Source organism: Ictidomys tridecemlineatus, chromosome 15, assembly GCF_052094955.1.
Source record: "Ictidomys tridecemlineatus isolate mIctTri1 chromosome 15, mIctTri1.hap1, whole genome shotgun sequence".
NCBI classification, from domain to species: Eukaryota; Metazoa; Chordata; class Mammalia; order Rodentia; family Sciuridae; genus Ictidomys; species Ictidomys tridecemlineatus.
The window spans coordinates 42,710,511-42,782,599 of record NC_135491.1 but is presented as its reverse complement, the minus strand read 5'-3'; the positions used below and the strand labels follow the sequence as shown (position 1 = coordinate 42,782,599).

The window sequence follows — 72,089 nt, the reverse complement described above, 5'->3', positions numbered from 1 at the left end:
AAAAGGGGCATGGTGACATGGAATGACTTCCCATGAAACTCCTTTTAAAGGGGTCTGCCTAGCTCTATCAGATGGAGGGTCAAATTTTTGTAAGTTATGGACCTATGTCATGAATTTTGTGGGAAATTAGCCCAAAGCCAGTTTTTCTCATCTTCAGGTAAAAATTCTAACAGGTCTCTGAGACTACACGATAGCCATCTTTAGGGAAAGATGACTTAGGCTGGTAGGAACAAAATTCACCCCAGAAGCCCCTTTCCTACCTCTTCTTTTTTTCTCTCTGGAGAAAGAAAGAACCAAAGCCAGAATCCAAATTATAGGTGGTAGTAACAGCTTGGGTCTGGTCTCAACCAGTGCTAGGGTCTAGGAGGCGACATTTCTCAATGTCTATTCTAGAAAATATGGGTTTTGTGGGTATCCTTAGGTATTCATCATTAGAAGGGTTCCATAGCAATTAAGTTAGCATGCCAGTTACAAAATAAAAGCTAGTACATTTTAGGTCATTAAAAACTGATGTCAATTTACTAAGCATTTATTGTATCAAAGCCTTGTGCTAAGTGTATTGATGCAGGTAGGAGTAATATATGAGCCCTGTACAAAGGGGCTCCACCTCTAGTTGGGGAGAGAGACTGGTCAGCCCATTGTTACCATAGATGTGCTAAGGGCAAAAGCATAGGTGCATATACAGCACAGGGGAAGGAATAGCTCTGCATGGGAGTGGGGGCAAAAGGGCTCCTAGCTTTTTCAAGGCTGGGGCCATTTTCTGGTGCAGAATGACTCACCAGACTCTCCTTGTAAGTATTTCAAGCACAAAGTCTTGAAGTGGCATGGGGTGTTTGGGGAACAACATGGCATTTGACAACTTCAGATGGATAGTTCCTGAGAGCAGGGGTGTGTCACCTGATAGAGTTCCAGAGCTATATCCTCTCCGTATATTATTATGAAAAACAGAGACTAAGAATGTGGTTCCACTGACCCTTTGGAAACACTGTAATCAAATGTAGACAGCTGCTCAGATTGTCTGAGTCACCAAGGAGAAGATGCTACAGAAATGTGGCAGCTGGGAGACAGCCAGGCAGATAGGGGTGACAAGCTTGGGAGATGCTGACAGTGATGGGAACTCTTCACTTGGGTGCTGTGAAGCTGGCTGGATTTATAAAGTGCACCCTCCAGAGCCACAACTCTCACATTTGAATGTGCATACACAATCAGTGGGGATCTTATTGAAGCCCGAGGGTCTTGTTTTCCTAACAAGCTCCCAGGTGCTATGGATAATGCTTGTCCTCAAATCATACTTTAAGTAACTAAGCTCTAGAGTAGGGGTCAAAAAGCTAAGACCCCTTTCCGCCACTTATTTTTTGTAAATACAGTTTAATTTGAATGGAGTTTACTTATTTAAATATTATTTACAGCTATTTTCATACTATCATGGCAGATTTGAGTAGTTATAACAGATAGTGCATGGCCTGTGAAGGCCAAAATATTTACTCCCTGGCACTTTACAGAAAAGGTTTGCTGACTTCTGCTTTAAAGAAGTGGTTCTTGAAATTGGCTGTATGTTAGAACCAATGCAATTTTACCAATACAAAGTTTTTAAAAATCTCAGTGTCTAGGATGTTCTCAGACCAATTAAATCAGAATCTCTGGAGGTTGCCTGCAGACATTGGTACTTTTAAAAATCACCAATTAATTATAATATGCATTCAATATTAAGATCCAGTGTAGTAGGGGATGCTACAACTCGGATCCCTATTATGCCTGCAATTCACTAACATGTCACTAGAAGGCAGTATCACTAGAGAGACCATGAACAAATGGTAGAACAATCCTCCTTAGGCCTTGATAACTAGGTAACTGACACTGGAACCACAAACTCTCCTAGCATAATTAGAAAGATCATTCATAGGCAATCAGCTAATGTAAGCCACTGGCCCTATTTAGCTATGGCAAGCCTATGAAGCTGTGGGCCTCATAACTTTGCACTATCTTCTTTAGACTGCTCATAACTAAATCTCTAATAGAAATTGCTTTATGCCTGACTTTTTTTTTTTTCCCAGTGTTGGCTGTTCTCAGATAAATTTTGTTCCTGGGTTTTCCTTTGGCATTTTCATTCTATATGGAAATATAGAAGAGTGCATATCCTGTGGCTGAAATGAAACTGATCCTCGGTGTATCTAGCATCTGCATGGCTCTGAACTTCTAAGAAAGAGCTTTACATTCATTGTATCATTTGCATCCTCGCAGAACCCTGAGTATGGAATCTGTACCATTTTGCAGGTATGGAGGTGGAGGTTCATCTAGTGGAGGTGACATTTTCTAGAACAAGTGAGCGGTAGAGGTGGGACTTTTATCTAAATTTGCCCAGGACACCAGTCATGGCAATGGTTAACTTCCGCCCAGTTTTAGGAAAAGCTCATTGTTCCCCACATTACAAAGCTCCTCTCGTTGCTCCCCACTGCTCTCCAGGTTGAGAGCAGTCTTCCCTCCCTCACTTCCTGTGTCTCTCTTCCAGCTCTTTTCAAAAGAATAAAAGAATCCACAGCTTCTTTATAAATACTCTGCAGGTTTCAATCCCGCCTTTCTATAGATTCAAACAAAGTCTCCGATGGGGCTTGGTTCCCTCTTCTTTTTCCTTTCTGCTCGATATGTTTGAGCCATTTTAAACCTAACACATCAGAACTGTTTCCAAACGCATGTGCCCAGTAATTGACTCACAGATGTGAGTTTGAGCATTGCTGCGTGTGGGGCTGTAACTTGAGACCACTGCAGGTCATGGGAAAGACAAATAACCTCCAACTTGAATTCAATTTCATTTCCTTGGCCCCAGTGAAACTTTTTCACCTGTCAGCCTTTCGCTCTCTCCTTGGGAACAAAGAATCAGCCTCCTTGAATCTGACCTGGGTGGGCTATAGTGTTTGGGAGTTGCTGAAAGATAGATGCTGGGCCACTTTGGACCAGCCCTTTGCCCTGGGACATGGCCGTTGATTGGATTCTAGCAATCCAATTGGTTTTCTGTCTCAAAGCCCTTACCTTTCACTTTAGGAATGAAGTGTCCAAACCACAGAGGCAAAAAGAGAGAAGAAGACCAAATGCTTTGTGTTTGAATTGGTGCTTCCTCTCTACCTTATGCTATCCGGGAATCAATTACTAATGTGCTCCTCTGAACAGGGAAAATGCTAAACAAAGCAATCTGTGATTAAATGTCCAATGGGAATGTCAGCTTTAGAATGGACAATAAATATAAGTGAAGAATATTCGATGTTTATCAACCTTCACAGATTTACCGCACCCTAGTGGGCTGATCAAACAGGGAAGAATGGAAATTCTGACAATATACCCTGGATTTTCTGGGACAGAGCTAATTTTATGTCATTTTAGTCTTTTAGATAAAGCGGTTCATTAAGTGTACAATGAACCTTGATTTCGTATTTATATTTGTGTAGTCTTTAGAGATTGATGTACCCCAAATCATAAAGAAGTGAAATATTTGTTAGATGTGAATTGGGGAAAAGTGGGTAATTATAGGGCTTCAGCGGAATGTGCTGTAGCTGAGATCAGTCATTTGGTTGCATTAGTCAGGGGGCTTTGTCACAAATCATGGACACTGCACTTGAAATAGGTTAAGCAAAAAATGGGATTTATGGGAATGCTATCAGGACAGCTCATAGAATTTAAAGGACAAGATGAAAAACCAGGCCACGCAAAACCAGGAACTGGGGTGAGTCCATGGAGCCTAGGGATGGGGAATAGTTCCCTAGACACCAGTTCTCATCTTCAGCCTCATCCTCTCCTTGTGAACTCTTTCTGTATCTGCAGAGCTCCAAGAATCACATCTCCAAAGCTTCACCAGTAAAAGGAGAAGGAAATCTTTTCTCTAGTGTCAGGTAAAGTTTCCTGGGGAAAGGACTTGGGTCACAAGTCTAAGCCCTGGGACCAATCACTGTAGCAAGGGAGCAAGGGTTGGGTGGAAAGACTATAGCTCTGGGCAGAGCTATAGGGAAGGGAGGCTCCCTAAAGAATTAGGGCCCAGTCTTGGCCTTGGACATAGTCATTGAGAGGCAGCCGCTCCAATTTGTGTCTGCACAGTTATGACTTAGGAAGAAAATACAGGAAGTCAAAGAAACAATTTGTTAAAGACTTTTATATGAGACAGACCCTTAAAAGGGTCTTAACTTGATTTCAAGCCACCGATATAGGTAGAGTATTGATAGCCTCATTTTACGTATGAGAAACAAAGGTCTGGAGAGGTTAAATAATTTGCTCAGAATCACATCACGGATAAGAGGAGGAGCTGGAATCAGAACGTTGCCGAGTCTGACTTCAGCGCCAGTGTTCCTAACCACTAGGCTCTGCTGGGACCAACCTGCCTCCTTAGCAGGCTCCTACATTGCAATCTTTCGAAAACACAAGTTTGTTCCTGGCATTCCCTTTGGTTAAAGTGTTAATGATCTCTCCGTTCTGCTTGTAGGGTGAAGTTCAAACCCCATGACGTTCTACAGTGGGTATTTACACAGCTGTTGCCTCTTCTAGGCATTAAGGGTGGACATACTGCCCTATCCTGAAGCACGTTCCTAACCTTTGTTTTTCCTGAGAGCAACATTGAGTTAACTGGCAGCGATTGAATCTTCCCTATTGAATCCTCTCACCTACCGCATCTAAGTCACCATCCAGTACTCCTATCACAAAACACCTGAGATTGGGTAATATATAAAGAACGTAAATTTGTTGCTCACAGTGCTGGAGGCTGGGAGATCAAGGCCCTGACAGGTTCGGTATCTGGCAAGGGCCTGGCCTCTGCTTCCAAGATGGTACCTTGATGCTCCATCCTCTGGAGGAGACGGATCTGGGTCCTCATACGGAGGGAATGAGTGCTGTGCTGTCCTCTCTTAACCTTTATCTTCCTTGCCTTTCCTTCTTTCCCCCTGTCCCTCCTCTCCTGTTAACTTTCACCATCAATTGGATATCAAAGTCTTGCTCTTATTTTAAGAGACCCTCCACTGGTCTTGGGACGTTCTTTGTTCCAGGGTGCCAGGGGAGTCTGCGGATGACAGGCCAGCCTGTGTTTCAAAAGCCACATGGGGAAGTCCAAGTGTGTCTGGGGGCCATCATGGCAAAGTTCTAGAAAGTGAAATGTCTTCTGAGTGGCTTCTCATGGAATGCCCTGGCCTTGGACCCTCTCTCACAGGTCTGGGACTTATTGGCTCCCCCAAATGGGGTTGTTGTGCAGGCTTCCTACAGGGTCTGGGCCCTGTGTGTTTGATGGATAGTAGTTATCCTGATCTTCCCAGAATGGAACGAGAGCTACCCATGAGCCAATTCAAGGGGCAGACTGCAGAGGGCCTGCCCAGGCGGCACAGAGATGAGAGGGCGTCTATGGATCAGACAGAGAAGGGGAGTCTGAGGGATGGAGCGGGGCAGCATGTTTAGAAGTAGCCATGGTGAGGTAGCAGGTGAGACCTGCCAACGTGGCCTCTCCTCTGTCCCAGGAAGAGCCCTGGGCTCTTGGAACCAGCAGGCCTGAGTTTCTATCTTAGCTTTGCCATTGACTCCATGCGAGGCCACAGGCAGGCCCTTTGTTTTATCTACTCTAATAAATGGCAAACTGCACCTAAATTCAATTCCAGTCTCTGATGGTTAATTTTACGGTTAACTTGATCATGTCATAGGCATCCATATATTCCCTTAAACATTACTCTGGGGGTGTCTGTGAGGGTGTTTCTGGATATTAACATTTCAGTCAGCAGATGAGTACAGCAGATTGCCTGCCCCAACGTGGGTGGGCTTTATTCAATTCATTGAAAGCCTGAATGGAACAAAAAGTCAGAGTAGGGGAGAATTCTCTGTCCCTGCCTGACTTTCTTCTAGTCAGAACATCATTCTTCTCTTGCCTTTGAACTTGAATTCTGACTGAAACTATATGATTGGCTCTCCTGGGTCTCTGGCTTGCCCACTGCAGATCTTAGGGTTCTTAGCCTCCATCATCACATGAACTGCTTCCATATAACAAATCTCTTCATATATATACATACACACACACATGCACTTATATACATACATACATACATACACATATATGTGAAAATAAATGTTACATAATACATTTCTTTAAGTTTATAATAATACACGATAAATCTTGCATATATGTGCGTATGTATCTGTGTGTGTGTGTGTGTGTGTGTATTCTGTTGGTTCTATTTCTTTGGTGAACACTGTGCTCAGTACCTTCAGAGCACTAGAAATTTTTGGTTTTTTTTAATGATATATTTAGTGCGGACCTCTTTAGAGGAAGTACCTATTTGAGACCTGCACAGAGGAGATACTCAATACTTATTTCTTGATTGAGTGGATGAGCAAAGCAGGCATCAGAAAACATCAGAACAATTGCTTCTCAACGAGGAAGGATGTGTATTGTCAGAAGAGCACGGGCTTTGGGCTCCCATAGATCTAGGTTCCTATTACAACTTCACCACCAGCTGAGAGGTCACCATTCGTAAAATGCAGTCAGTATTCTTTTCTTTCTAGGTTTTTTTTTTTTTTTTGCGAGGACTGAGCAACATAACACCTAAAGTACCCAGCGTATAGTAAGTGTGTAATAATTGGTGGAAGAGGCTTTGAAGAACCAAGGAGGTCATGGGCTTGCCTTTTGGATGGATTTCTGAACCATCCCAGGCAGGTGGACTCTATCAAGAACTGGAGTACACCTCCTCCTGTGCTCATGCGTATTGAAATGCTTAGTATGTGACATTTGTCACTACTTTAGGTTTGAGAGGCATGCAACAGGAAGGTAGTTTCTTTTCTTATTTTTTCCCATTGGAGCTTTAAATGGTGGGATTTGATGTTAGGTTTCGTATATGCACACAATATAAAAACATAATTTGGCCAATATCATTCCCCAGTATTTCCCCTTTTCCTTCTCCTGTTCTCTCCCCTAGTACCTTTCTTTTCTACCTCGATTCTTTATTAGTGTCATGAAGAGTGTGTGCTTTGTTTGTGTGCATACGTGAAGCAGAAAGAATACTCCTATGAGTTTGATGAACTCAGAAAAACACATATTTCATAAAACAGCATCCAGCTGAGTCTTTCTATTAAAAAATTACGTGAGAATATTGACTTTCCATTGGGTAAGACACCTTGGTGGAGTTACTTACTTGCTCTGGGTTTCAATCTCCACCCTTATTGCATGACAGAGATGACACCTCCACCTTGTGGTAGACACACAGTCCCCTTTCTAGGAAGGGTGGGTTGCCTAGGCTCTGGGGAGAGCTGTTTGTGGATTGTCTCCAGGGACACTCCCCTTCCATGATGCCCCTCCAAAGGCATCTTGGATGACCAGACCCATTGACTACTGCAGGTGGGACTTAAAGCCCTGCCATTTTGATTGACATGGGAAGACTGATGGTCTGAATGTTTGCAGTTACCAAAAATTCATGGGTTGAAATCCTTATCTCCAAAGCAATGGTAGTAGGAAGTGGGGGCCTTTTGAAATGATGGATCATGAGGGTGGAGCCCTCATAAATGAGATTAGCACTCTTATAAAAGAGGCCCGAGGGAGCTTGTTTGCCCCTTTTCCAAAATGTGAGGTTATGGGAGATGGTCCTCACAGACACTGAATCTGCTGGCACCTCGATTATGGACTTCCAAGTCTCCAGAATACTCAGAAATAACTCTGTTGTTTACAAGTCAAGCAGTCTATGCTGTAGTCCTGAGTGGACTAAGACACAGGAAAAGGATTGAACACATATCCAGGTGTTTGGGGAACTGATGGAGAGGCATCTGTAGGGAATCAGCCTTCCATGAGAAATCAGGATCAAGACTTCTTCCACTCAAGCTGCCACCTGGAAGCTGCCTGGGAGAGCTCTGTTCCTTCTTCTCCAAGTCACTCCCTTAACCAGGCTGTCCCACCTCCTGGCTAGGCAGCTATAAGAGTCTATTCCTCCTGCCCTCCAGTCCACACCTCCCCATTTTTCCTTACTCACTGGGCACAGTTCAAGCTCTAAACCTGGCTCAAGGCAAGACTCCCACTTGGGCCTTCACCCATAGCATTGCAGGGGTCCAGCCACCCTGCCATTGCCTATGCTGTTCCTTGTGCCCAGCATGTTTTTGCTTACTTTACCTCCCTGGCTAAACCTTACTTGACCAACACAGTGGAACTCAAAGTCTTTCCTGGGCATACCTGGGCATAGATTATTGCTTACTTCTCTGGGCTGCTTCAGGCTCCCTACCCACCTTTATACCTAGTCACTCTGCATTGTGACTTTAATTGTTCAGCTCCTCTGTTAGGATGTGGTTCTCTAAAGCCTGTGACTCCATCAGACTTCCAGTTCTCCAGGGGGAGCACAGGGACTTGGGCCATGATCGACACCCAGTGTCGTTTGTGGAAAATAATTGCATAGCCTTGAACTCTCTCATGTTCACATGTTATTTCTTTTCCCCCAGACCTTAAACACCTAGAGAGTAGATGTGATTGATTTCAGATTATTTTTATAATCATTATTGCTTTTTGACTCTCCCATTGCCCCCAGTGCTAGTCTGGGCATGTGATCGTGTGTGATAAGTAGCTTCTGGATAAGAGAATGGATGACATTCATTTTTCTAACTCCAGAGCTCACTTCAGTGTCTTCTATCTCACATGGATATGCTGTCAGAGAATATTTTTATCATCCTGTCATGCTTAAAAAGCCAGGTCCTTGATCCAGGTCATTTCTAAGTCAAAAGTGATATAGTCTCCAGATCCCTGTGCTCAGAGAAAATCCCTGGCAGAGCTTCTTGCTTCAGGAGACGTGACATGTGCTTTTGCAGCACATCTCGCACACCTGTGGGGTGACGAAAGGTAATTTAACACCTGTCCAGGCCTCCCTTGTGGCTCTGCAAGTGGGTTAATGGGATGTCGAGTACAGTGTGAGGAGAAGAGTAGCAGCCCACCCGTGTTACAGGGTATGAGCACCTCCGGCAACAGGCTCTGCCCACTCCTTGGTTCCTATTCGCAGGGGCAGCTCCTGATAGTCTGCATTCTAAAGCCAGTCTTCCCTGGTAATAATGTGGCTTCTCTGTGGTTCTCTGTGGGATCCATTATGTAGCGGAGTGCTTGAGGGCATGGTGGTGGGCAGTTACTTATTGGATTGTCGTCATGATTGCTAGCATCCAAGATACAAGTGTCCCTGAGGTCTCCCAGATCTGGGTATCTAGTATGCAACAGTACCCAAGATTCTACAAAGCTTAAAGGAAAACTAGTCACTGAGAAAAGACAGCTGGAAATATGAAATATATTGAATTTATCAGTTACTTTAATGATTACTATTCTTTCAAGTAAAATAATATAGAGCCTGGTTATGATGTTAACATCTGATTTCTTCCCTTTAGGGGACCTGGTAAAACTCCTGAGCCAAATCAGATTGACTGTATCTCAGTACTGGGGATGGAAATCTAGAAAAAGAGGTCAGAGAAGTTGCATCTTAGACTCAGTTAACTCATGTAAGTTCTATGACAGAAAGAGAGGGGAGAGGAGGGTTGTTTGCATAATCTACCTGCCATTCTCAATGAGCACATTTCCAGGCACGAGTGAGAGATGGCCAGGATGCTGGTTGGCCATTGCCATAGGGCTTGGTACCTACAATTTCTTAGAGTTTGTGCCCCCAGTTGTGATCCTGATGTCCACAGAGGTGTACTTCTTCACACAGCCTCTGTTGCAGGTAGCTCATGACTGGATTCATTATACACGGTAACATCTTTGACCAAGCAGGACAACATGTAATAAATGAGACAAACTGTCATTTACAGACGATTTTAAAGGATCTTTAGGAGACAATTTTAGCAGATTTTTTTTTTTTTGTCTTATGCATTGAACTTTGTACCCCAGTCTCTGGGTTAGTTGTAACTCTACTGAAATGATAACAGTAATGATGAAGACAACATAAACAATAACGACGGCCATCATTCACTGGTAATTTGCTCAGCTACCAGGACACATGCCTTCCATGAGCTGTCTTCATTTCATCTTCACATCAATTCTACCTATGAGATGTTATGATGTTTTTGATGCAATTTTAAAAATTGAGGTTCATAGAGTCTACTTTGGTGACTCTTCACATGGGAACGCTCATGCGACCACCACCCTCATTAAGATGGACAACATTTCCACCCCTTCAGTAAGTTCTCTGGGGACCCTGCCCAGGTAGTAGGTGTCTTATGATCTAGGACTTGGAATAATACCAAGAGGTATTTTTTTTAGTGTCTGTCTTCTTTCTTTCCACAGAATGCTGTTGACATTCACCTATTTGTCCACGTTTGTCAAGAGTTTATTTTTATTATTTTGGAGCATTCTGTTGTATGAATGTGCAATAGTACACACACACACACACACACACACACACACACACACACACATACACACACATATGTATCTATGTTGTCAGATAGTACTGTTTCCAGTTAGAGATGAAAAAAAAGAGAACTGGAGGGGCCAAGTAAGTCACGTGAAGTCACAAAGCAAGTGGCACAGCTGGATTTAAACCAAGTCTACCATATTCCAAAGGCCTCTTAGCCGCTGTGTGTGTGTGTGTGTGTGTGTGTGTGTGTGTGTGTGTGTACCTGGCCAGAGTCACAGTAGCTCAAGTCTTCAATTCCTAGAAAAATATGCAGGGGAACAGATCCTGTCTGCAAACTGACTACAGGCTGAATGAAGCACGCTGACTAGGGGATTCAGTAAAGGTATCTGGACCTTCAGGGCACTGAGCTACCCCTTTCCTGCCAGGTTCTAGTAGATGGATTAAGCCTTGAAAATTCAGGTACTTCCTGGGATAGGCGTCTGAGCCATTGCTAAAGCCAGGGTCTCCATTCCTTGACTCACTTTCTCGATTCCTGAATTTAACAGAAGAGGTAGTACTTTGATGTTCGAATCGTGCCTTTGATCAAAAGCCGGCTGGCTCCCTCGTGTCTCTTGGAACAAGACAGTAGTTCTATTGTGCTGGCGTGTGTTGTAACATTCTGGACAGCAGAAATGACATTTACATGAAACAGCCATCCTCGGAATGCATGAGATAAGACAATTTGAACAGCTCATCGAAGAAGAGTCCCCAGCGTTGACTTTAAATCAAACAGAAGTAATAGCATGTCATCCTGGTTTCCCCTTCTCTACCTGGTGTTAATTAAAATCCTGATAAGAAGACTCAGTCAACATCCATATGAGGAAGACCAAAGCACAGCTTTAAAATGTTCAGATGAAAGTACAGTTAATCAGAATTAAAACAAAAATACCCCCTACACAGCCTTCATTCTCATTTGGCTTCTACTGGATGAGAAGATTAATATGTGAAGGCAATTTCCATGGACCCCCCCGCTGTTGTACTTCCTGAACGGAACCGTTTGAAATAATTGAACAATTACTTTGTGCAATGTTATCAAAGTTTATTAAATTGTTCCCATCAGCTCTGTCCAATTACCAAATTTGGCTGATTTGCATATTGCAAAGCAGAGTGGTGAAGAGGGTTCCCAGAGTAGAACCTTGTTATTTTTGAGCAGAGAGAAGTTGGAAAGGTAATTTGGTTCCAATCAGTTCTTCTTAGAGAGTAGGAAGCCGAACCTCAGAGAGGTGAAATGACCTTCCTGAGGTTCCCAGGAGGCACAGATAGGGCAGGGCTGTATCCGCTGCTTCTGAGCAAGACCCCCCAACCCTTTGGTTGCAGGACTCTAAAAGGGCAAACCCTCTATCATCCCCTACAAAGTGGGAGGATACAGCCACCTTCCTGGATGTCTCAATCAGTTCCCATTTAGACATGACATTGAGCATACACTTAAAATGTAAATCCATTCTGACTGGGCAGGAAATAATAAAGGCAGGTGATTCCATTTCAATTTAGTTGCTCAGGGAACTTGAATGTGTTGAAGCGCCAGGCTGAAAAGCTCTAAATGAAACATTGTTCTTTCTTTGGGTACAAAAAGCTAACTTTAAACACTTTACATCTCCATCCCTGTCTCTGAATCCTCTTCTTAGATCTCATTTAGACCTTGCTTGTGTTTTCAAGGTTTTGTAAAGATGGAAATTGACCAAAACACGCCTAAGAGACAGGATTGTGGGTGCCCCACTGCACAGAGCCACAGTGTAGTTCAGCCATCATCAACATCCAACCCTTCACATTCTCTCTGTCCTCTTGTATTCCTCTACTCACTGGCTTTGTGATACTTGGCTCGTAATTTCTTCAGTATGAACCATGCTAGTTTAAAAAAAGTATTTAATTTGTTTTAATTAGTTATACATGACAGTAGAATGCATTTATGCACTTTGATATATCATCTAAATTGGGATATATTTTCTCATTTTTTTCTGAGTGTACATGTTGCAGAATCACATTGGTCCTGCAGTCATATATGTACAAAGGTAATAATGTCTGTTTCATTCTACTATCCTTCTATCCCCATAGCTGCCCTCCCTCTCTAATCCAAAGCAATTCTATTCTTCCCTAGCCACCCTCCCACATTGTGAATTAGCTTCTGCATATTGGAGGAAAATTTCCATCTTTGGTTTTTTGGAGATTGGCTTATTTCTTTTTCTTTTTTCTTTTTTTTTGGAGGGGGGATTGGCTTATTTCTTTTTCTTTTCTTTCTTCTTTTTTTTTGGAGGGGGGGGTTTGGCTTATTTCACTTTACTGCTGATATTACAGGAAGATGCACCAAAGAAGAAATGCCCCTTGACAGGTGATAGGGAGGAGATCTGCTTAACGACACTTGGTGATAAGAGGAATGAGAGGGATTTCAGCTGTGTTGGTTGAACAAACTCTTGAGTGCCCACTCTGAGCTGGACACTCTACTGCTTGCTGAGATTCCAGTCGTGAGACTAGACACAAAGCAAAATCTTGGGATTCTTGCTCCTTCAAGGGTGGTTCATGGAGAAGCACTTTAGCATTCTTGGGAGTGCGCCAGCAGTGCCCCCCACCCATGGCCCTCACCAAATTCAAGTCTGAGCCTGTCTGTGTTGAGCCCCACCCCACTGGAGGACGAAGTCTGAGGGGCTCCAGGTGGCAGGGGCTACCTTGACTGTGGGCCTGCATCTCATTTGCTTCTTCCTCAGCCTTGCTGGCCCCTTTTAAGAGGAAGGGATCACGGACATGTCAGGGGTGCTGACTGGCACATAAACTGGGTTCCTGGGGACCATTTTGGACCAAGTGAGCCGATGCCCTCTGCTCCTGCCTACTGCCTTTCCTGGCTCACTATCATCAGGAAGTGTCTTCAGACTCCTTGGCCAGGTATTCAAGGTCCTGGGCAGATTTGGCTTCTGTGACTTCTGTGATTGATTTATTCCTGACATCCATGCGTCTTCTCAACACCGTTCTTCTGTCCCCACCATAAAGGAAAAGGCTGGTTGCCACCATCGCTGCTCTTTAAAACCTAGACTCTGGGCCATTCCTCTAGGAAGCTTTCCAGGGACACACAGGCAGCAGCGTCTCTTCCTTCACCTGTTTTGACAAAGCCCAGTCTGCACCATTCACTGGTTCCTTCTTCCCATGTACCATGAATCAACTTAAATCTCAAATACTGGTTTCCTCACTTATAAAATGGGGATAATAGATAATAGTCCCCTCTACTCAGAGCTATCTTGAGGGTTAAAAAGTCACAAGTATCTATAAAGTGCTTAAGACAAAATCATCTTAGTATATCCCTGGAACTGCTGTATGCTTATTAATATCAGAAAATAGTGAACTTCACGATAATTCTACCAGGCAAGTTTTGTTATTCATATTTTATCATGAAGAAATGGAGATACAGAGAGGTTGAGTGATTGGCCCCAGGTCACCACAGCAAGTGAAAAGGGAACCCAGACTGACTCAGACATTTAGCTTGGCTGTGCATACTTTTTTTTTCCTTAATTGTGAAAAGAATATTTAACATGAGATCTAGCCTTTTAGCACAATTTTAAATACACAACACGGTATTGTTAACTCTGGCATTCTGTACAGCACATCTCCTGAACTTTCTCACCTTGCTTAACGGACACTTTATACTGGTTGAATAGCAATTCCTTATTTACTACTGACCTTGATCCTGGAAAACTACCATTGCACTGTTTCTTGAGTTTGACTATTTTAGATTCATCATGTGAGTTGGCATCATGTAGGATCTGTCTCTCTGTGCCTAGCTTATTTCACTCAGCACAGTGAACTCCAAGTTCATCCACATTGTCACACACGGTGGGATTTCCCTCTTTGGAATCTCTTTGGAAAAGCTCAAAAATATATGTCTGATATATCCCAGTGGCCTGGGAGGCTGAGACAGGAGGATCATGAGTTCAAAGCCAGCCTCAGCAACTGTGAGGTGCTAAGCGACTCAGTGAGACCCTGACTCTAAATAAAATACAAAATAGGGCTATAATGTGGCTCAGTGGTTGAGGAACTCTGAGTTCAATCCCCAGTACACGGACCCCACCACCAAAAAGTCTCTGAGATATATATATATATACACACACACACACATATGAAACCCTAGTACACTGTTGGTAGAATGTAAAATGTGCAACCACTGTGGAAAACAATATTTGTTTATTCTAAAGAATTAAAATCAGAATCTTAAGAGACATTTGTATTCTCATGTTCGTTGCAGTGTTACTTACTAATGACCAAGAAGTGGAAACAACCTAGGAATCCGTCAGTGGGTGAAGGCATGAGGTACACATTCTTGGATGTCTGCATTTGGTGGCTGTTGAGCAAAGGGGCATTAAAGGTGGTCATTTTATTCCTGTCCCAGCCCCCAGTGCTAAGCCCAATTACAGGTTGATAAATCTGCACATATCAGTTATACCTACACTTTTTAATATTAATAAGCTCACAGCTTTTCAGCACTGTGACCAAAATACCTGACAAGAACAGCTAAGAGGAGATAGATTTTTATTTGGGCCGACGGTTTCAGAGCTTCAGTCCACCGACTCCAATGCTCCAGTTCAGTTGGCTGACTCCAATGCTCCGGGCCTAAAGTAAGGCAGGACATCATGACGGAAGGGAATGGCAGGGAAAGCTGCTCACCTCAGGGTAACCAAGAAGGAGGGGGAGAAGGAGAAGGAGGAGAAGGAGGAGAAGGAGGAGAAGGAGGAAGAGGAAGAGGAGGAGGAGGAGGAGGATAAAGAGGAGGAGGGGGAGGAGGAAGAAGAAGATGAGGATGAGGAAGAGGAGAATAAAGAGGAGGAGGAGGAAGAGGAGGAGGAGGGGGAGAAGGAGGAGGGGGAGGAGGAGGGGAAGGAAGGGGACGAGGAGGGGGAGGAAGAGGAGGGGGAGGAGAAGGAAGAGGATAAGGAGGGGGAGGAGGAGGAGGGGGAGGAGGAGGAGGAGGAGGACGATGAGGAAGAGGAGGAGGGGGAGGGGGAGAATGAGGAAGAGGGGGAGAATGAGGAAGGGGAGGAGGGGGAGGGGGAGGAGGAGGGGGAGGGGAAGGAAGAGGATGAGGAGGGGGAGGAGGAGGAGAATGAAGAAGAGGAGGGGGAGGAAGAGGAGGAGGAAGAGGAGGAGGATGAGGAAGAGGAGGAGAGAGAGGGAGAGGTAGAGGAGGAGGGGGAGGGGGAGGAAGAGGAGGAGGAAGAGGAGGAGGATGAGGAAGAGGAGGAGAGAGAGGGAGAGGTAGAGGAGGAGGGGGAGGGGGAGGAAGAGAATGAGGAAGAGGAGGAGGAGGCAGAGGGGGAGGGAGAGGAGGAGGGGGAGGAGGAAGAGGAGGAGGGAGAGGAGGAGGAGGAGGCAGAAGAGGAGGAGGAGGAGGGGGAAGAGGAGGAGAAGGGGGAAGAGGAAGAGGAGGGGAAGGAGGAGGAGGGGGAGGAGGAAGAGGAGGGGGAGGAGGAGGAGGGGGAGGAGGAAGAGGAGGGGGAGGAGGAAGAGGAGGAGGGGGAGGAGGAAGAGGAGGGGGAGGAGGAGGCAGAGGGGGAGGGAGAGGAGGAGGGAGAGGAGGAGGGGGAGAAGGAGGAGGACAGGGAGGAAGAGGAGGGGGAGGAGGAGGAGGAGGAGGCAGAGGGGGAGGGAGAGGAGGAGGGAGAGGAGGAGGGGGAGAAGGAGGAGGACAGGGAGGAAGAGGAGGGGGAGGAGGAGGAGGAGGGGGGGAGGAGGAAGAGGAGGGAGAGGAGGAGGAGAGAGATACATCTCCTTTAGCCACACCCCACCTGCCTATAGCTACCACTTAGTATAGTAGCACTTTCAAATTATCAATCCATCAAAAGGATAACACATTGATTAGGTTTTTGCTTTTATAATCTACCCATTTCATCTCTGAACATTGTTACATGGTCTCAGGAGCTTTTGGGGACATGTCACATTCAAACCAAACATTCTGGCTGGACCACAAACATCCTCTTCATCCTCACGGACTGGCTCGCATGTCTTGGAACAAAGCTGAGCCCAGGTTTTCTGATGAGGAATTGGGGTCCTCTCCACAGCAGCAGAAGATGGTGCAGAAATCTCCCCCCTCACCTATGGGGTGACCAATCCTCCTTGGTCATCAGACCTAGTTAGCAGATAGAGGTAAGAAGAGCCTAAGTTGGAGTTCAGAGAGCTGGGTGCCTTGATGTACATGTGTGTTCCTATACATTAATGTCTTCCTGAGCCTTCGTTACCTCGTTTATAATACTAATCTCACAGTGTCATTCTGGAGTTAAACGGGAGCATGGGGAGAAAGACCTTTCAGACTATTGATGTTCAAAAGCATAACCCACTAAAAGCAAAGGCGTTAAGTGCCCAGACCACATGCAGTTATTGAACATAACATTTTGTGTTCTTTATTTTACTAGAAATTAGATCCCAAGGAGAGTTCAAATGACTGGTCTCCACAATTACTTTAAATAACTACATACTTTATCCTTTAGTTGATGTATCTCAATTACCTGGGCCATTTATTCTAGAAAATGATATACTGGCTATCCTTAACATCCTTGTTCCTTTTGACTTACAGCTTTGGATAGATTTATTATTGGCAGGGGAATATTATGTGCACTAATGTGATTCTTTAAATGCATTTTCATATCATTTTCTTATAACATTACACACTTTTCTTTACCTCAACTTAACTAGAATTAGGTTTATACTATACATATATTTTGTAACTTTAAAAATGCCTACCATTGTGTTTTGAACAAAAAAAATCTCAGACATTACGTGGTCAGCTGAGTTCCTTCCATACATGGTACTTACAGTATGGCACTTATCACATCAAATAGCAAATCATTTATTTTTTAAGTTTTTCTCCCAGCCCTCCACCCAGATATAAGTCACATGAAGACAGTCTATCAGTACCTTTCGCAGCTGGGGCAGAATAAGCTTACCATAGTTATTTGTTGGAATAATCTCTATTATTTTGCTTAACACTAATAGTCACCTTATACTATTTTGAAAACAAAACTTAAACTTAGTTTGTCATGGGATGGGGTGTTGGATTAAAACCAGGCTCGACTGAACTCTAGCTTGCTCTAGGAAACAGTCTCTGAGGTTTTCAAAGAGCAGTAGCATTCCTTTGGGGAGGTGCCTGTGCCTCGCTCCTGATGTTTTGCAGAGGAAATTTGGGTCCATAACCCAGAAAGCTGATTACAGATAAGATATTTCCCATCAAAGGCAAACAGATTGGAGCTGGGAGGTGTTGACAGCATGCAAACCACCCTGATTGGGTGAGTCCTGGTCTGAATAGACAATGGTTGAAAATCTAACCTGTATATTATTGCAGTCAGAGAGGCTGTTTTCCAAAGAGGGCTTTCAGAAACTTCTTTTAAGCTGAAAAGCAGACTGAGATAAGGGCCGGGTTGGCGAGCAGGCTGTTTGTAAAGAATGTATCTCTTGTGGTTCCAGGAGGGGCGATGGGAGGCGGCTGGCTGGTGGAAGGCAGAGGCTGGTGGGAGGAAGAGTGATGTCAGTCAGGGGACAGTTGGAGGATACTTTGAAGTCACAAAGAAGAGATGCTTGATATGATATGGAGAAGGAAAGCAATAAAGCTAGGGAGGACGAGCTGCCAGTTACCAGGGAGAGGACAGACAGTGATAAGGGAAGGAAGGTGGCATCTCTTTTAGGATCGGGAGTGGACTGCACCCTCTCTGAGGTCACACCCAGGTAGGTGCAGAGGGCAGTGGCAGCCTGGTGCAGGGGCTGGGGCTCCTGCTGTCAGACACCAGCCCCCGCCAGCTATTTCCCTTACCCTGGCCAGTCCATCCCTCCTCACCATCACCCCTCCCATAGCCCGGGCCCTGGGTCCTGCACAGGCCAGCGGGACTTTTGCAGAAACCTTTTAAGAGGGCACTCACCTCCGCATCCGCCATCTTTCCAGTTGCTGCCCATGGCCAGCCAGCGGCCTTTCAAAGAACTTCATCTGATCTCATCCCTCCTCCATTGAAAATCCTCCAAGTGCCCCCATCACTTCCAGGAAGTCTCTGTTTGGGACATTCAAGGCCTTTCCCAAGCTGCTCCTCAGGGGATTTTTTTTTTCTCATCGCATCCTGTTCCCCTTGATTTTCAGGTTCCTTTTCTTAGACCTATTTGCTTTTGCATAAGTGATTCTATCTCCTTGGAATTCTCTTTTCTACCTTGTCTACCTAGAAAAGCCTCATTTCAGTAATATGCAGGTTAGAGTTCCAACCTTTTATTTGCAGCTCTTGTTGTTTGGCTTATTCCTTTGTCTTCAGCTCTCCTTCCATGCCTGGCACAGGACAGTCACAAGTCTTTGTGGACTCAGTGATGGGCAGGCAGAGGATGTTCAATGCCTCTGGCTGAATAGAATGACAGAGAGGCTGCTTGTCCAATCTCTGCCACGAGGGGGCAGAATTAGGAGAACTCTGAAGGAAAAACTCACTCCCAGGAAGACCTGGAGAGGCTATTTCCTCTTGAGGGGGTCCTTTGAAAAAAGTGAGAAAGGAAAGACAGGACAAACAGAGAAAAAAAAGGAATTGTAGGGAAAAGAAGTCCAGACTTAGCCTCTAGCTCCAACTTTGATGCTCTCTTGGACCTTTCAAGTTTGGTCTTCTCATCTGGAAGATGGACATTTGTACAAAATGGCCCTTAAGGCTCCTTGACATCACTGTAGTTGATTACCAGGTTGGCAGAATGTGGTAAAAGACGACCTAAACTGAGGGAATTGGTGGGAGTCTAGCCCTCTCTTCCAAAGTCACCCACTGGATGACTTTGGACAAGCTACTTGCCTTTCTGAACTCTAGTTTTCCCATCTGAAAATAGGACACCTCCCAGATACCTTTTATATCAATAGATGAGGCTTCAAGCAAATTAGAGTCCCTATTTGTTTGCCTCTAGTTTTAAGGGGCCTCTGCTTCTCAAGTATTGAGGAGGACTTTAGGTTTGGAGACTCCATCTTTTGTGTCTCCATCATATTTTCTCTTGTAATATACAACTGAGATGTGGCAGATTTCTGTGTCTCTCTCCAGTCTGATCTTTTCAACTGCTATTTTCTTTGAGGACTGTGGTCTGTCCAAGAGGTAGGTATTCTTTCTTTGCCGAGAATACATATCCGTCTTTTGTGTACAGCTGTGCTGAGACAGATCCCCTTTTGAGCGGAAACATGGCTGCTATAGCCTCCTCTGAGTAACACCTTTTTCCTTCCCCCCAGAAACAGTACTGCAGAAGCTGGTGGCTGATTACTTCATGCCCAATGTGGCAATGGTTTCAAACTGATATTTCAGAATTTAGTCACTAATGTTCACTAAAGTGCTTGGGGGAGATTTAATATCTGACACAATGGCCAGTGGAGAATTACCAAAGCAGGAGCCTTTTCTATATAAATGAGAATTTTCTAGCCTGCACACCTGGTTGCTGAGAGAGGGATATCCCAGATCATGGTAGGAATGTTCACAAGTGCCATCACAAGTACCAGATATTTGGCTCCTGTGTTTGTCAGTGATATATGAAGTGGTTATCAATATTAGAGATCACTTCATGAATCAACCAGAATCTGGAAAAAGATTTAACCATAATGAGCTCATTTCCATAGAAATAAGGTAAGACCCACGGGTAGGTCAAATAGTTGCTGTGGTTTAGACACCACACTCCTGCCTCCCACCACCTCCTCATTTCTTACAGGCTCATTTCAGGCCTCATTATTGTCTCCTCAGTCCCATTGTTATTTGGTCCCTAATCAAGAGCTCCCACCTGGAAGAACCTTGCAAATGGCGGCACCACAGTCCTTCTTTCTTCAACTTGGGTTTGTTAGAGGCTGATTTGTGCTTTCCCCCTCCAAAAGAAAAATATTTTCAAGTCCTAGCCTCTAGTTGCTTAGCGTGGGACAGTATTTGGAAACAGAGTCTCTTAAAGAGGTAATTCAGGTAAAGAAAGGTTCATTGGGTGGCCCTAATTCAACATGACTGGTGTCCTTATGAGCAGAGGAGATCAGGACACAGGCACACCCAGAAGCAAGAACATGTAAAGACACAGGAAGAAGGTGGACATCTACCAGCCAAGGTAGGAGACCTCAGAAAGCACCCTGACACCTTAATCTCAGACGTCTAGCCTTTAGGACTGGGAGGAAGTAAATTTCTGTTGTTACAATCCACCCAGTTAATGGAGCTTGGTTGTGACAGTCCTAGGAAACTAATGCAGGGACCCTGAATGAATATTTCCCTTGGGAGTCTTTTGTGCATCCCAACTTAATGGACAGAGTTGGTTACATTTAGCAAGGCAGCCTCTCTGGAGGCCACTTGATTCCTTCCCTCAGGGGCTTATCACCTTCCCCTTCCCAACATTGCTGGGATTGCCTGTCCCCCCAAGTGCCAGAAATAAGCCCATTTGAACAGCTTGAGCTATGGAGGTGGTTTTTTTTTTTTTTTTTACATTAATGGACCACTTTCTCCTGTATGTTAGCTTGGTTCGCCTTAAAAGCAGATCCTATGACAAATCCTGGGCACAAAGGATTTAGTTTGGATGTGATCCTGTGAGGGAGTTATGGGGTGAGACGGGAGGGCAGCACAGCTATTAAATGGGTGTTAAGGATGGACTTACTGCTGTGGGAAACTGGGCCCATTCTTCCTTGGGACCCTCTGAAAACTCTGTGCACCACACCCAGGATCATCCCACCCAGGGCCAAGGAAACTGGGCCAATTATCCATCCACTCCTTCGTTGGTTGAGAGTCTCATCCAAGGCAGTAACTCCCTGACTCTGGCTTGCATTTAAAGTGGACCAAGCACATCCCCAAAGCCAAATCCCTCAGGCAGAGAGATGGAGGAAGATACTGGCATTTCATGGGAATGTTGGTAAATGATCCACCAAATGGGCACAGGGACCACGGCACCATCAGAGTCAGCCACACCAAGCCCCTTCCTCCCCAGATCTCCCCTTCCCTGAGCTCCAGCATGCCCCCGACTGAGCCCACCCAAATGCAAAGCACATTTCTGTGCCTCTCCTGGGCTGACTTTTCGACTCCTTCCCAAGAGGCATCGGCTCCATTAACACCTAACATCTGGAGCAGCCGCTGCCCTTCGGTGGGGCCATTTCTGTGGCGGTGGACCCACCACTCGCCAGATGAAAGGCCGAGTCTTGCAGAAAACAGAATGGATGGATTCCTCAGCGAGGCTTCTTTTTCTGTTGAAAGAAGGGCTGTCTCACAGATCTCTGCATCCCGTTGCTTCAGAGAATCTGGGGTGAGCCAGGCAGCCCAGCAGCAGGGTGGAGAAGTTATTTCTGGAGCAATCGCTATCATTTCTCAAATAGTCGTATTTGAAAGTGGCGCCCTTCTGGGTTCTATTCTGCCAGCCCCTTTAGAAGAGGTTGTGATGTAATTTTGAGAAGATTGTGCTCTCTGAATGGTTCAATAAGTATTTTGATGTGGCCTCCAAACTTCCAGATGTAAGGGCTGGGGCAAATATCCCCAAAGCCATTTATGTCAAGTATTAAATCATCAAGTTTCCCATCTGAGAAGACAACAGGTCAGAAATGATGGGCAAGCTCCTGATATGGAGGACAAGTCCCCAGGGGTATTTTTTGGTGACCACTAAGGAGTGAAGATGAGAGGTTAGTGCCTGGAAGTTCTCAGAGGTTGGTTCAAACAACAGACAAACCAAAGAAATGGAACACTGACCACAAGAGGGTTGAACAGAATGAAGAGTCTCTATTAGGTCTTTGGTAGGGTTTCCTCGAAATCAGAGCTGGAGACCAGGACTCAGGTTCAGGCAGTTTATTTGGGATGTGATCTAGGAAACAAAGAAGGAACAAAGACAGGAAGGGAAAATAGATGATAAACTTTGCTTATTTAATGAGCTGGTGGTCCAGGAGGGCTGAGTCTCAGTCTGCTTGCGATCTTACACAGAACAATGTAAAACACACTTCAAAATTGTCCCATAGAAAATGGGGAAGCTAAGGATTTATCGATCTACTCCTGCCCCTGGGGACATTGACCCCTCTTTGTCTATATGGTATGGAACCTAGGAGACCCTCTACAAGGCCACTCGCAGGAGCACTTTGGTGCCCTTTCAGGAACTGTCTGTCTCAGCTGTGCTGAAATCAAGGGGGGCAGGGGCCGTGCACCAGAAGCTTCTGCTAAGACATTTAGCCTGAAGAATTAAGATTCATTCCGCCTCCCATCATGTCACTCCCACTGGAGCAGCCACAGTGTGCCTGAGGGGGTGCTGAGAGCCGGAGACAGTGGAGGACTCTCACGTTCCTGTCTCTGGGGAAGCTCGCAGTCAGAGGCCGAGGCAGAAAAACGTATGTAATGTAAATTTGGTACCCAGAACCTCAAGCCCTTCTCCTGTGCAGAGGCCATCAGACCAGCTGAGAGCAGATCCCAGAGCCCTTCACTGAACCTTTCATCCTTGAAAAACAGTGCTTCAAATGGTCCTTCTGGAAGGACTCTGTTGTCCCATCTACTGTGGCTTATGTGCGGATGAGAGTGGGCTGATGTTTCTGTTCTTGTGACAGGACTTGCTCACTGGCAATCAGTCCCTTTAATCTAGCTGCCAGAGAATGAACTTGGTACTTATCAAAGAAGGAGGTTATCTGTGGAGCAGGACTTCCTGGCAGGTCAGGCTGTTCACACTTGCCTCTTCTCCCAAGCAGGTCCTGAGGTATGGGAAGTGAAGAACAGAGGAGACCAATGGAGACAGGCTTGCATGGCTGGACACTTATCATGGACCATGCACGGAGCTGGGGAAGTCAGGCAGAGGCTCCGGGTGAGCCTGGCTTTGACTTGCTGAGTGTGAGGGGTAAGGGAGAGGAGGCCACGCTGATGGGATTCGGGGACCCACTGCCCATCTTCTTTGTGCTCTGTTCGCCGGGGCCCTACCCCAGTGTCCCTTCTTGGAGTCTTGACATTGGCTCCTTCAGATCCTGGCAGCTCTTCCTCTGGCTTTGGTATCATCTCTGACTTCCTGCTTCACACTGACAATTCTCTCTGGTTCCCAGGGGGACAGGCAAGCTGTGGCAGAGGGGCATCCTATATGGAATCAGACACAGCTTGGTCATCTCAGGTGCTTCTGGGGTCTGGAGCAGTAACTGGCTTTCAATTTCTACTTCTTTGATAGTCTCTGCTCAAAAGTTGCTTCCAAGGAGAGGCCCCCCTATGGGAATCCTAACTCAAATAGGATCCCACCCGTCATTCTTTAACCTCCAGCTTGCTTCATTGTTTTCTCTAAGACTCTAGCACCATAATCATGTCCCCTTTAAGTGTCTGTGTTGTTTATTGTGCAGATATGTCCCACCAGCCCCGTGACAACAGACTTTGTTGATTCGTCCACTGCTGTTCCTCTTAGTGCCCCAAACAGTCCTTGGCCCATAGTAGGCCCTTGATAAATATTTTTTGAATGAATAAATAAGACAAAATCAACTTCTCAAGATTGTGGATGTCAAGGTCCCTGAGTGGGCCCCAAGATGCAGAAGAATGATTCCAACTCCAGGGCTCAGGGACCCATGCCACCAGAATAATAAGATCAATCCCCTTCTTCCTTTTGTTGGAAACAGAAAAGGCCTTCATGAGACACACAGCAAGCATTCATTTTGCCGGCTGGACTTACTGCACCAGCGTGTCTAAGGTAATATTTCGTTGGATTTCACCCTGCATTTGAAAGCAAAACAATTCGCATTTGAAAAAATCTCATTACCAGCGTCTTCCCTCCAAAATCCATTAACGGCGTGAGTGTTTCTGGCAACTGAGATCGCCTCGGATTACAGTGTGAAATGCAGCTCTGGGGAAAACCGTGTGTTTCGAGATGCTTGTACCATTCAATTGTCAAATATTCACACGGTTATGATTCTCAAAGAAAGCACACAATGTAGGGAAATGGGTAACAAAATAAAAGCCCTGGGATGTATTGAGAGAAGGCAGGCAAAGGATTCCTCCCTGACATACCTAATCCCAGTCATGGGAAATTAAAAACCATGTCAGAATATCAATGCCTCGCACAGAGGACGGAAGGGGATGGAGGCTTCTTCTTCTTCTTCTTTTTTTTTTTTTTAGTGAATCAGAAGTTTCATCTTCTATGACTATTGCAGATTTCTTCCCTGGACCTTTATTTATTTATTTTTTTTTAAAGAGAGAGTGAGAGAGGAAAGAGAGAGAGAATTTTTAATATTTATTTTTTTTAGTTCTCAGCGGACACAACATCTTTGTTGGTATGTGGTGCTGAGGATCGAACCCAGGCCGCACGCATGCCAGGCGAGCATGCTACCGCTTGAGCCACATCCCCAGCCCCTTCCCTGGACCTTTAAAACCCCTTCTGACCACACTTTGTCCTATCTCATGAACAGGAGCCCCCTCTTCTTCCACTAGACTCTCCACACCAGCTACACCAGGCTATTCACAAATCACAAATCCACGGGCATCCTGGCCTTGGTGCATGTGGGTGAGGTCACAGGGGGTTATGCCTGGATTAGTTCAGGAGACCATTAAGAAAGTTCCTGTTCTAGCTGAAATTAGTTCTGTAAGATGGAACATGAAAAAAAAAATAAAAAAGTTGAGGAGTGAGGTTCTGTAGCCAAGTTAATTTGAGAAAATCGAACACACTCTACCTCTCTCTTGGCACTTCCAGAATGATACAGCCATGTTTGAGGGTCTTAGATATATCACGGTCAAGAGAGCTGCTGGAATCTACTGAACCAAACGTTGTCCCAAACGAACTGCCCATGCTGTCTTTGATCTGACCCTATAAACTATTTTGAATTGTATGGAAAGCTAATGTACAAGTTGGAATCTCACCATTTCAATAGAGGAGGAAACAAAGAATAGGGCAACTACTCAAAAGTGTTTGTCAGTTGGCTGGTCATTGGCAGGGCCAGGAGGAATTGGATAGCAGAGACCTTGACACCCAGTCTAGGGCCTTCTTGCAACTCACTTCAATCCTATCCCATCACATCCTACCTCCCCACTCCATCTCACCCCATTCCATCCCACCCATCCCACCATATCCTATCCTATCTCACTCCATCCCATCCCATCCCATCCCACTCCACTCTATCCCACCCAACCCCACCCCATATCCCACCCCATCCTACCCCACCCCATCCATCCTATCCCATTCCATCCTACCCCATCCCATCTGATCCCACCCTAGCCAATCCCATCCCATCCCATCCCATCAAGACTTCTTGAACACCTGTCATGGCCAGTTGCCATGGATATACTGGGATATACTGGTGCCTGGGATATACTGGTGAACAAGACACACACATGACTGAATAATCTGGAACCCAAGTTTATGTTCCTTGTCATTTTCCACCTTCTCTCCCTCCTTCCTCCCCGTCCCTCCTTTCCTCCTTCTCTTCCTCATTCCAGCTCATCCTTCACTCTGAGCAAGACAAATGGCCCTCAAACGCCACTGAAATTGCATCACTCCCTGGGTGAGGACCTTAATTGATTCCTTTTTGTCTCTCTGGACAGGTTTGGTCTGTGAGACCGTGAGCTCTTTGAGAACAGGGCTGGGCTCCTCTCATTCACTCTGCTGAGCGGAAGCCTGGCTCATAGTAGGTGCTTAACACCTGTCCTAGGGCTAAATGGTTGTCAGTCCTGCAAGGTTTCCACGGACCTTGGATTCTTACTTCCTTCCCCAGCTCAGCCTGAAACTTTCCTGCCAAGTCAGGCAGCGGCCCTGATGGTCTCTCCACCCAAGCCCCAGTCCTTTCCTTGTGACTTTCCTGAGACTGGTTTCCCAGCAGAAAAGCTACCATTTAATTCCTCTCACATTGACTTGACTCTTAGACCAGCATAGTTTCTCGCCTCTTTTAGGAAGACTTCCCTGAAACTTCGCTGAAAATCTTCCTTCCTTTCCTCCTCCCTTCCTCTTTACTTCCTTCCTCCTTCCTGCCTCTGTCCCTTCCTTCCTTCCTCACTCCATTCCTTTCTTCTACCTCCATTCTCCATCCAGCACCAAGCATTTATTTCTACAGTATGGTTAGAGATATGAATCACTACTAACCCCTGACTTTGGGGATCTCTTAGTCCACTGGGGAATACAGACAAGTCAATCAATATAATATAATGAAAATTTTTTTTTTTTACCAGGAAAGATGCTTGTACAATCTGCCAGAGGTCTGCAAATGGAAAACCAGCTCATGTAGGGCCGGGAAAGTCTTCCAGAAGAAGGAGATATGCAAGCAGGTGCTTGAAGTTCAATTTGAAATAAGGCAGGAGGAAGCCTGCTTGAGTTGGTGGGGAGGGAGTATCAGACAGAAGAGCTGCAAACAGGGAATCACATCTCAATTCCCAGCTATGGGGATTTTCTCATTTCTGTATGCTATTTGGAGTGAGACCTCAGATTGACATCTAGCTCTGTGATTTACCCTTCTTCTACAGGTTACTTAGCTTGAGTGCTTCACTTAGTACATCAGAGTATTCTTAACACAGACTTGACACATACTAGGTGCTCAATGACTGTTGAAACCATATAAAGTGATGAGTTGCTTGTCAAGTGTTAGTTCCCGCCCTAACCCTACCTGTTTTTTTTCTGGACTAAGACATGTGTAGCCAGGCCAGGGTGTTGGCCAAGAGCTGTGGTTCATATATTCCTTTTCCAGAAGTTTCTCTAACTTCCATTAGCTCCCCTTCCTGCTGGCTCCAACTTCAGACTTGACCTTTCTATTTAAATACAGATAATAAGCTAAATGGAGGCTCTTTCCCACCCCCTCTGCCTTTCAATTTTCCTGAGTCAAATGTCCATTGGGCAGCAGACGTGTTGGCCATGATGCTTTTGAAATTTGTTCAGGTGATCAGACTTTACTAAATCTGGCTTTTCTTCCTTCATTCTCTTGACCTCTTGCCCTGAATTAAAATGAAATCTTTCTGTGTCACAGTCCCCTGCCAGTGGCTGGCTACTGCTCCCTCTGCTGTCATTTTCTCCTCTAATGAGTCATTCCAGTGAGCTCTGCTGACCTCGCTGCCCCCAAGGTGGAACCATACTTTAGGTATTCCCTTTGTCTCATCATCAACTGGGATGGCATGGGTGGCTGAGGCAATTGGCACTTATCAGTAAGTAATTGTGCCAATCACTGTGCCCTCTGCCTCATGTTCGGTGGCACATGTTATCCTGACAGTGGCCGTGATTGTTTTAGAAGCCCTGAGTTCTTGTTTCATCCCAAACCAGTTAAGTCGGAATCATAAGAATGGAGTCTGGGCATCGGTGTTTTAAAAAAGTGTTCAAATCCATTTTAATATTCAGGTAAAGCTTTAAATCACTGCCTTATACTAGGCTGCCTCCGAGAAAGCATATTTCAGAGAATTTTAGACACTATCAGCAGATAGCAGTTTGAGGACACTTTGGAGTAAGGCCATTGGGTTATGATCATAACTTTGTTTTTAGATAAGATCAAATAGGTTCTCTAGTGAATAATCTAGTTGAGTAAAAATACTGTTTGATCCCCAGTACCCCGCCCCCCCACCCCGAAAATACTGTTTGAGTCTTTTGCCCAAATGAGGGAATGGAAAAGGCTAATCACTGTATCCTCAGGGGACATTTGATGCAGTAACACAGGAAGGAAGAATAGCATGAGTCAGCTTTCCTCCATAACCAGGGACAGTTTTTCATGTAGCACACATCCTGAGTTGTGCTTGTGGTGCCCCAAATCAGCATGGCTTCCTGACTCTGGCCCCCAAATCTACCATTGCAGAGAATCACAGACAGAATTCAATCCAAGAGGTATTATATGTGTTTTTTAAATCTCACGACAAAAAGTTTAACTGATTGATTTATCAAGATTGACCGAGCTTCTCAGAGGAAGAGATTGGTCTACTATGCACTCCTAGGAGACATAGAATAGTCAGAGACTTGGACATCTTGATATTGTTCTAGAATCATCTCCTTAAGCTACAAGTGCCTGAGGGTTCCACTAAGTCTTTATTGGGGCAAGATTTGAAATACCATCAGGATATAGAATAGAGATGCTAACTATTGCTGGTAGTTTGATGCTATTTGTTGACATAAATCACAGAGGAAATTATTTTAATGCTTTCCATATTGTGGATTTATTCATTTCCTGTCATTATGATATTAGTTCAAGGAATCCCCCCAGATTTGTAAAGATGGGTATTTAAGAATAGTAAGCCTAGCTGAGTAAGTGTTCAGGTTTTCTAACCCTCAATGGGAAAATTAGGCCAGCATGCCATTTACAGGATATAGGGGGAACATCTTTGGATTCTTCTGGGGAAGTCACTTAACTGAAAAACTTCAATCTTACACCATTTTGGGTAGAAAATTCAGTATGTCTGAGTGTCTTAGTAAATTACAGTAGGATTAACAGTCCACACATTCAAATTTATCCTGGAAAAAGGTAAAAAAATCACCTTATATTTTTCATTGAAGTTATAAAAGATACTTGTTCAACAACATTATGCAGTAGTTAAGAGTATGGATAATGGAGTTTGGCCTCTGCAGCTCTGCATTTTACTAGCTGTGTGACCTTGGCTACATCACTGAACTTCTCTGAGCCCCATGTTTGAAATGGAGATGACAATAATACTGACACTCTAGATTGCTATAAGGACCAAATCTGTCAAGTGTTTGTAAAACACACACGGAGCAATGTCTGACACACGATGAACGCTATCTAGGTGTTTGCTAAATAAAAACAAATGACTCCTCCCCACCGATATTTCTCTAATTTCAGTGTGCATATGAATTACACAGGGATTTTGTAGAGTTGCACGCTCTGTGTTGGTAGGTTTGGTGTGGGATCTGAGATCCTGAATTGCTAACAAGCTCCTAAGTAATGCTGATGCACTGACTGTAGGTAGGAGGGGGGTCTACATCCTTTTGGAAGAGAGGGGAGGGGATGTCACTCATCTGCTCTATTTAACTTGTCCCAGTTTCCCAGCAAGTATGGGCATTTGAAGGTAAACTTTTGAAACTCAAATTCTTGTAGTTGCTGAGAGAAAATCTGGGCCTGACACTCACTTTATTCTCTCCTTAAGCACATCATTAGCTCTCGCTGGTCACTCTGGGCCCAATCCCTTAGCATCAGCTACAGCATTGAGGGCAGCAGCCAGAGATCAGTGGAGCCCTGGATCACGCTAAGGATCATCTTAGACATCAGCCTACCTCTCTCTCTGCCGATACGGGCCTCCACACGCTACACCTTAGGAAATTCCTATACAAAAGTGATTTGTCCCATCTCTGGCTTGAACCCTGTCATAAAGTGTTTATTATTATTATTTAAAAAAAATTTTTCCCCAGCTTTGGTAATCTCCAGGCCCAAGGAAAGGGCGGGCGAGAGAGGGAAAGATGAGACCACCCCTTTCAACACCAAGATAAATGGTTTCCCCTGCTTTCAAATTCTTTCACATTCTGTTTATTTATTTTTTGAACGCATGATCTACAATTAGATTAAATTTTCTGTCCACCAAGTAAGTTGATGAAAGCTTCTTAATTGTCTCCGGGTACACTGCATGCATTTAAAGCATATGGAGACGGTTTCAGGAAAACTAAAGACCAAAGAATGCCAAAGGCCCAATCCATGAAGATAAAAAGCAGGGAGCTGGAGTTGTGGCTCAGTGGTAGAACAATTTTATCCAGCACGTGTGAGGCCCTGGGTTCGATTCTCAGCACTGCATATAAATAAATAAAATAAAGGTCCATCAACAACTTAAAAAAATGCAGAAGGAATGAGGGTGAGTCGAGACTGGTCTAGGCAGAGTTTATTATATTCATTGCTTGGGATCACATCAGCCAGCTCAGCATCCAAAATTTTCCCATTATTCTTGGCCCCTGGTGCCATCTGGTAGGTGGGTAAAGACGAGAGTATAACCTGATGGTGTGACCAACCAACTGTCCAGACTTATCGACGGTGTTGTGAACTTACTTGAAAATTAGCATATTTCTCCCAGGAAGCATACTGAAAAAGAGGGACGGGGGAGGAGTTGCTTCAAGCAATCTCAGAGAGCATTGAAAAATGACTCATTTGCAAAATACCAAAATTTTAAAGAAAACAAATATTTCAACATGATTTGGTGTCTACCTGCTATTAATCACTGCTTAACGTCATCCTGATAGTTTCTCAGGCTCTAATATTTCTCTACGTTTCTCTTTTAGCATATATTATATCCTTGTTTTTTAAATGGATGTGTGGCTATTATACAGTGAAATGCACAGATCTAAAAAGTCCAATTTAATGAGTTTTCACAGATGCACGTGGCCCTGGGATGCACCTCCTATTGAGACAGAACATTTTTATCAACTCCCTCCCAAGAATATTCCCCTTGCTCCTTCCAGTTCACGCAGACCCCATTTTCCCAGGCCCTTGAAGAAATACTGCTCTGATTTCTTTCAACGGGAATTACTTTAGCCAGTTCTAGAACTCCATATGCCTTGAGTTGTTCAGGATGTATTCATTGCCTCCTGCTTTTTTTCAGCCTAATATTAAGGTTGGTTTCTGGGGCTGCATGCATCAGTAATTCATTCTTCTTTATTGGTGAGTAACATTCTGTTGTATGATTATAACTTAATTGTTTATCTCTCCACTTGTTGAAGGACATTTGGGTGATTTCCAATTTGTGTCTATTAGGAATAGTCTTGTCCAAGTCTTATTGTAAGCACATGTTTTCAATCCCCTTGGGTACATACACAGCCGAGGAATTGCTGGGTCACGGGGTAGGTGAATGTTTAACTGTATGGGAAACTGTCAGGTAGATTTCCAAAGGGGTTATTCTGTTTTGAACCCCTGACATTACTGTGCCAGAGTCTCATTGTTCCACATCCTAACCAACATCTGATGTTGTCAGTCTCTTAAATGTCAACCATTACAGAGTGTGCATCTCTCTCTCTCTCTTTGAAAAAAATTTCATTTCCTTGATGACTAATATTGCTTAGCTCCTATTCCATGGGCGGATTGACCATTCATATATTTCTTTTGTGAACTCCTGATGGTCTTTTTTTTTTTTAAAAAAACTCATTTTAAAATAGATTTTTTTAAATGATTAAGGATTGAGAAATTGTTTACATATTTTAGATCCAAGGGCTTGTCAGATATGGTTTGTAATATTTTTACCTAGTCTGTGTCTTACCCAAGGATGTCTTTTCATTAAAAATTTTTAATTTGGGGGCTGGGGATGTGGCTCAAGTGGTAGCGCACTCGCCTGGCATGCGTTTGTCCTGGGTTTGATCCTCAGCACCACATACAAACAAAGATGTTGTGTCTGCTGAAAACTAAACAATAAATATTAAAAAAAATTCTCTCTCTCTTTTTTAAAAAAAATTTAATTTTGATAAAGACTAATTTATCAAAATTTCTCCTTAGTATTTATATTTTCCCATTCCTGTCTAAGAAATTTGTGTCTACTTAAGGTTCTAAACATATTCTCCTGTGATATTCTCTGGCAGTTGTATTGTTTTTAAGCTTTTATATTCATATAAGATCCACGTTGAATTAATTTTTGTTTGAAGTTTGGTTTTTCCCCCTTGGAGAAAGCTATTTTTTTTCCCCTTTATCATTTATTTTAAAAAACTGTCCTTTTCCCCATTGAATTGTTAGATTCTTTACTGAAAATCAGTTGGTTATGTGGGTGTGGATCTTTCTGGACTCTCTTCTGTTCCACTGATCCATGTACTTTTATTATCAATTCCAGTATTTTAATACCTTGGCTTTATAGTAAGTTTTGAACCCTGGCAGGGAAAGTCCCTCCCACCTTACTCTTTTTTTGAGATTGTTTGACTTTCTTATCTGAGTTCTTGGCATTTCTATTTCATTGTAAAAATCATCTTACCAGATGATAAACTCTGTGAACATGGCACATTTTACCAACCGATATGTGAACTTTAAATCTACAACTAAAACTTAAGAATTTTGTAAGATTGAAATTTCACATAAATGCAGAGAAATGCACAGAGTTTCTTACTGATTTATGTCTACCATTTTATTCTCATGTTCTTTTCCTGTCTCATTTTGGATTAATGGGACATTTTCTAGCAACCTGTTTAGTCTGTACCTCTTTGCCCTATACTTTTAGTGGCTCTTCAGTCTTACAATATCCATTCTTAACTTATCACAATGTCCCTTTCCATAACATCCTACCTCCTTATAGTTAACATAAGAACCATACAGCAGTTTTATATTATTTTCCCTATTTCCTTTGTGCATTGTCTTCTTACATATTACTTTTATACATATTATCCACACCAAATACATTGTTACTATTTTGCATTAAATAATTAGTCATCTTTTGAATTTTTTTGTGGTTCTGGGGATTGAATTCAGGGCCTCATGCATGCTAGGCAAGTGTTCTACCACTGATGATTTTTCCCAAAAATTAAGTACTGAGAGAAAAATTCTTCTCTATTTACTTTTATATAATCTGTTTGTAGAACTCTTCATTGTTTTGCATAAATTTGAATTTCCATTTGATATTATTTTTCTACTTCCTGAAGAACCCCCTTTAATGTTCCTAACATTTTTTTAGCTCTGATTTTTTTTCAGAATTTTGTAGCTCTGACTTTTTAGCTATATCTTATAATTTTTTAAAAAATTTTACTGTAATTTTTGAAGAGTATTTTTTCTGAATATAAAATTGTAGAATATCAATATTGTTATTTTAAAACTTTAAAATTGTTATTCTGTTGTTTTATGGGTTGTATTACTTTTTACAAGTGGGAATTATCATTTTTCTTCCTCTCATATGCTGTGTCTCTTCTCTGGCTGATTTTAAGATTTTAATATTTCGTAGAAACCAAATATTGATTTTGAGTCACAGTGTGGTTTTCTTTACCATTCTTAGGGCTTATTGCTCTTCTTTAATCTGAGATTCATTATTTGTCATCAGATTTGGAAATTTTCTTTTACAATTTGTCAAACTATTTCCTCGACTCCAATCTTTCTCTTCTCCGAGACTCTAACTTTATGTATATTACATGGTTTCATATTGCCTCATGGTTGAGACTATTCATTTTCTCCCTTTTGGGCTTCTGTTCAGATACTTTTTTATTGTTTGATCTAAATATTTACTCATGCTCTGTAGGACTTAATTTGCTACTTTATCTATTCAGTAGATTTTTAAAATTTCAAGTGTGTTTTTCAAGATTAGAATTTTCATTTTTTTAATTAATAAAATTTTTAATTAATAAAACATTCATGTGTAGGTTTTTTGTGTAGACATAAATTTCCAAATCATTTCTAGGTTAAAAGTTGTGCAGAAAGTACAGAGTTCCCCTAGAACCCTGTGTTAGCTGTGTTTTCATCATTGTGACCAAAATACCTACCTGACAAGAAAAACTTAGAGAAGAATTCTGGCTCATGGTTTCAGAGAAAGTCTATGGTGGGCCGACTCCATTGCTCTGGGCCCAAGGTGAGGCAGAACATCATGGCGGAAGGGCATGGTAGAGGACTGCTGCTGTGTTCATGGAGGCCAAGAAACAGACAAAATGAGGATATTATGTTCATGATTTCTTACTATCTTCACTTTGTGATCTACTTTATTTTCCAGATTGTATAGTTTGTCTTCATTATCTGATGTTCTTTCTTCCAAGTGATCTAGCCTGTTGGTTATGCTTTCTATTGAGTTTTTTATTTGATTTATTGTATCCTTCATTTCAAGGATTTCTGACTGTTTTTTTTTTCTCCAGAGTCTCTATCTCTCTCTTGAAGTAATCTTTTACTATCCTAATTTGCTGTCTTATCTTATTGTTGGAGTGATCAATTTTTGCCTGTATTTGCTCATTTAGGTCATTCTTGAATTCACAGATCATTTTAATTATGAACCTTCTGAACTCCTTCTCTGATATTTCATCAACTTTGCTGTCCACGGGTTCTGTTATTATAGTGTCCTGGTTTGTTTTGGGCACTTTCCTCCCTTGTTTTTTCATGTTGTCTATGTGTCTTCCTTTCCTTACAGTGTGGGTCTGAGATATTACAGTTTCTTCCCTATATTCGTGTACCACCCGTGCAGATTGTCTGTACCTTACCTTGACGTTGGGCTTCCAGATTCTGCTGGTGTCCTTTAATGTATGATACACATCCTTGACCTGGGTCCTGTGCAAGTTGGCGTGGGTGGATCTGGGCCGCTAGGCTTGACCTCCCTTGGTAGATCTGCTGGTCAGAAGGGGTGGTCTTGCGCCAGAGGCTAGGCTTTGGTAGGTGTCTGCCCCGACCGTAGAGGGGTGGACTGGGCCCATTGTGAGCCTGGGCCCCACTGGGCTGGTGTGGGCGGTCTGGGGTCTACAAACTGTTTTAAACAAATTCCTTTCTCTGTCTTTTCTATCTACTGGCTAATTTCTCTCCTTGTGTTCACCGTATTTTCTGATTCTTCACACATAAGATTTCTTTTCTTCCCGTACACTGCACTTTATGGATGCTAAATTCTTGGATGTCTAGGTTTTGAAATCTTCATTCCACGATGTCCTCTTTTGTTCCTGTAGAAAGTTAACTTGTAGAGTTAACTACTAAGACTACCAAGGGAGGTCAAGCCCAGTGACCCAGATCCACCCACACGGACTTGTGCAGGACCCAGGTCCAGGATGCTGTAGCATACATTGAGGGACAGGGTCTGGAAGCCCAAAATGAAGGTGAGGTACAGACAATCTGCATGGGTACTACAAGAATATAGGGAAGAAACTGTAATTCATTCAAGAATACTTTACAAGACCTTGGGTGGGTCTAGGGCTGCCTTCTTCCCAGGCTTGGTGCTTTTGCTCTGCCAAATGCCCAGGGTATTAAGCATAGGGTCTCCTTCTCCCTGGAGGGGGCTCAGAGGCCCTCCAACTTATATGAGCTCCAGAAGTTCAGCTCATCCTTCTACAGCAGTTCGTTTGTCCCTACTGGCTGTTCCTTAGCCTCCTGGAATCTTGCTCGGTGTATATTTTAGAGCTTAGTGTCAGCCAAAGACCTATGAGGACTCCTGTGCAAACTTCTGGAATTTCTCTTCTTAAGGACCTTTTTCCCAACACCCTGTCCTTGAAGTTCCAGCATCTCAATTACCTTTAACTCTGTTTTTTGTCACCCCTCCCAATGCATTATCCACCAGCCCGCCTCATCTTATAGCAGAACTGCCTTGCCTGATGCTACCTTCCAAAGCAGTTATATAGTGCATGTGTCTTACCCAGTTTTGTAATTATTTTTTATGGGAAGGAAAGTCTGGCACCAACGACCCCTTCATGGCCAGAAAGCAGACGTTCTGCTCATCCTTCATGTGTAGAATGAACATTTTCTTCATGACTTCCACATTTCATACTATCCCTATTATTTGGTATATGAGGTTCTTTCTTCCCTCTTTATCAAAGATAAATCTAATATTGCTTTGGTACTTAATACTGCTTCAGTTTAAAAATATTAATTAGCAATTTAGATTAGCAATTTAAATTAGCATCAACTAGCCCAGACCCAGAGCTCTCACTGGAATTTTTATCCCCCATCCCCATAGTGTTAGTAGGTATTATTCCTATAACACTGTTCCAGATGAGGAAAGCCAGAAGTGACTGGAGAAATTATTTGCCTAACCCGCTGAGCTAGCAGGTCATGATTTTTCTGACTCTAAAGTTCAGAACTCTTGGACATTTTTTAGTATTCCCTACTGTACTTGTAGATGTTCAAACCTACTTCTCAGCTCAAAGAGAGAGGAAATTGAGTTCATACCCTGCCTCACCTGGCCCCACCCTCCCTGCCTGTGCCCGAACCAAAGCATAGCTATCTATACTTTGGATGTGTAGTGTATTAGACTTCCATGCAAAACATCTTTAAAGAATTTCTGCAACAAAAAAGCAGATCTGTGGGAAACTGTTATGTCCCAGGAGGCATTAATTTTCCCCTTTAAAAAAATACTAGTTTCCTCCAAGATGAGCAAGAAACTCTAAGGAAGAGAGAGAAAGATGGATCTGTCCTTTCTTGCTTCCCACCATGTGACATTGCAGAAAGTGTGTGAACTCTGACTCCACCCTGAGGCCACAAGATTGTCCTTCTCTCCCCCACATCTTCAGGGCCTCAGCTACAAAGTCTGCACAACTAGGAGGATAAATAAATAAATAAATGAACAACTCTCCACAAAACATTTTGTTTGTTTTCAGTAAGAAGCCTGGTCAGAGTGGTTGGTGGCTTCTCAGATGGCCCCCAGTGACCCTGGCCTTCTGTGCTTGTGCCTTTGTGGGGGCCCCTCTTTGGGAGTGTGGGCTGGGCCTGGTGACCTGCTTCTAATGAGCAGAAGATGCTAAAGGCAGTAGGATGTTATCTCCAAGATTAGCTACAAAAAGCCTGTGGCTTCTCTCGTGGGTGTTCTCTTGTGCTCTGCCACTTGCTTGCTCTGAGGGACACCATTTGCCCTATTATGAACTCTCCCATGATAAGGCCCATGTGGTAAGAAAAGGATGTATCTTGCCAAAAACTTGAGAGGACTGGAAGCTTACCAACAACTCTGAGAGTGAATTTGGAAGCACATCTTCCCCCAGTCGAGTCTTGCAGTGACTGCAGCCCCTCTCAATACCCCTGCTGCAGCCCTGCAGGACACACTGAGTCAGAGACACCCAGCTTGCCATGCTTGTTTGCCTGACCTTCAGAAACTATGGACAAGAAATGTTATTGAACAGGTGAATATTGCAGTTAATTTGTTATTAATGATAGATAGCACATACAAATAGTATCTGGTGAGAAGTTGATTCTTTGTTAATTATAATTTTCTTAGTCCCCTTTCTTCTCTTGCATCCTGGGGAATGGTAACTTCTGCCACAGCCTGACTGGGCTCTCCAGAGATGGTGCTGGCTTTGACCTAATCAGAGGCAGGATTCTTCATTGCAAGCTCTTTAGGTTGCCCTTTCCTTCTTGATAAATCTTTTATTTGGGTGTGGTGGGAAGTAAATCCGCCATCTCAATTGCTATCAGAGCAGAGAGTTCTAATGCATGGAATTCGACCCCGCACAGCTGGAGTTATGAAATTGCCAACTCACATTGTAGTGCCCCTTCGGAAAAGCTTTAGATCCTTAAAACAGATACAACAGGGCTCCACCACTTGAAGGGGATCCCACATCGCTTCCTGTGCACGCACATCCAGTGTGTGTTCTTTGTGAGTTTTATTTTCTTTCTTATTCTTCTTTTCTTTCTCTTTTACAAATTCTCTGGCTGACTGTAAAGTTAAGTCTCCTCCCATGGGATCACTTTGAACTTTTATCTCTTCTATAGGTTCTTAGCTTTCAGTTCCTCCCTCCCTTTTTCCTCAATTAGGAATCAACAGATCGAAAACTGAGAAGCCGAAGTCTCCAGGGTATTGTGCTTTGATAAAATGTCCATCCCTGGTGATGCAGGGACTTGTGGGATTTCTGGGGTCTGTGGGCTGGAATGAATTTCATTTGATCTCCCTGAGAACTGAAGAATTCAAAGTCTTAGATCTAAAGAGAGATTACTGAGGACCAATCCTCTACATTTATTTATTTATTTTTTAACCTTGAAATTCCTGAAAAGACCCCCCCTTTTTTTTTCTCCCTTGGGGAATCTCAAATTGGGAGGAAATCCTTACAGGGCATTTGCTGGCCCCTGGCATCTGTTCTGGAGGAGGTGAGGAGGAATTTTACTCTTTACAAAGATGTTCTTTATATGATGAGAGTGAAGTTTAAGAACATACTGCATTTGGAAGAGATTGAAGGGTACGATCCATCCATCGATCCACCCTCTCAGTGAGCACTCCGAAACCCGCAGAGGCCAGCAGGCTTGTAAATGTGTGCAGCAGCTTGGAGAAAGGCAGGAGTGAGAGAGGGGTACAGTTTAAACACACCTATATGTTTTGAATGTGTATGCATGATATGTTTTTATTAGAATGTATATTTGCAAATGCTGAGCAATTTAACATTTGGGATTTCAGGCCACATTTAACCTAGTGACTTCTTTCTGGCATCTCAAACTAAATGCTGTTAGATCTCCTGAAGGAGCAACATCTTGGGAGGAGTGACATTTATACTTTCCTCTCTCTCTAATTTGAACCCTTTGACCAGATCTTTAGTTGGATGCCACTGGACTGTGCCATCTCCTGGGGGCGGGGGTGATGTTTGTCTTGTTCATCAACATGATCTTCATGCTTAGAACGACACCTGGTTTGCCACAGGAACTCAACAAATTTTTTTTCTTTTAAACACAAGAGCCCACTCTGCTTTATTTACAGCACGCAGGCTCTCTGTTCAAACAGCTGGCCAATATCATTAGAAACACAGAAGCTGAGAACCATCCTGTTTTCCTTCCTCAGTGGGCCGCGCTCTGGGACTCCACCTTCGAGCTGCTGGGAAAGCAGAAGTCCAAAATCAAAAATACAATCGGTGTAGAAGAGAGTAAGTGGGGAGTGAAGCTGAAGAACAGATGATGGAGGAGTGCTGTATTTACACTAGAGTTTTGTAGACAACTGTCCCATTTCATCCCGTTTCAAACCCTGGCCCAGAAAGGGAGAGGTGACAGGTCCAAAGGAGAGAGATTGTGTGTCTACAGATCTAGATGGCCTCCTTCCCCAACTACACTAGGTCCAATAGGAAGGGTGGAAGATACTCATTCCAAAGCAGTCTCCCTTGGGAACTCCTGCCCTAAAGCAGGACAGTGTCCAAGCTCCAGGGGGAATAGGCCAAATAGGCCGAGGACCCTGAGGCTTGGTTCTTACTTATGTCATCATTTTTCAGATCTCTCCAGATTGGGGAAGCCGTCCTCATAGTGGGAAATCTGGCCACAGTTCCTTGAATTTCTGACAATAAAAAAAGTCAGGGATGCTGGTGTCCTTAATCTTTCTTACACTATTTTTTAATTTGTTTTTTTAGATATACATGATAGTAGAGGGTATTTTGACACAGTGTACGGCCACGGAGTGTAACTTATTCTAATTAGGATCCACTCTTGAGGTTGTACATGATGTGGAGTTTCACTGTCACGTATTCACATGTGAACACAGGAAAGTTCTGTTCGATTCATTCTATTGTCTTCCTATTTCCACCACCCCCCTCTTCCCTTCATTCCCCTTTGTCCAATCCACTGAACTTCTATTCTTCTCTCACCACCCCGTCCTTATTGTGTGCATAGCAGAGAGAACATTCGGCCTTTGGTTTTTTGGGATTGGCTTATTTCCCTTTGCATGGCATTCTTAATCTTAGCATAGGAGAGATGTCTCACACAGGTTACACTCAACCCTAGGTGGCCCTGTAAAGGGCTTTTGGCAGTCACACACCGTGAGTCATCACCTGATTGTACCGGCATGTCCTCAGCCATGGCCCGCACCTCACCTTCCCTGAGCTGACATCTCCATCTGGGCTCTTGGGTGCTGCCCGCCTCCTGGCCTTCACTGCCTGTGGGAGGGGCTCCTTCAGGGTGCACCGAGGAGCACAGGGCTGGGGTTTCCTCCTGCTACTGCTGCCATCTCTTCCTTCTCCTCTTTGGAATCTGTGTCTCTTGGGGTGCCCAGAGAGGGCCAGCAGGTGGAGTCTACACCTCCACCCAGCTCTGCTTTTTCTAACTTCCATTTGTTTGCTGTTCTTGATTTGAGACCTCTTCCCCATGCTCAGGACCTGGATGAGGCCTCCAAAGCAGGTCCAAACCAGCCCCACTTCCTGGCTCCATCTTTCAGTCCTTTTGAGGCTGAGATTCCCTGGGAAAGAGTACTGGGGTGAGCACAGCAGGAGACTGGGAGGTTTGTGTTAGAGATGTGAGGGACAGTGAAGAGCCCACTCTAGGCCCACTCAAATCAAATAAAGAGTCCTTGAGCTTCATTTTCTCCAGCAGGATGGCACTGTCAGAGCCTGCAGGCAGAGAAACCTTGGGGGTCCTGGCTGGGTGGGGCCTGCCTGAGCTTCCTTTCTCTTTGATTTGCTTTCTTTCTTTTTTGGGGGGGAAGAGTGCACTGGGGATTGAACTCAGAGACACTCAACCTCTGAGCCACATCTCCAGCCCTATTTTGTATTTTATTTAGAGAAAGGGTCTCACTGAGTTGTTTGGCACCTCACTATTGCTGAGGCTGGCTTTGAACTCATGATCCTCCTGCCTTAGGTTCCTGAGCTGCTGGGATTACAGGTGTGCACCACCAGGCCCCACTAATTTTGCTTTCTTAAACAAAGTTCTGGGTGGTTGGAAGACGAAGGGGGCCACTTTTCAGCCATCACTCTCAGTCACACTCTCACCTTGCAATGGACAGCTGGAGACTGGCCAATCACTTTCTTCTTTGCAGTGGGGGTGGGGCCTATAACCAGCATGGGACATGTAACATGAGAATGTCCCTGGGAGCCAGCATAGGCCAAGAGAAAACTGTATGATTTGTTGAAATCCTCAGTTATTTTCCCAGAGTTCTCTGGTGGCTGAGTCTCTGGTTCAAGTGTTGGAGGTAGATCTGCCCCTGCACACGGCACTCCCACAATTTTCCCCATCCTTAACAAGCATTTGTTAGATGTTGAATAAACACAGCATTGCAGAACATGTTGAGTAAATAAGGGTGCCTGATGACAATTTTCGGAGATTTTACTCTAAAATGTTGCTGAGGCTCCTGTTCAGTATATATCACGACACATTCTTAAAACAGACTTTTGGGAGAATGGACTTTCTTGTATTAGAATGAGGAATAATTGTTTCTCTCCTGAAAGAAAAAAATCACATTGCTTCAGTTATTAGAGTAGGTTTGCTCTCTGGACTGGTTCACTGGGAAATTTGAAAAGGCGTGTTTGTCTGGTGTCTTGCAATTGCCTGAGATTGGGTGGGGTACTTTGCTTTGTCATGGCTTGTCCTGCATTTCCGTTGGAAGTGCCCTTTGTCACCAACTCCTAATGTTTTCGTGAGAGTGTTATCCTGTAATTCTCACTCCATAGATAGGAAGAGCTTATAAGTGTAGTGAAAGAAACAGAAGAATTCTCTGGAAAAGAAGGGGGGCATTGGGAGTGGAGTACCCTCCAGTGCTTTCAGAACTCTTGAGGAGGTTGTCTGTGGGGACTGGTTAGTCTTTGACGAGGAGGTGGGCACCTGGCTGGCATCTCTGGAGGTACTAATAGTCTGGAATTCTCTGAAGATGGGGGAGGGGCAAAATCATGGGAATGTCCTTTGGGGCCAGGTTTATAATATATCTTGGACTTGGCACTAACATCTGCTGCTTGCTTAATCTGAGCCTCAATTTCTGTACCTGTAAAATGGGCCAAATAACAGGAGTTCCTGCTGAGGTAGTGAAAAGGGAGTATCCGATATAATAGCCAGCTCTCAAATCACCATCATTGTCATTGCATTGAGCTCCCCAAGGATTCAGGTCTCATTTTCAGTCATCTCATGGCTAGAATGGTGTGGCACAGGAGAAAGAGGAAAGGGGACAAAGTCTTAATATCTCTATATTTACATAGGCCTTTCTTGAAAACCTTGGTGTTTTTTTTTTTCTTTTTGGTAGCAAGGATTGAACCCAGGGCACTTAACCACCAAGCCACATCCCCAGCCTGTTTTTTATATTTAATTTAGAGAAAAGGTCTTGCTAAGTTGCTTAGGCCTTGCTAAGTTGTTGAGGCTGGCTTTGAATTTGCAATCCTCCTGATCCAGCCTCCTGACCCTCTGGGATGGCAGGAGTGTCCCACTCTGCCCAGCCTTTATGTTCCTTTAACCCAAATGTGATGTCCCTCCTAGGGTCATTGTTGGACATACCCAGGACCTCCTGTCTGTAGACAAATTTCACAGAACTTGACCTCAGTAGATGCCACAAATATAATTTCCAAAGTTTTGAAAAATAATGCAGGTATTTTGAACTGAAGCTTTGGAATCCCAAGGGAGTATCTAGTTCGGTGTGTTAGGCAGCAAAAATCTAAAAACCCAATTGTCAAATCACCTCACCCCTGCTCCCCTGTATCTCCATAAAGTGCTTTTTTCTTTTTCCATCTCAGTCTGTTTCCTTCCATTTTACCTCTCTGTCCTAGGCTTCTCTGATTTTTGTATGCTTTTATTTTTGACTAGGAGTCATCAGACTTTTTCTGCAAAGGGTTAGATAGCATATATTTTAGGTTTTGTGGGCTGCATGTTCTCTGTCACAAGTATTCCATTTGTCCTTGTAGCAAAGTAAGCATCCATGGTCATTAGGTAAATGGGTGCGTGCAGCTCTGTTTCAGTAAAACTTTATTTTTTTTTTCAATTTTATTTTATTTTTTTAATTATTTTTATTTTTTTATACATGACAGTGAAATGCATTACAATTCTTATTAAACATATAGAGCACATTTTTTCATATCTCTGTTTGTATATAAAGTATGTTCACAATTCATGTTTTCATACATGTACTTTGGATAATGATGTTCATCACATTCCACCATCATTGCTAACCCCTGCCCCCTCCCTTCCCCTCCTACCCCTCTGCCCTGTCTAGAGTTCATCTTTTTTTTTTACAGAACCAGGAAGTGGAGAGGATTTGGCCTACAGGCTGTAATTTGCTTACTCCTGACTTCCAGCAATTGAGAAATCTTTTATCTTTACCAACTGATATTTTTTTCTATTGCCTCACTCAGCAAAACAGGATTCTGTTGTGGATATACCTGTTTTTGGAGGAACAGGAAGATAAATCTCATGATGTAAATAACTGTTAATATTTTCTCTCTCTCATGTTGCTTACAGAGGTCAGCTGATCCTTTTACTGTCCATGAGACACATGTGTCAGGTACAGCTGAGCCCTGGAGCCAGTGTGGCTGGTCTTCTCAGGTGAGGAGTGTGTGTGTGTGTGTGTGTGTGTGTGTGTGTGTGTATGCACACAGAGTCTTCTTGGCCAACAATGACCAATTTTCACTTACTAGTTCAAATCTGGGAAGATCCTCACATCAAATGGTATAATGGGAAAAATACTGGACCAGAGCCGGGGATTCTGATTGCCATTTTGATTGTATTCGTACTTTTGCACTTGGCAAATGCAAGGTCTATCCATCCTTTGATTTCAATCTCTCATGTATTAAACTAGAAACTTTGGCCACTGGATTTTTAGGAATTGTTTCTTTATTTTGGTACTAGGGATTGAACCTAGGGGTGCTTTACCACTGAGGCACATTCCCAGCCCTTTTGTTTTTTATTTTGAGACAGTTACTTCAGGCCTCACTAAGTTGTTGAGACTGGTTTTGAACTTGTGATCTCCCTGCCTCAGCCTCCTGAGCCACTGGGATTACGGGCATGGGCCACCATGCCCAGTGCTTCCCACTCTTTCTGATCTTCACTCCTACCTCCTGGACATCTACCTACTCATCTTATAGGACCCTACTCCAAATATCCACTTCTAGAGTTCATATAACTTATTAGCTTCCCATTGAAAAATTGGGAAAGACCATTGATTCCAGAAGAATCTCAAGTCACAGTTTTTAATTATCCTGTTTTAAGGACCCTTTCTTCATACAACTAAGAATTTACAGGATTCAAATTTGTATTAGCAAAAGTCAATGTGGTTTTGACTTGATCCCCTGTGGAAGGGCACTGGCTCATCCCCAGTGCCTGGAACAGGCCTTGTGCCTGTTGAATAATGGAGCTTGCCCTTTGTGGGGGTGGCCATGGTAATACTGAGCTCATTTTCTTAGGTTTTCTTTTCCCTTTGTTGTATTAAAAAATAAAAGCCTTTACAGGGTAAAGATATTTGGAGAAAGAAAAAAAAATCCTATCCATGGAAAGGATTTGGGGGATTGAATGACTTTTAGCTGGAAAAGTTTTCCTATGAGAAATCAGGGGGAGAATGTTAAGACAGTCATGAATATCCCAAATCTTTACACCTAAGAATTCTGCCTTAACAGGCTCTATTTTTTCAGTCTGGATGGGTGACAGTCATATCCAAATCCCACTACTCTACTATCCACCCACCTGGGTCCTCCTGGCCTGGGAAGGAGAGGGACAGATGTTCCACAAGCTGGGGTAGAGCCCTGTGAGCAGGCCAGACCCCACAACTGAAATTCAAAGACACACAAAGAAAATGATTTAGAAAAGAAAGCAAGAGAAATTGCAATTAGCCGCAGGTTGCTAAATCTTGATTAGCCCCCTGCTGTGTGCTTGTTCTGGAGCCAATTGAGATTACCCAAAGATAACGTTTAAAAGCCATTTTAACTAAATGAGCAACCACCACAGAAACCTTTGCTGGAAATGTATGTTTATCTGCACTTTCCCCTAACAATTTCTGTCAAGGAATCCCATGAAGAAGCATAGTCGAAAGAGACGGATGAAACATGTGTGAAGATGTTTTTAGCAAGATATCAAACACTTGATGTTAACTGTGTGAAAAAATTTTTTTTCAACATTGGGATTGAACCTAGAGTCTTCCATGTGCTAGACAAGTGCTCTACCACTGAGCTACACCCTTAGCTCTTTTCATTTTAGTTTATTTTGATACAGGGTCTTGCTAAACTGCCCAGGCTGGTCTCCAGCTCGGCAATCCTCCTGCCTCAGCCTCTGAGTTGATGGGATAATAGTTACACACCACCACATCCAATGTGAATGAATGATTTTTAATGATTTCCTCTAATTGGGGAGACTATCTTGGTTTACACTTATGGTCATGACATAATGATTTGTCATATCCCTATTTACTCTTAAAAGTGTTCCAGTCTGGACAATAAATTACGTGTTCTCTCTATATCATGTGTAAAGAAAATTTTAATCTCTCTGAAGGTGTAGGAAATGATCTGTTAGCCAAATCCCTTTCATAGGCGATGATCCAACATTTAGACTTCAAGATCTCAAGCTGTGGAGCATTTTGTTTATGTTTATTTGTATGGTTACTAGGGATTGAACTCAGAGGTGCTCTACCACTGAGCTACCCCTACCCCTTTTTATTTTATTTGAGACAGGGCTTTGCTAAGTTGCCCAGGCTGGCCTGGAACATGTGATCCTCTTGCTCAGCCTCCCAAGTAGCTGTGATGACAGGTGTGTGTACCACAGTGCTCAGGATGGGGCATTTCATTAACAAAGGATACATATTCCATAACTTATATGTCTCGATACAACTTACTAGAATTTTAAATTCCCTCTCTGCAGAGTTAGGCATATTGTTGATCACTGAGAATTACAACTGTTGATATATTTGTCAACTCTCTGGTAGTCCATTTGGTACGTTTTCGACATATCAAGGAATAGTTTAAGGGGGTGTCTCTATTCCTGATTCTGCACCCTATTCCTTCCTCTCCTTCTGGGGAAGGGCTGAAAGAAATTTCCCAAGTTGGTCAGGGAGTTTACCTATTGCCCTTTAAGATTCTCCCTGAGTCTGTGCAATATTAAAACTGACAGTTACCTTCCATATATGTATAATAAAAAGAGTACCATGGTCATCTGAGTTCCATCTTTCCCCCATCAGACCAAGTCATGTTTGGCCCCTGGCTTTCACCATTAGGCAGTTATGTGGCCATAATTGGGTTACTTAAACTTTCCAAGCTTATTTCTCTGAGTGTCAAAGGAGGCACGAATGCCACCTCCTCTCCCCTGGAATGCCGAGTGAGGCTCAGGTCCAGGGGTGTCTGGAGGGGGTGTCTCCCTCTGTGCAGGTGGAAGGCAGTTTTGTCATCCTGTTGTCGTGCAAGAGCGACAGGTAATTTTTGGTAGCTTACCATGGTTCAGAAATAGGCATGGTAAATATCTGCCTTTTCGCCCCCATTCTAGCATGTATTCTCCTTCCTTCTGTTTACTCTCATTTTCTTTTGGAGGATTGTCGTTTCTTGTGAGTTTGTTTCTTTGTCTATGAACAGTGGGTATTTATAGCATCCAGGAGCACAAAGGTTTGGCATGAAGATCAAATGCATCAAGTTCTCAGGACAATGTCAAGCTCCTTGTTGGCTGTGCCCAAGAACAGTGTGCCATATAGTCACCGTGGGTATGCATTCAAGAACCTTGCCTTTCTCTGCGCAGCACGTGGCTAGCCATTGAACCCTTGGACTTTTCCTGTCCTAGAACTTTAAACTGTGCCCCCATCTATTTTCTACTAGAAAGGCAAAACTCATTCTGCTCCTGAGTGATGGAACTGGGGCAATCAAACCAGGTCCTCTCTGACCTGTGAAGTTCAAATTAATTAATTCACCCATTGAGCAAATGTTTATTGATGTCATTGTGTCAGACGCTGTGTGCTAAGTCCTTCACATGTTTTTCTCATTTAATCCTCAATGCATATGAGGTATTGGCTCTTGCTGCTTGCTTTGTAAATGAGGGGATGGAGCTCATGAAATTTAACCAACTTGCCTAAGATTGTATGGCTAGCATGCTGGAAAGCTGATGTTTGAACTCAGATCTGTCTGACACCAATGCATATATTTTCCTTGCTGTGACATTTGGCTCCCTGCCAGGGGAAGAACAGTTGGAAGCATATTTAAGATATTTAGAGGGTGATTGTGGCTTTGTCCTTTCATCAACGTGTCTGTAGCAGTAATAGAGGGTTCCACAAGTATGGAGGACATGGGTAAATGGAGGCATCTAGCATGCCTTTCTTGCTCTTCATCATCATCATCATCATCATCATCATCATAATCAACAACAACATAATTATAGCACATTCCTCTCTTTGGAGAGGGCCCATTCCTTGTAACTTTCATGATGTTGGCAGTCATGGAACCAGCTTCTCTTGCTGAGGTTTTCCTTTGATTCAAGCATAGCCAATCAGAGCACTGTTTCCCGGGGGGACACAAGGGCATGGTCCAGGGGGTAACACATGACCCAAATCAACCAGTCAATTTCTTCCCTAGGTTTTCATCCACTGGAGAAGGAAGAGAGTTTCTTTTCTGTCTCTAGATGCTAAATAAGTATCCTGGATGCAGCCGTTCTCCCTCCTGGGAAGGTAGTGTCATGGGAAGCCAGAGAGAATGGGATTGAGCCCCAGAAGGAAGCTGAGGAGAGGAAATGCCTTATCTACTGCTCTAGGAATATTATTTTTGGTTAAGTCTACAAATAAATCACTCATCACTTTTATCTTTTTAGTATTTGAGCCTTGTCTCTGTCATTTGCAGCTTACACCATATGCTTCTTGGCATGTGTTTGCAGAAGTCCAGGACCTGGGAAGTGATTTTTTTTTAACCCCTGAGAGATTAGCTGGGGAGGAGCCAAGAGTGGCAAAACTGGAGTCTGATTATGGTCAGATGCTGATTGGGCATGGTTTTATTTTCCCCGCTTAATGACAAGTCCTTTACTCCGTTTCTTGTTCCTGACAGTATTAATGCACCTAAACAGCCCTGAGCACCTGCCTTGGTGGAAGGACTGAGTAGGATGCAGGTTGGTGGTGGTTGGTCCCCATGGTCCCTCACTACCTGGGGCCCCCTTTCCCTTGGCTCTCCTCTCAGCAGGCTGTGTTTGCTGTTCAGAATCAACTGCTTGGGATTGTTGAATTATTTACCGACTCTTTTTGCCCTAGCATCTAAAGGTGTAAAGACAGATTCTGTTTCTGAGGCCTGGGGTCAGAGACTCCGCTTATCTTTTTTCTCTCTCTTCCTTGCCCCAGCACACAATTGATTCATAACAGACATTTTGCCAAAATTATCCCTAGGGAAATGGTTGAGCTGGACCTGGAGCCTCTTTGAATATATTCATCTCTGTTCAGTTGAATTTAAAATTACCTGTGAGTCCCGACGGCTCCTGAGGAACAGGTGGCACCCACTTCTGAGGACAGGGAAGCACAGAGGACCTTGATGCCACCACAGAGCCTGGGAATTGTGTCTGCTTGCCCTGTCCTCCCACTGCAGTGCCACCCCCACCCCATGCCTCCCTCCACCCTCCTGCCATCACCTTGGGCTGGATCCCCCACTCTTCCTCCTGCTCCACCACCCCCACTGCACCTGATCATCATGCCTCCAGGTTGAGCTTCCTGTAAGATCTTTCTTGCAATGAGTGCATTCCTTTGGGTAGCTCAGCTCCAGTTCCTCCTGCTGCCCAAATGCCTGGGACTGTGCTTCCAGGGGAGATCTGTTTCTGAGAGCGGATGATCCCTGGGCTGGGGACCCTGGGAGTGGGGGCTGTTGGAATATCAATTCTAGGTAAAGAGAAGGAATTCAATCGGAGACAGTGGTATGGGGAGTGATAGGAGGACAGGTGCAGCCAGAAGGATTTGGAAGGTGAGCCAGGTAGAACAGAGTAGGAAGCCCATGCACAGAATCATGCCTGAGCCAGGCTTGGAGCATGCACCTTTCTCCCTGACCAGCACCCATTCAACTCCAAGGGCGCGTTCCCCAGCCAAGACTCTGCCTCAAATGCTGCCTCCTTTGGGAAGCCTTTCCAACATGCCAGTTTGAAACAGGGTCATCAGACAGATGATTCTCTGTAAATAAAAGCTCTTCAGTAATTTGCCTAATGTCTGCCTTCCCCTTGGGAGATGGGCTGGTCTTGTTCTCCATGGGGTCCCCAGGAAAAGGTCTGCAAGAACATATTAGGTTCTAGGCATATTTGTGGAAGGACAGATAGACTTCTGCTCTTCTTTGCAGTCTCTTGGCTCAGGTGACTGCTGTCTCCTTCGAGACTCCCTGGAGAAGAGCGAGGCTGGCGGTGAGAGGTCACACCCATTGGATCTCAGCAGCTTCATTTTCCTCAACTCAAAAATCCATGTTAAAAATACGGATGTGAACATCTGGGGAGATACGTGGGAACAGAAGATGCCACTTAAAGTCACAGGGAGTGCGTATGCGTGCAGAAGTCCACCTCATCAGTTCCAGTTCTCAGTGATGCGAGGTCTCAGGAAAGACCCAGACTTCACACGGGCAGCCACCCCACCAGAGGGCTGCCTAGGTTTCCACCAGGAAGGGTCATTGTTATTTTAAGTTCTGATCCCAATACAATTTCCCTACTTCTTCAGAAGGGTCGCATTCTGAACTGTCGGGAGATCCTGAAATCTTAGAGTAATTGGGGGACCTGAGAACTGGGGTGGAGGAGTGAAAAAGGAAGTTATAAGAAGGCAGCGTCCCTGGACAGCTAAGGAGAGGGCTGCACTAGAAAGAGAGAAAGCAAGAGGACCGAGTTGGGTTCTCAGCATAAATCTGGCCCTTTTTTCTTTCTTTTCTCTTCTTTCTTCTTTTATTCCTCCTCCTCCTCCTTCTTGTTTTAATTTCCCATCAATGTAAGGAGCCCAGGGCTGGGAGACTCTTACTAAACTATGCTTACTGAGTGCCTGTTGTAGCCAGGCACTGTGCTGGGCTCTAAGGTCACAGCAGAAAATAATATATAGCACTTCTTTGCATGGCCTCATGAAACTGTCTGCCCTGGGTGGGAGGTCAGATGTTAGCTGACCAGAGTCAGAAAGGCCTTCCTGGTTTCTGTCCACTGAATGTCCAGGAAAGAGAACTTTGGAGAGTTACAGTTTAAGCTGAGAGCCATAAGATGCATTTTACAGAGAAAGGAAGAGCACCCCAATAGAAAGGGCTGTCCCTGCAAAGGTCCTGGGGCAGAAATGCACTTGGTGGACTCAAGGGGATGGAAGGCAGCAGAGTGGGGGAAGCAGAGTGAGCAGGGGGATGAGTAGGTTAGCAGGGGCAGTTGTGCTGGGCGAGTAGTCACCGTTGAAAGTTGGACAGTTAGGGAAAGAATGCACAGAAGTGACATGGTCTGATTTAAGTTTTAGAGTCAACTTCTTGGTGAGTGGAGAAGGAATTTGGTGAGGAGAGAGGCATTGGGAGAAGCAGAGATCCAGTGAAGAGAAGGAGGAAAAAGATCCCAAAATGGGTGAATCTGGGAGCTCCTGATCCAGGTGTTTTTAGCCCTGGAATCAATCCTCAGTTTCTCCAGCTGCTAAGTGAGAGCTACTTTAGAATGTCCTCTTAGCTCTGTGTCCTCAGGGTGTGTCAATTCTGGCCTTGCCTGCTCTTCCAAGGTCTATGTCTGCTTCTCTTTTCTCTCAAGGCTGAGAAACCCTTGCTGGAAAAAAATTTATAAATAAATTTCGACTTATGGCTTCAAGATACATTTTCCAACTTTCTGAAGTTCTGTTAATATTTTAAGTGCATGACTGTCTTGTGTCCCTGCATCTTGGTGGGAGGTGGTGGGTGAGGGTGTTATATTATTAATAAAATATGAATACATTAGTGCATTTATTTTAATGTAACTTACGTGGGAAACATGATCTTTTGTGGAGCATCTTGGCAAATGGGTAGAAGTGCATGCCTGCCCCAACCTCTGCAAGCCCTTGATCAAGCTGAGGTCTTTGTTTCCAACAAAGCCCTTGACCCCTGGTGGTTTCGGTTCTGTTTACTCTTGGCAAATGTCTCGGGTTCAAAGGGAGAAGCTTTAAAAGCTGCCTTGGTAAAGTCTATAAAATCTTAACGCATCTTTGACATCAAATAGCTCTTACAAAGCCGTGATTTGATGAAGTAAATAGGAACGCAGCACAAAGCATATGGAACACATTTTCCATAACTGCTCTGCACTTGAATAACAAAGGAGAAAAGTTCTTGGCAAAAGGAGTTTGGGATTTTAATGACCCTTAAATATTTGGTTCAGTAGCCAGATGTGTTTTACCAAGCTGAAAACCCGGAGGATCGGCCCTGCCTTTTTCTTTGGCAAAACATAAGCTAACATGATGTTTCTGTTTGTGAAAAGATGTTTGTGCTTCATTGCAGAAAGCTTAATTCACCATGATTTCCTTAATTATCTACCCCTCCCCCAAACTGGCAGAGCTCCCAGCATGCCTCAGAGCCTCGCTTCTGATCTGAGACACTGAGCTGCTTAAGAGGAAGCCACAGAACCCTCCTTAATTATTTGAAATTGGGATCAAAGGGTTGAAACACGGATCAGAGTGTGTCTTACTGACGGACCAGGGCAGGGCAGGGGGCTTAGACTTCCTGCCTGGAATAGTGAGGCCCTCTTTGTCTGGGTGGGTTGAGCGAGCCCTAGGATCTGTTAAGACATGATTGGTCAACACGGCATCTGAGCTGCTGTCAAGTTCTGGTTCTGATAAACACGGGCTGCTTCCCATGGTCATCTTGAAAGTCCATGCCTGGTTGCTTTGTCTTTCTGTTACTTGAGATGTCGGTGAGTGAGTGTGCAGAGTGGTTCCCAACTCTAGACGTCCTGGAAACAGTTTATCTAACTTTCATACACGGATCGGTGTGGACCGTTGGCTCCCAATAATCTTCCCATTGAGAGATGTACGTTTGCAATCTCAAGTGGAAGGAGCCTTGGAAATGGTAGAGTCCAGCACCCCCATTCAAAGATGAGAAAACTGAGGCCCAGAGAGAGGAAGTAATCTGCCCAAGACCACACGTGGTGTGTCAGTGTCAGGACCAAGATCCGACTCTAGCTGACTCATCAGCAGTCTAGGCCCCAAGTGATCATTGCTTACAAAAATAAGAAGTCCTGCCCAGAATGAAGAGTTCTGCAGACGTTCAAGGGCGTGCACTGTGGGAGGGGCTGGCCCAGCGGGAAGGTAGCAACTGCTCTCCAGTGAGGGGAGGGGACTCACTGCACACCCCAGGTGCTGCTGAATCTTCCATGAAAGAATATACAAAAACATTTTGAGGGGAAGAAACTGAGGGTTAGAGGAGTAGGTGACAGCTACATGTGATAGGGCCAGGCCTCAGAGGTGGCTCTGAGGCCTTCACGCCTCTTGTGAAGGGAACACTGGCCTGTGCTTAGCTACTGCAGTGTCTCATTCTGCTCCATCCCAACTCTATTGACTGGTGGCTTCTAAACAAAGATACTTATTCCTTAGTTCCGGAGGCTAGAGGCCCCAGGTCAGAATGCTGGCATGGCCGAGGTCTGCTGAGGACTGCTTCTTGGAGCACAGGTGGTCCATTTCTTCCTAGGTTCTCTTGTGGTGGGAGGGGTGAGGGATCTCCCAGGCCCTCTTCCTTATATGAGGCCACTAATCCCATTCATGAGCATTCTGGTCTCATGACCGTATCACCTCCCAAAGTCCTGATCTCCCAAACCATCACCTTGGTGGTTAGGATTTCAACCTGTGAATTTTGCGGGGATGTAGACATTCAGACCATAGCAGGTGAATCTGGAGACCTCTCGGCAGGTTGGGGCTGGTGGTTGGATCATTGACTTCCCTATTTCTTTCACCCTGGAGGAGACTCCGTGTGCTCCTCTCAGCCTGGCAGGAACCCAGAAGGAAGACATGTTCCATTTCTTGCTAATAGACGGATATGGAAGAAGACCCATGAGCTCCCTGGACCTGGGGGAAGAACAGAAAAAACCCAGACCAGGATCATGACAGGGACCACCGTGGGGCACTTTCTTACTTCAAAAATTAAGTGCTCTTCTGCTTAAAGTAAAACAAAAAGCCAAAAGCACCAAAACCTAAACCCCAAACCATACATGAAATCTTTTCTTTCTCTGCCATATGGGGCCCAGGGCTGGGGTGGCACTGGGGTGACTGCTCCAAGTGGAGGGTGCACAGCCTACCTCGCCAGCGTCTACGGAACCTTCCAAGCTCCCCTGGACGCTCTTCACTTCCCAGGCCTCCTATTTGGCCAGCTCTGTAGGAATTTCCCCTGGCTGATGGCCAAGTCCCACCCCCAACCCACTTGGTCACACTCCCTGGATGTGTGGTGGCCAGTATGGACTGTCCATCAGACAAGCCATCACTAAAGGGAGAGAGCTCCTGCCAGAGCGGTGATGTGAGAGGCTGAGAACCAAGGGGTGAGTGGAGCGAGAGAGGAAGGGTCAGGAGAACGCAGGACTTGTGTCCTGTTACCCCAAGAAAGGCCTGGTTTTCCTTTCCTGTACCCTATATTCCTCCCTGGGAGGGCCCCGCAGAGGGCCACTGCTGCCCAAGACGCAGGAAGTCACCCAGCCCTGACTTGGGCTCCTGTGGGTTTCTGAACATAGTTTCCAGGTTTCCTTTCCCTAGTCCAGAGGCCAGGAAGTCCAAACTCCCCAGCAGCCATCCAAAGCCAAGATTGCGAAGAGGGTTGCTGCTCTTGGGACTTGGGGTTCTTGCTGAGCCGGTTCAGCTCCTGGCTGGGCTCCCACATAGCCGGAGCGAGCGCTGCCTGCGTTGAGCAGAGTGAGGAATGATGCGGACTCCAGAGAGAACTGGGTTGAAACCGAGTGGCTGTGCACTGTTTCAGGCATGTTAATTAAATGTAGGGATTATAGACCCCAGATCTGCACAGAAAGTAGATTTATCGTACCTCATTACCAGATTTTATACACTCCACTTGGGCGAGACTGATGCTCTGTATTATAAAAGAATGCTAGATTTTATGGTCTAAAACCTTCTGATATTAAGAGAGAAACATTCAGAATGACAACAGTGAGGCCCAAGGTGGTATTTGCAGGCCCCTGATGAGATGCAGGCAGGGTCCAAAACATTCTGAATTCTTTTCAGGCATCTCCTGGGCACACAGAGCCAACTCAGGTTCAGACTGAATGAGGCCAAGTTTCTGCTCCTCTATGGCCTGGGGACTTCTGTTTCCACTTCTTCAGAACCCTTCCCTCTGTTTCTTCACAGGGGCCATTCCTGAGTTCCCCACCACATTCAGGATGAGTTGCAGCACTTTAACATACTGTGTGTGAGTGTGTGAGTATGTGTGTGTGTGTGTGTGTGTGTGTGTGCACGTGCCTGTGCATTCACACACATCTTGATGGGGCTCAGGACACACCATCCCAAAATATGACATCTTGCTGTTTGAGGAGACAGCGGAAGCAGGAAGGTCTCTCTGGCACCCACTACCCACCTTCTCTGAAGCACATCTAGAAAGAATTCTCTGACCTTCCCTCCAAAGCAAGACCCTCACGTGAAAGTCATGGGGAAGAAAGGGTTGTCCTCTGCAGACAGAAGGACTCAGAGAACCTGAACAATCAGTTCTCACAAGTTTCCCCAATTTATTACCGCTGTGTCGCGCCCCTTTGACCTGTCCCACTCCTCCATGCCTGGGCTACAAATATGCAAGCTTCTCTGCTTCTTCAAGCCTTCACTTCTGAAGGCTGCTGGGTCCCTTGAAACTTAGATTGAACACATTTGTATGCTTTCCCCCTGTCAATCTGTTTTCTTTCTTTCTTTCTTTTTTATTGTTGTTAGAAGATCCTCAGCCATGAGCCTGAGATTGGTAAGCCTTCTTTGCCCCTATGGTGTGAGTGTGTGTAGGGAGGGGTGTGTGTGCACTATGTAAGTGTGTGTTATGTATATAAGTATATAAGTACCTATGTGTGCCTGGAGGTGTGTTCACGTGTGCCTGGAGGTGTGTTCACGTGTGTGTGTGTGTGTGTGTGTGTGTGTTGTGGATAGGCAGGTGTGTGTATATAGGTCGTGTGTATATAGGCAGGTCAGTGTGTGTATAAAACATAAATAGAATTTCAATTTTTATCAAAGGGATAGATTAAAATGTCAACTAGTTCTAGTAGGATCTTAATGAAAAATATCAGCCTCCCCACCAATTTCTTCTCCCTCCTGGGTGCTGTTCCCTGGAGGCAGCCGTGTTCAATGCTTGCTTTTCCTGTTTTACATTTCACCTTTGCATTTCTAGCAATTGCAAGGATACTGCTCTTTTCTATCAGTTCTGGATTAGACACCACCTATTGTTTCCCTACTGTGGGAGATGAATGCTTACCTTTTCTACCCCTCCCCTCACCACGTGAGTCCTTTCTCCCTCCTGCAGTGTTTCTCTCTCCTTTGGGTTAAATAACCTGTCAGTGTTGTCATGATCATGTCAGTATTATTCTTGGCTGAGATGTGTAATGTCTCATGATCATACTTTCTTTTTTACGCAACTGTGTGTTTAGTCCAGAGATAAAATAATTTGCTGGGTCCTACATAACTATTACTAGTTCATCCCCAGTCTTTCCAGACCTGTGGGTTTCTATGTATCTATTACTCGTCTGTCCCTAGTCTTTCCACACCTGTCAGTGAGGTCAGACCCCCAGGTCACTTCTCAGCTCTTGGCACCTACTGCCCTACTGCTTTGGGTTGCACTCCAGGCCTGTGGCTAGTTCTCAACCTGGGATTCCTTTACCATCAGTCTGGGAATAACCCACAATCTACAGTGTGGACCCTTCTATTTCTTGGATCTGACCATTTTCTTCTTTTCCAGTTCATTCCTCATTAGATAGATGGCTTCTTCTCCTCTAATCATGCATGGATAATATATGTTTAAAGACCACGCATCTTAGAAATATCTTTTTTTTTTCCCCACTCCAACACTGGATTGATGATTAGCTAGGTAGAGTCTGGGCTACAAGCATGTGTATGTGTATGTGTGTGTGTGTGTGTGTGTGTGTGTGTGTGTGTTTGCATGTGCATTAATTCTTTTCAAGGGGGCTTCAGAATTTTGAGTTATCATCTAGGTTTCAACCTGCTATTGATGACAGTTTAATTGCTGATCTTTTGTATATGACCCACTTTTTGGGTCCACTTTCCAGTATTTTTATTTCTCTGTCTGTGAACGTGATATTTCATAGCAATGTGGCATTGTATTGATCTTCTTTCTTGTCACTGAGCTGAGCTTTCAATGAACTCTTTCAATCTGGAAATGCATGTCACATGGGGGACTTTTATTTCTTCAGTAGTTTTCTCTACCTTTTTCTATTTTTACTTTCTAGAGCATGTAGAATTCAAATATTGTTTTCCTGCACAGATTCTCTAATCTTCTTACATTTCTCTCCCATTCCCTAGCCTTTTGTTCTATTTTACAAATTTATAAATTTATATTTTTCACAAAGTAAATTTCTCTTTTGTAGATGCAATATTTTTTTTTACTTTTTACTCCAAGAATATTGAAATTGTGATGTTTTTCCTTCTTGCTTCTGCATTTTAATTTTTTTTTCTTTTTAAATGATTTTTGTTTGCTTTGCTTTAATGGACTTTCCTCAAATTCTCGGTGATTCTTAGTTGTCCACACACACATTTAGGGGAAATGTCCATCTGATGATCAGGGATTTTAGGGAGGTTGGGAAGAGCTGGTAACAAGGGGCTTTGCTGTCCAGAGATGGAGCTGTGACCCAGAAATGTCTTTACCCTTCTCCAATGTCAAGTGTCTATAGATCTTTCCCTTAGCCTGATCACTTTATCCAGTGGGGACTTTTCTGAACTCTGCCTGGGGCGCCAAACTGGTCTGCACATAATCCTACCATCTCCCTATCTAGATGTCAAATTTTACTTGTTTCTCCTGCTTTTAGAGTGCTGCATCACCAAAGCCCTAAAATTATTCCTGCGGATGACGAGTCCACTGGTTGCTTGTCCCCAGAGAGCAGCAATTCCTAAATTTTCTGCCAGACTGGGGAAAGGGCAGCATCTGCCTCTGTGGAGAGAGGGGGAGCTGGGCCTCAGGAACTCCTCACACATTTCAACCAATCATCAAGTTTTCATCCCCATCTGCACTCTGTCTTCACAGTTGCCTACTCTTGAGCCTATCTGATGTCCTATGGTGACATTGAATATGTCCAATGTGCTTCCTCAAATTCTCATGGCCCAGCCTTCGGACCTGTACAGTTAGCCACTGAGGTTCGCCAGCTGCATGCCCTACCTCCAGCTACCACTTCCTCGCTTAAATGGGGCTCTGCTACCCCCAGCTGGAGGGATCTGGCCTAGGAAAAAAAAATGGGTTTCAGCACAAAACATTGCACCCACTTCCTCCCGACTCCATCTGCCTGGCTGTGTGAGTATAAATTGAGTCTGCTGCAGAATGTCAGATGGGAAGAGACTCGAGGATGATGATCCTTCCTCCATCATCATCATTTCTGCACTTGACGTTCCATCGTAGACACCATCTATGAAAGATTGTTTGAACCCCCATTTTTTATCCCCCTCTTTTTTTGCAAAATTTCCTAAGAAAAGTAGGAGAAGCTGGAGAAAAAAATGCTCTGGGTATCATTCTTGTAAGATTTTAAAATGGCTTGATACAGAAATGCAACTGGTGACCATCTGCTGATTCGGTTTCCATGAACCACCTTTTCTTGCCTCATTGTGATATCAGGTCCAGGAAAAGGACCTTTGCCAGACAGAATGGCTGCCACTGCCCCATAGGTGCTGATGCTTCATTCCCTATGCCTATTTGGCGTGATAAAGAGCAAAGGCTTCATCTTGCTGATCTCTATACCCCCAGCACCCAGAAAAGTGCTTTGGAGTCAAAAATAATTGTAGAATTGGGTGTCTCTCAGAGCCACTCCCCAACAGGGACGTGTGTACCTGGAGGTACCAACATTTGAAGCAGGGTAGAGGGTTTGTAAAAGCAGACATTCCTCATAAATCTGAAATAGGTCATCCAGCTGTGCTGGGAACAGGGACTCTGCGGTTTCTCTTGCAAAGGCGGTGCCACGTCTTAGGAACGAATGGAAACTTAACCTCAGATATTCCTTCCAGCCCAGGAAAAATTCTTCCTCTCTAACCTCACATGTTCGGGAATGTCTGTTTGCCTCATCAGCAAGAATCTACTTGGATGCTGGTCCTTCCAGCTGTGCTGTGGGTCCTGAGAATGGCATCTCCGTCTCCTCTAGGACCAAATCTGACCCTTCCATGCAGGAAGCCAACTCGGGCCCATCTGAAGGGAGTCAGACTGTCATTTAAACTTGGACCATGTCTTACCTTCAAAAGCAAATACGTAATATATGTAAATTGTTAAATGTAATAATACAAGAAACACTTGTGAATTCAAAACTTGACATTAAAAAGATATTTTAAGACCAATACCACTGAAGCTCTGCCTCCCTTCCACACACCTGTGGATTTTCTGGATTTCTGGATTCACCTATTTTCTAGAACAGTGCTCTATGTGCATATGCATATATCCTAGGTAATACATTGCTCATTTTTTTTGTTTTGCCCTAATTTTATAAAAATTATATCTTACTATACATATTTTTATGCAACTTGCTTTTATCTCTTACCACTGAGTTTGTATTGTTTCCAGGTTTTTATGGAAAAAATTTGCTATAAACATTATTGTATACATATCTGGATACAAATGTGGTATTTACCTAAGAGCAGGATTACCAGGCCCCATGGAACACTTAAACTGAATAAATGCCAAATTGCTTTCCAAGGTGATTGAATCAATTTATTCTCTCCCTGGTACTGTATATGATTTTTGATTAACATAATCTTTACCAGCACTTTGTGTTGTCAGATATTTTAATCGAGAATGTTATCTCTATTTTATCTCTATACAGCACATTCTATCTTCAATTAAAAAATTTCATTATCTAGCTCAGTGCAGTGGTGCATGCCTGTAATCCCAGAGGCTCTGGAGGCTGAGGCAGGAGGATCGTGAGTTCAAAGCCAGCCTCAGCAACTTAGCTAGGCCATAAGCAACTCAGTGAGACCTTGTCTCTAAATAAAATATAAAAAGGGCTGGGGATGTGACTCAGTGGTTGAGTGCCCCTGAGTTCAATTCCTGGTACCAACAACAACAACAACAACAACAACAACAACAAAACTTCATTATTTAGCATCTTTTCAAAAATTTATTAGCTATTCTAGTTCCTTTCTTAAGACTCTTCAAGTCTGAAATGACAAGATTTAAGTCTTTTTAATTTTTTCTCCTCTGGTACCAGGAATTGAACCCAGAGATGTTTATCCACTGAGCCACATCTGTAGCCATTTTTATTTTGTATTTTGAGATAAGGCTTTGCTAAGTTGCTGAGGCTGGCTTTGAACTTGTGATCTTCCTTCTTCAGCCTCCTGAGCTGCTGGGATTCCACCTGACTCTACTCTAGTCTTTTCTATAGTTTTTATTTGGATTGTGTCTTTTACGGATGTTTGGGAATTAAATACATATTCTGGACTCTAATAATTTGATCTCATATTTGTGGCAAATATCAGTCCTAGTTTGATCTATCATCTTACCTTTTTTTTCAGTTGTCTTGATAAACAGAAATTTAATTTTAGTGGAGTTGAATTTATTGATCTTTTCTTCTTTTCTTGAATGAAACCATTGTAGATAATCAATTCAATTGTCTCAGCACCAAATATGGATTAGTTCTACTGTCTCCCACTCACCTGAAAAATTAGCTCTGTCGAAAAGAATTGTATGTATATATAATGAATCTGTTTTTCAGTCTGCTACTTTGCTCCATTATCAGTTTGTTCAACCCTGCTCTGATATCACTTTGTCTTCTGTAGCACTGTCACCCTCCAATAATTTTTGATGATTGGCAGCCCCCCTACCCCCACCATTGCCTTGTGTGGTATTTTGACTATTTTGCTTCCTGTGTACATATTTAGGATTTAGGAACTCTTCAAAAAATGCACACAATGTCATTATCATATCTAAAACACAGTATCCAATCAACAAAGCAAACGTCTCAAACTCATATTTGCAAATGTTTGTTAAATCAAGATTCGAGGGAGGTATATCCCAAAAGTTTGGCATGGTCTGAACTTTGCTGTTAAATCACCATAGCGTCATTTAACATGCTCCTTGGTTCACTATATTCATTGTAAATAGATAGTTTGAGATTTTATCATTTTTAAGTTCATTTTGAGGAACAGAAGAGGCAAATGGCTTCACAGGTAATGATGTGCACATCTCTCAGGGTCACAAAATATTCAGTTATCTTCTCTGTGTAAATAGCTATAGGCCATCTGACCTAGATCTCTTTAATTTAGAAATTACAAATAGTGGTATTCAAAATTCAGTAATTCATTCTTGGTGATAAACTATAATTATTCCAAGGAGAATAATTCTGTAAATTAACTATTTAGTTACCTTAAGGTAAAAGTTATAAAAGAAAAACAAGTCAATACTTGATTCTTTTCCATTATTTTCTTATTTTCAAAATAGTTACTTGGAGCCTCAGCACCCTTCAAAGACAATGAATAGTTTTGTTCAATATCATGAATTCAAGGGATAAATCTATTAGCTGTGTTTAATCCATTATTCTCGTTGATATTCAAATTGCCCCATTTATTGGTCAATGGGAACTTCTTAAAGTTAGGTCCTGAAATGTTTTTACACAATCCGATCAGGTAGTCTTTGTGAGCATCTTTTGAAGTCTGAAAGGACAAGATGTTTCAGGCTCATCTGGACATTCCTTACCTCATATTTGGAATCAAACTAACAGCCAAGAAGCCCTGGTTTCTATTAGTTTAAAATGCTTTTTAGAGGAACTGCAATCTGGGCATTAGGAGTCCTTACTGCTGTTGGCTTAGCCATTGCTTCTGGAAAATTTCAAGGGAGAGAGCTAGGAAAAAAAATATCTATCTGTATCTGTCTATCTATCTATCTATCTATCTATCTATCTATCTATCTATCTATCTATCTATCTATCATCTATTTATCTATCATCATCTTATGGGTTCTTGTAGCTCCAACTCAAATTTGTGATTACATTGCTTTACTTAACCTTATAAATCTTCTGGAGGAGTCCCCATCCATGGCATTAAAATCATTTGGAGCTCTCATGAGCAAAAGTACTTTTCCCCAAAATGTTTTTGGAAAACTTTTGAAAGAGAATTGGCATCTAAGTTCAGTTTCAATTTACATGTGTCGTATGTTGAGCAAGCCATTTATATATGTGTACACAAAACACACAAATTTATTATTTTTTTATTTGCAAACCAGCTTGTCAAGTACACACAGTTACCTAGTGGGAAATTTTTTAGACTAACAAGGAATATATAGGTCAATTCTCCTCAAGTCAATATTTTTAAGACATTAAGTCTTCCTTCCCATGAACAAGGTCTATTTCTTGCTATATTTTGGACTTCATTGTCCTTTAGTAAATCGTTCTTATCTCTTTTACAAAGGCCTTCAGCATTTTTAGACTCTTCTAGGGCGTTTATGTGTTTTGTTGCTATTATAAACGCTATCTATTTCACTTATACTATTTCATGGTAAAGTAAATACAATTGATTTTTTTTTACATTGCTCTATGTTGAATAGCTTTGATAAAATTTTATTCATTCTCATGATTGTAGATTCTCTTGGGTTCCTCATGAGGACCATCTGTTAGAAATGATGATAGTTTTGCTTTCTTATTCTGATCCTTCTACATTATTTTTTCTTCATGCCTTAGTGTGCTGCTGAGGACCTTTAGACAACACTAGATCATACCAAATCTTAGGGTCTCTGCACAAAACCTTGCCAGGTGTCCCCCACCTAGCCTGGGAGAAAACTTTTAAGCAAAACCTTGCTCTGTGGTGGTGGCCCCATATCTGTTTGGGTCTGAACAGTGTGCAGTGAAGCCCCCTGTTGCATCAATCCCCCGTTGACTTGCATCTGTAAAGCCTCTCACAGCTGTGCTCATCCCCCCTGGATGGGCAGAGGAAAGTGCAATGTGACTTCTTAGGCCTCATGACAATACACACAAGATAAGCTGTGCTGGACTGCAAGGAGTCAGACAGGTGCTGGGATGGGGATCCCTGAGCATAGTTGGGAGGAGCAGAGAACCTTAGGTCCTCAAACTCATGATGGTCAGATGTCAGAAGCCATTTTACTGTCATCAATACAAAGGAGGCATGTAATCTGGGCCAAATTCTGGGGACCAGTGGGCCCTAGACCTTGGTGGGGAGCAGGAACGAGTGCTTTGGATGGAGGCTGTATGGTGTGGATTTTTTATTCATCATTTTAGGTGACGCATGTAGATGTGGGTCAGCTTGGTAGATCTGAGCTGAGTGCTGTGGATACAGATGTGGTTATGTATGAAAAGCCCCCAGGTCATGTCCTGGCATGTAACAGGAGTTCAACAGATACCAGTGCCTGCCAGGTGCAGCACCCTGTAGATATTCAATGCTACACCTGCCAGGAACTGCTGTGGATGGAGCTCCTATTGCCTGCCAGGACATGAACCAGGGGCTTCCTGTCTGTTAGCTCAGTCATCCCCCATGTTCTGGAGCCCCGAGATGCTTGCTACAAACCCAGCTTAGCACCCATTCTGGAAAACAGCCCTCTGGAGCCTGCCCTTGTTTCCTGGTCTGTGGACTCTGAGTTCTGCACACTGGCTTTGTCATTGGCTTGGTTAAGGCTGCCTGAATTCCCTGTTCAGTCTGTGGGTAGGACTCAGGCTGCAGTCCCCATCCACAAGCTGGATCTGGCCCCACAGAGGTTGAGGGATCTGCATAGTCAGGGCCATCGTTGTTTTCGTCACCATCTTGGTTAGTACTCACTTGTTTTTAACCTCAATCACCCAGGGGGTAAATGAGCAGTGCTAGTTCCTAGGATCTACCCCATCTGGGCCATGGGATCTCGGTGGTCCTGCACCGCAGGCTGCCATTTTCTGTATAACTTTAGGCAAGTTGCTCCTCTCTCTGACCCTCAGCTTTTCCAGTCCAACTGTTCAGGATCCTTGGAGCAGAGACTGGATGCCCGCTCCCCAGTCTCCCTCTGAGGGACAGGTTCCTGACGCCAGGCAGCGTCTTTCTGCTCTGAAGCTGAGCCTGGGAGGGGTTAGGAAATTCACTGCCCTCATATCTCCCACTATTATCATGACCAATCTCCTTTCACACATTTTATCCTTCATTTTATGATAGCTATTAAAGACTGTTAGGAGCTCTCTCGGTTCCTTGAGGAATATTTATGTATTTTATAGGACTCTCATGAAGGAGAGAAGCTCCTTATTAGGAGCAGGCAGGGAGATCCTGCATTAGGGGGGCATTAGGAGCCCTTGCCCTGAGAATAACGATGCCACCGCTTCCTGTTTAACTTGCCAGTTTATGCACCTGTTTGAACTGTTTTCTTTGGGGGGGGGGATTAAGGGATCTTTGAGAATTTCAAAGAGCACAGAGAGACTCCTCCTTTCTTGAGATCTTGCTTCTGTTTGCAGGATGATCAGGAAGAAAGGGAGCCTGGACTCCCCTTCCCATTCTTCAATCCCCCCTCCCCACCCCACTTCACAGGCCCATTAGAACCTGGGCACCTGGCCATCAGCCTCGATTTACTCCTGCTCTCTCCTCGGCAGCTTTACTTCTTACCCACGTTTTACCCTCGGCTTCTCGAGCACATTTCATATTTCATGGGACAAGAGGCAATCTCAGGCTTTCTTTTTTAATAGATTTTATTTTTTAGAGTGGTTTCAGGTTCACAGGAAAATTGAGCAGAAGTTAAAGAGAATTCCCATGTACCCCTGCCACCCTGCCCCCACACACTCAGCCTCCCCTGTCTATCAACAGGAGAGGCACATTCGTCATAACTGATGAACCTACATTGACATATCATTATCCCCTAAAGACCCTACTTTCCATTATGGCTCACTCTTGGTCTTGTGCATTCTGTGGCTTTAGAAGAATGTATAATGACATTTATGCTTTCATACAGTGGTATCTGCCATTATAGCGTCATGCAGAATTGTCTCACTGCCTTTAAATGCATCCTTCCACCTATGCATTCTTCTTTCTCCAATCCCGGGTAACTGCTAATCTTTGACTGCCTCTCTAGTTTTGCCTTTTACACAATGTCATATAGTGGGAATCATACAGCATGTAGCCTTTTTAGATTGGCTTCTTCCACTTAGCAATACGTGTTTAAGTTCCCTCCCTGTCTTTTCATGGCTTGATAGCTCATTTCTTTTTAGTGTTGAATAAAATTCCATTGTCTGGATGTACCATGGTTTATTTATCCATTCACCTACTGAAGGACATCCTGGTGGTTTCAAAGTTTTGGCACTTATAAATAAAGTTGCTGTAAACATCTGTGTACAGGTTTTTGTGTGCACATACATTTTCAACTCCTTTGGGTAAAAAATCAAAGGATATGATGGCTACGTTTAGTTTTGTAGGAAACTGCCAAACAGTCTACCAAAGAGGTCCAGCCCTGCTGAACCATTCCTGGGGGGAAGTGGTCAGTCCATCCCCCAAATCTGATGGAGTCCCAAGGCTTCAACTCCAAGGTTCTGTTGAATTTTCTTATTAAATATATACCCCAAAGGTCTTATCTATTCTGGAGAGGCTAATGCAAGGGGGGTATTTTTGCTGCCTGACTCCAAGTTTCCTGCCACAATCCCAGGGAAGAGCAATATCGGTAATTGCTGTTGCCATGGTGCCCAGGGCCAGGAAGGAGTGCCCCAACATAAAATCTGTGGTCTTGTCCTTGCTTCTCAGTGTGATCCCAGACCGCCTGCCTTGGATCCTGGGGATGGTTGGATGGGCAGATTTGCAGGTCTCCCACAGACCTAAAGAATTGAAACCCAAGGAAGTATGCCCAGAATCTATGTGTTTAGTTTGCTGCCTGCACAGCTGATTCTGACACTGAATTTTGAAAGCCTCTGACCCATAGTCAGATTCTATTGCTCAACCATCCTCTTCACCAGCAAAAGGAAACCGCTCAGGGCTCCAGAATAATATCCCCCTCCTTCCTGAGGGGTGTCCCTGGATTAGGGTCCTTCTCTTCTGCTCCCCAGGAAGCCTCCTTCCTTTTTGCCCTCTTTTTTTTTTTTTTTTTGCAGTGGGACCTGCTGTCACCCTCTATTTCTCTGTGCCTTTTTTCCCATCTCATTTTAATTGATTCCGAAGTGTTAAGGCATTTAGTGAGTATGAATTTGTGTTTCGCTGAAATCAATCTCTTTCTGCAAGCTTGCTTCCCCCTTCTTTCAAGTCAGCTAAATCTCGCCTCCCCAAAATTAAATGGCTCCAGGCTGAACCAGCCTTGAGTTGATTACCTAACTCCGTGGCAGCTCCAGCACCAGCTGATCTGGCCTGACCTAATTTGACCCAGAAAGGCTGCCCCTGCCCCAAAGTATGTGTGTTCACCTGCCCTCCGAGCGATGGGCGGCAGGAGGGAGAGGCAGATTTCAGGATGATGAGGTCATTTTGCCCAAATAGAAAAGGAGAGAGCCCCAGGATTGGCCTCTGATAGTGACCCCCAAGAAAGAAGGTAAGTGCTTTCCTTCCTTATTTAAGGATCATTGTCCTCACTGTGGACCTGGAGATCTGATGTCCCTGCACTGTGAGCCGTCAAGAGGAGTCATGGATGCAGATAGGTTTCTCAGTGTGACTGTATGACCCTGAACCTTGAATTCGTCATTGGCGGAACAGTGACTATCTCAGGCTCTCACTCAAGGATGGCCGTGTTGTTATCATTCAAGCCCAGACGACAGGTATTAATCTGCTCATTTTACGTGTGTAGAAGAGGTCACTTGGTGCTCTTCCAATGGCTTATCCAAGGTCACACATCTCTCTCCTGCCCAGGAGGTGGCAGGGCAGGATCTGAATCAGGTACTGGTTCTATTTTCTATTTGGAATGGTCATGACTTCAGCTCTTGATCCTTCATTCCTTGGGTCTGAGAGCACAGGGTTGTTCTGACAATGTGGGAGCTCCTTCCCGCGCCTGGTATGAGGCCAGTAGGTTGCTGTGCTGGGAACCAGTGTCAGTGAAGAGCATTAGTGATCCCATGAGTTGGCTAAAGGGATGACAGTGCTCTTACAGCAACGCCTAAGGGGTCCTTGACCCCCCAAGGGCTGGGTTTTGATCCTACATTCAGCTCCTGGTCCCTCCTCTGGTTCCCTTTACTGTCCAATGGGAGAGGGTAACACTGTCCCCTCCTGCCCCCAGGGTATTGTTATAGAAAAATGAATGACTTAATGGGTATGACTGTGTTTAGCTCAGTCCTTGGCACATAATGGGGACTCCATAATGTTCTTTTATATCTGTACACATGGAGGCATATAATGCAATACAAATCTGTCTAAAAAAACCTGTTCAAATGTCCAGGAGAGCATGCAGGAGGGGTGAATGCAGACAGCGCAGATTTCAGTCCGTTTGCCTGCCCAGGGCATGCCTTCAGCCCTGGCGCCCAGGTAACAGGACATGATTCCAAATCAGAAGGCTACCTGTCTTTGTTAGAAAATGTACAGAGGGTGATTAGGAGATGCGCTGATTACACCCACATGAGAAAGTTCGGCCGTGGTTGGTTAGATCAGCAATTCTTCCTCCTGGTTTCCTATCACCCCAGGGTGTCTCCAATTATCTCAAGAAGGGTCAGGAACCACTCAAGATGTTATTAATTTTAATCCATTCTAATTAAATATATAAATGGGCCATGTACCACTTTGTGGGAAGAGAAGAGGGGGGAACGATATCTTAAAACTAAATATATAATTCTTGAGTACCAGTAGCCAACTTCTCAAGGGCTGGGAACTTTTTCTTCTCTGCTAATATTTTTTCCTCCTATTTCTCCCTCTCTGCGCCTTGCTGGGTGCTGTGATTATAGGTGAAAAGTCAGCAGTGAAATAGGGAACGTGAGGCCCAGAGCTGGGGTGTGTGTGTTGGGGGGAGCCCAGAGCCCTGGGTTCTTGCCTTAGTTTTGCTTCCTGATGCTGTGTAGCTTTGGGGCATTTGCTTTGGAAGAGTCTCTGTTCTTCCTGTTTCACCAGGTCACGCTGAGCTTTGAGGCAATAATGAATGAGCCAATTGCATAGTAATCAGGACAGGTGTGTGTTCGCACGTTCCTTCATTGCATTGATTAAGCGCCACATGTTGAGGCCTGTGCTCTTGTGTGACTCACAATCGGAGAGGTTAAAGTGGGATCCAGGCCATGCATGGTGCATTGCCCTTGAGAGAAGGAACTGCAGACACCTTGCACCAGGATGCTCCTGACCCACCAGAGACTGCTTCCAGGGACAATGAAGGGTGGTTCTTACTCAGAGTGAGGCCCATGGAGGATGGGAGACCCTGTCCCCAGGCTTCTACCTTACCTCCTAGCAGCTCCCAGTGATTTGTGCTCTACATCGGTCAGGTTGCAGGAGGTACAGAGATTGTGGGGAGAGGCCCCAGCTGGGCATGGGTTGGAGGAATGGAGAGGTGGGGAAAATGGACACGACCTGTGTATGGACCCAGCTTGGAGTAAGAAGAGCAATATGCTAGAAGCAGCCACAATGGAACCAGCCAGGGAGGGCCAGGTTGCTGGGGACATGCTTTCTTGTCCTCCATGCTGAGAAGTTTCCATGTGAACCCCAAAACATCATGTCTCCCACAGCCCCCCGCAAGTCAAGGTGCCTCCCCTGGTGAGGGATGGGGCTGCCAATAGGATTCCAGGGGAGAGGAGGAGGAGGAGTCTCCAACTCAAGAATCCAAGAGGCTCTAAAGTCACAGTGAGAGCGGAGTCAGGAGTAGAGGTCCTGAGAGGAGGATGTAGGTGGCCCAGAGGGAAGGCCCAGAGATGGGCTTCCTGTACTCATTTATAGTCCTGAATGCCCCGTGCCTCTGGCCATGGGGCCTTGGAGGTGCTGAATCCCCAACTCCTCTCTGAATTTCTCTCTCCTGTTCCATCCTCTCTGCATCTTGCATTGCTGACTCAGCCTTTAGTCTCCCTAGGAAGCCCCCAGCCCATCTCCCTGGAGATGGAGATGCCATCCTGTGCTCCTTCATGTCCTGGCTCTTGATCCCCTGAGTCTTCTCACATCTGTGGCTGCATTAGACTGTGAGCTGCATTTCCTACCCCGAGTGCAGGGTGTGGACCCAGTAGGTGCTCAGGTAGTGTTTCTGGAATAGACCACATGCTGAGGGTGTGGAGGCAGAGCCAGGGTGGGGGTCAGGGAGGCCAGGGCCAGGACAGCAAGAAACAGACCCCACTACTTAACATCCAGGGCTCTGGGATTGGACTACTGGCCTGGGTCATGGGTGAGTTCAGGGTCCTTCTCCTCCCTTCCCAGGCTCTTGGGGCTGGAGCTGGGAAGCAGCTACACTCCAAATCCTTTAAATGTCTGGAGTGATTTTTTCCCCCAACATTTTACCTCCAACGTGCTTTGCATACTGTCACACATTTTAAAACCCACATATAACTTAAGGAACGTTTAATCAATAGAGTCTTGATTCATTTTTCCCTTAAATCATCAGTATTATTGTTGTGAAGAGCCCATTTGAAGCTCAGGAAGGCTCTTAAGCATTTTTAATAACCATTTTCTTCCCCTGTGTCCCATTTTTAAAAAAACTATCTTTTTGAAAGATACTTTTTCCAGTGGTTGAACAAGCTCAAAATGCCAGGTTTTCAATTGCTTAAATTGTGTCCAATACACAGTTCTGTAAGGAAAACGAACTCTTTCAGAATAATTTCATATATATTTTTTAAACCAAAGCAGTTTTTCTGGTGGTGGTTTGAAAGTTACCTCAGACTCTTCACTCCCAGTGGTGACTTGAGGGGCCACCACTGGGGTGAGGGGGACAGGCCTTCCACAAGGGCCACCCCACCTGCTGCATCTCTTAGGCTTCAGGGACAGACACAGTGGGCCATCATCTCCATTTGCTCAGGTTGCATGTGATTCCCTGTTTGCTGCATTTAGCTTATTGCATCTTCCATTTCCTGAGCGCTTAGTGGGTACTAGTATCTCATTAAAGCCCTTCATGTGCGTTTCCTCATGAGGTTACTATGAGGAAATGGAGGCAGAGGGTTTATGTATTTGTTTCTGATGACTGCTGTAACACATGACCACAAAACTTGGTGATTTAAAACAGCAGCATTTATTTTCTCACAATTCTGGAGGACAGAGGTCTGGAACACAGGAGTAGGCAGGGCTGGGCTCCTTCGGAAGGCACTGAGGGGCACCTGCTCCTAGCCTCTGTGAGCTGCTGGGGGGTGCCAGCCCACTTTGGCTCGTGACTGTGTCACTCTGATCTCTGCCTTTGTGTCACATTGCCTGTGTCTGCTCATGTGTGGTGCCTTCTCCTCTGCGTCTGTCTCTTATGAAAATAGTTGAGTTGGATTTAGGGACTTTCTAGATAGTCCAGAATGAGCTCCTTTTCTCGAGGCTCTTGATCACTCTTTGGCTTTAGAAGGTGTAATTGTCACTCTTTTGCCACATGAGGTAATATTCACAGGTTCAAGGAATTAGGATAGGGACTTTGTTTTGGGGGAGGGGGATGGGCAGCAATCAACACACTACAGCTTAATCCCAGTGGCTTGGAAGGTTGAGGCAGGAGGATTGCAAGTTCAAAACCAGCCGCAGCAAGTTAGCAAGGCCCTAAGCAACTTAGTGAGACCCTGTCTTTAAATAAAATATAAAATGGGCTGGAGATGTATCTCAGTAGTTAAGCATTCATGGGTTAAATTCCCAGTACCAAAACAAACAAACAAACAAAGAAAAAACTCTCAGGACTCAAACATGAGCAGTTTGGTTGGGAGTGGGGGGCTTCTGTGCTCCCTGTCTCATTGCTAAGGTGCTGGGACCAGGGTGGTATAAATTGCCACTAACTGCTGAGGTCAGCCAGCTGGGTTGGGGTTTTTATTGGTCTATGCTCAGGAGGTACAAATATACTTCCTATATTTTTTTAGTTCTTCCTAGTGTGGCAAAAATACTTGGGTTTAATTCTATCATAGAAACTCCACAGTTTACATGGCTGGTGTTCTGTGCCATGGACCATGGTCACATATTATAAAAAATTCCTTGGTGGCTGCTTGGCCCTAATGTGGCAGGGGGTGCTGATCGAGATGTGGAGATATATATATATATAAATAAATATATATATGTATATATAAATTGAACTATATCAAAGGGCCACATTTTTGGTCAAATATCACCAATTTCATATGGTTCAATTCCACATTTATTTACAGGGTATTGCCTGGTAGCATTTTCTTCTCTTCCCTAGCTTGCCTTGATCCTCTCGTCTCCTCTAAAGGCCAACAATATGTTCCAGTTTCCTGCACACGCCTTTGATTTCAGTTATGTGGCCAATCTGACCCATCTCTGTTCCTTAGTGATTTCGGCACATCTTTGGCAGGTTTGGTGCTTCGTCACGCCCCAGATACCATCTTAATTTCAACTGTCTCCAAAGAAGCCACAGAGCAGCCAGCCCATCTTGAAGTCATCTGCTTCCACTAAGGGTTGGGAGCATCTGTCTGAAACCAACATATTATTTTCCTGCCTGGCAAGTCAGTAGCAGGACTGTGCACGGTGCCCACCGATATAAAGCACTTACGGGTAGTGTCAAGTTGGGTCCAAGTCTAAAAATACTCCCTTCCCTTCAGCATCTTGTCTTTTCTGCAGAATGACCCAGCTCACAACCGGAACTTTGCCACACTCTAAACATTTACACATTTAATGCATCCTGAAATATTAACCTATATTATGCATAGGCAACAGGGTGGATGTTTCCTTTCCTGGCAAGCACTGTGTTATTGGAAATCATTTATTGAGATCTATGTTCTAACAGCGCTGAAGGGCTATTTGCATTGTTAAGGTGCTCAAAAGCTAAGCTGGAAATTCTGAGGTTGGGGTTCCGTGGAGATTTGTAGTCACTAGGAACACTCCTTGTAGGGATGGAGCTGTCAGTCTGTTAAGATTTATTACATGTGCTCCATGCAGGTGTGCCTAAGAAAAATAGTTGCATTTCACAAATGTTTATTTATTGTTTGCTCTGTATATCTGTTATGGGACAGCCCTAGGCTCTGCTCTTCGTTTTCTTCATTTCAGAACTCAGGCTAAGGTAGCAGCTACCATCTTTGATAGTTATCATTCCAGATAGGAAAAAAAAAATGTGGTATTGCAAGCACTGACCCTTAAAGTTCTCCTTTCACGGACTGAGGAGAGTCACAGAAGCCTGGTCAACACCCAAGAGGTAGGAGGATCAATCCTACATCATCCCTGGAAAGAAAGTGCCAAGTTGTTGGTGAATAGCCCTGTTGACTACTGGTCTCTTAGCAAGTGACTGAATCAGAATTTGAACTCAGAGCAGACTCTCAGGTTCATGCTATTTCCATTAGATCATCTGGCCTAGAAGATACCAGGAGGCCCATGATCCCTGGGTCTGTCGACTTCTGAAATGGGAGGTGGTCTCACCTTGGTGACAATGACACTGCAGTCTGAGACTAGCCTCACTCCACACTCTGGCTATAAGTGTCCTGGGTCCCACTTAACATTCTTGCTCTTCATGAGAGATTTTCCTGCTCCTGCCACAAGCAGCCAGACCTGAGGCTGCCTCAGGCCGCCCCCTTCCCTCAGCTCCAGAACTGATCCTCAAGGCAGAGAGGACCCCTGGGAGGTGAGACCAGGTATTAGTAAGAGCCTCATCAGCAAGACGAGTAGGTAAGGGAAGCTGGCCATGATCCAGGGAAACAGAGATGAGGGATGTAAACGACCCCAGCAGCCAACGGAAGAGCCATCCTTGAAAGCAGATCCATTAATTAGCAATGGCTGCTGCAGCAAGATGCCACACAGCAGATCAGGTGACTGAAACCACCGACATTTAAATTTCTCAGAGTTCTGGAGGCTGGAAGGCCAAGGTCAAGGTGCGATCAGGGTTCTGGCAAAGTCTCTCTTCTTGGGCATAAATGACTATCTTCGAACTGTGTCCTCACGTGGCTTTTCCTCTGTTTATGTGGAGAGAGACAGAGAGAGCGAGTGAGCGAGAGAACGAGCTCGGTGTCTCTTTTTTCATGAGGACCCCAGTCCTATTAGATAGGGCCCTGCCTTTCTGACCTTATTTAAACTCAGCTTCCCCCTTAAAGGCCCTGTTCCCAAATATATTAGGGATTAGGATTTCAAATATGGATTTGGAGGGGACAGAGTTCAGTCTATGACAGTAGCAACAAAACATTCCAAATTTGAGTGGCAGTAGAGGAGGCAAGAAAAATAGGTTAGGACCCACCCAGTTCCACTGGTCATGACCTCAGTCTCATCGGCATCACCTCCAGGCTCAGTTTCTACAGTCGTGGAGAAAGCATGCTGCCCTTGACCTCTTTCTGAGCTTGTTTCTCCATGGCACAAACATGCCATTCTCAGAAAACTCACAGAACTGCTCCAAGAATCAGGGGTGAGGATTCTTGAACCTATCAACAATCTGGAGTTGCCTCTGAGATTCCAGCATCTCTCTTCCCCTCCTGGTGCCCAGTGCAGACGTTGGGGCCTCATAGAGGAAAGAATACAGGTCGGATGGATGATGATGGGAATGGGGTGGCAGGAAGAGGTGGACAAAATGCTTGGTGATCTGCAGTCTCTCCACTCACCCTGGGCTGGAGCATTGACGCCTCCACCACCAGGGGCAGAGAATCCTCAGGGC

At 44.3% G+C, this 72,089-nt stretch overlaps 1 long non-coding RNA gene and 1 pseudogene across 1 annotated transcript; both read right to left on the bottom strand.

Moving 5' to 3' along the window:
- Window positions 1-15,955: 15,955 nt before the first annotated feature.
- On the bottom strand, window positions 15,956-18,697 carry LOC120887992 (uncharacterized). The gene is made up of 3 exons (XR_005731433.2): window positions 18,245-18,697; window positions 17,658-17,835; window positions 15,956-16,464 (listed from the first exon to the last, which is right to left on the bottom strand). It is a non-coding gene; the product is annotated as an uncharacterized LOC120887992 (long non-coding RNA).
- Window positions 18,698-39,445: 20,748 nt separating this feature from the next.
- On the bottom strand, window positions 39,446-40,541 carry LOC101959479 (PHD finger protein 23 pseudogene; annotated as a pseudogene).
- Window positions 40,542-72,089: the final 31,548 nt, after the last annotated feature.